Source organism: Adiantum capillus-veneris, chromosome 23, assembly GCF_014529385.1.
Source record: "Adiantum capillus-veneris isolate H3 chromosome 23, ASM1452938v2, whole genome shotgun sequence".
Taxonomy (NCBI): domain Eukaryota; kingdom Viridiplantae; phylum Streptophyta; class Polypodiopsida; order Polypodiales; family Pteridaceae; genus Adiantum; species Adiantum capillus-veneris.
The window spans coordinates 70,525,806-70,597,894 of NC_140953.1; the positions used below are offsets into that span (position 1 = coordinate 70,525,806).

The following is a 72,089-nucleotide window of genomic DNA, read 5'->3' on the forward strand; positions in this document are numbered from 1 at the left end:
ACAGCTTCCCCTTGATGTCAGCAACCCAATGCTATGCTTAGATTTTAATTTGGATGTCAAAAGACCCCAAAACTAGCTATTCTTGCCCTTTGTCTATCCAAAAACGCTAAAGTCTGTTCAATCTTCACTTTCACTGACCCAAATGAGATGAAATTTATCACATGCACTCAATACAACATTTAGAACATGCCTATGGAGTCATACTATGGTTTGGTCTCAAAATTAGGCCTTGGACACAATTTGGGTAGGATGTCTGGCAATTCTCATCTTTTGGCTTTGATCTGTCAAAATTTGGTCAAAATTTCACTTTCCAGGTGAAAATAGGATAAAACCTACCTTCTGAACACACTGGTCAACTCAGAATTTCAAAATTTTCACCAGATCACCCTGTAGACATCCTACGCATAGGATGTCTACTGCTGATTTATTGAGACTGAAGTGTCCCTGATGCTTCCTTATGCTGTAAGTATGCTTCACAATTGCAAAAACATGCAAAAATCACTCAATTAAGCCTTTGCTAAAATTTTACGTTTTCTGACTCCGCCTTTTGGCTTTTGGTCAACAAAAATAGGGAAAAACACCCAAGTCAATATGTTACTAGGGTAAAAACTACCCTTCGAACCCACTGGTAACCTCAGTTTTCCCAAATTTCCTGCCAAAAGTGCCCTAGAGACATCCTACGCGTAGGATGTCTACTGTCTTAAAATGCAATTTTTTTCTGGCAGTAGTATTCCCTATGCTCTGTAGAGCTCTCAGCAATAATCACAAAAAAATTTGGACTTCAAATCAGCTTCCAAACACAATTTACCGTCTTTCCTACTTAGTGTTTTCCACTTCTCTGATGAGCCTAACAGCAACTAAGACATGCATAAAGTACTCTAGATCAGTAATCAAGATATCCTACTTACCCTACTCCTACTCATCAATGTGAGATGGTGATTTTGATGTCTTGGTTGTTTCCTAGCCTCACACGGACTCTCAAGTCAACCTACCACCAGATCTACCACTCCAACTCCTACTCTCTACACCACAACCTACTCTAATCCACAGATCCTAACTAAACCTATCTAGTCATCGCAGACCCTCGGCAAGACACACGCTTCCTGGCTATCCACTTGATCACGGAATATCCTCTTCCGGATCCACTTAAGAAAAACGCTTTCTTTAGCCGAAACTAAATCAAGCAACCATCACAGCAGTGTTAGTAGGAAACCTACTTAGGTCCTTATGTCCCCGGCAGCGGCGCCAATGTTGCGGGAGCGACTCACACACCCATGAAGTGCATGCAAACACTACCTAGATCAACATAATGTCAATCGAGGACACAGATGACACGATAGGCACACGGAGGAAATCTCTTTATTTGTCAGGCTGAGACCATCCTACACATACAACACTCTGGAAGGCCTAAACCACAATCAAGAACCTCATTGCCCTCAACTACACCACCTAGCCACATACACACATACGAAAGGTAACTCACCTTATCATGCCAGATTCGTACGAAACTTAAAGAACACCATCCCCTCACTAGGATACACCTGTCCCTAAGCTTCTACACTCAAAACCCTCACTCTAAACCCATCTGCGGAAAACGCATAGGATGACAGAGCAGAATTTTGAAAGTGTCCGAAACTGAAATTTATGAGTACCTATGCGTAGCTTATGTCGCCACGATTCTATAGACTACTAGCATGCAGAAAACAGACATCGTTTGATACACTTACGGCCACAAATAGCTCATAGATGCGTCGGTGTGTGCGCTTCGTCTCGCATGGAATGCTTGGTGTTGTCGCGTAGCTCTCCTCGAGCCTACAACAATGGTGCACTCGGATCTCCAATGTGTTGAGCGAGGCGGGCGTAGCTAGAGGATAAAGCTCACGCTCACTCTCTTTCTCTCTCACACACAGTAGACAGCAACGCAAAAGTTTTGATTATGATTAAAGTCTCTCCCTCCTTTACAAAATGACCTAGGTACCTTATATACTAAGGCTACCTTAGGTTTAACCAAAAATGGGGTTGAAAGGGTCAAATGGCTTTGTATTTACAATCTGGAAGTGCCATTGCACCCCGGCTTCTGAAACTAGAATAACTACTCATTACAAATGACGTTTATAGCCATAATCCGCAACATTTCATAACTCGCAAAAGATAAGACTTTGGTACGAAACTTGAGTTATGTTGTGTTGTTGACCCAGCGGTCAACATCATTAGAGGTATCACCACTTGGGAAGTAGTCACCACCAATGCGATCCAATTGGAGGATAATTTAATGATTCAAGGAGAAAGAGTGTCTGTTGAGCCTAAATCTACTAGCTCGCAAGCATCAGGGCATCAGCCATGACCCTAAAGCCTATTGCTAAGAAGCCAAGGATATCTGAGATGACTTAAGAAGATCTCACCAAGGCCATTCAAGAGAGTCTTAGAGACAATCATGCTCCACAAAACAATCATATGTATCCAAGAAGGGAGCAACAATGGTGCTCAATATGCTATGGTCCGCATAGTACCATAGAATGCCCTACTTTTAGAGTAAAATTCAATGGGAATTGCAATGCTTGTGGGAGTTATGGTCATCAAGCTAAGGATTGCATAGTATTTAAGCGCGTGATGGTCAATAGACCAACCTTAGCATGGACAGACACACCTCAAGTGTTTGCATTGATGACTGCCCCACCTCTTGAACAACCGTCACAACACATGGTCCCTAGGGCCCAAAATGTTGTTCAAAAAACACCCTTACCACCTCCAGTGCTAGGACCGCAACCACCACATCCGAGAATCACTTCTGTGAATCAAGTGGGTTGTGAGTCATCTATTGCTTGTTTGGAAGGCTGTGAGGAAGATACAGACCCTAATATTGCCTATGGGATTGATGCGCTTGAAGAAAGTCCGCAATACTACATGGAGGACTATTGGGGACAAGTCAAACATGTCTATCAAGTAGCTGCTCTTGCTGCAAGAGGCCAAAATATCAATTACACTGCCAAGAGACCACCTCTTCAATGCTATGAGTGTGGAGGTCCACATCGTGTGATCGAGTGTCCTATTAGGCTACAAAACAATGCTATACTAACGCAAACCAATCAAGCGAGCACGTCTACAATGCTGATACTCATGTGTAACCGATGTGGCATAGATCATTTGATTGCCCAATGTCCAAATAATCCAAATGCACCAAAGATCACGCCATTAAACTTGATTGAGGTTACCAAGGAGCCATCACAAAGTACACCTGTGGTACCAATAAATGTACTCACACAATCGATGCTCATAAAACAAAATTATATTCTTGAAGAAAGAGACACGGTGGAAAGGGGGAGGGGGGAACAAACCCAGCACACTCCAAGCTTGCCTCTCTATAGCCCAGGGATTAACCCGCACCCCTAACCACACAAAATCACATACAAACACACACTATCTGCCAATCTCCAATGCACTGACTCACCTACGAGCGCCACCGGCTATACACAATCACTTATAAACTCCAAGCATAATTGGATCGACAACACACGACCATAACTGCTAATGCATAGCACACTCATCAAATATGCAAACACACAGTAATCTCACTCTCCCTCTCTCTCTGCACACACACACACAAAGACCCGGAGCCAATGCTACCACGGGTGCTATGCACAAGACGAGACGAGCAAACGATAAGATTGTAGCCAAATACAAAATAACTCAACCAAACCATACACAATCACTGCATAGCCATAACTCAGATACAACAGCGGTGTTGACAATCCCACACACTTCACCATATGGCGCGCCTTGGCGGTTTCTCCTTTCCTCGATCTTCTGTAGTAGCCGGCCACCCTCGTTGGCGGTATCTTCTCAATTTGACAGTTCCTGCTTGACAATCTTACTTTGGCAGCCCTCGATTGGCGGCCTCCCTTACTCACAGCAATGGCCCTTCGGCCCCTCCTCCTACTTGGCAACTCACCCCATCCTCTATCCAACAGGCTGCTACCCCGCCTGTGGCACACTCCCCTGCCCCTTGCGACAACCTCCCGGCCCTGCTCGCCTCAAAGCAACCTTGAGATCCTTGCTGGCATCTCCTACCTTTCATGCCTTGGCGGCCCTACACATGGTTCGCTTCTTCAACCCCTACATAGCCTGTAGGTCAACCACCCCCCTTCTGCTCTTGACTCCTCTGTCATACCGCCCCTGAAGCCGTTTCTTTTCTCCATGGTGTCCATGGATGGACCCCTTGGTCACGGCCTTGTGCCTCCCTTGGTGGTGGCCTCCCACAGTTTCTTGGTCCCGGTTCTTACTCCCCCCAAACAAGGCCGTCCCCTGTAGTTCTCCAGTTGGCGGCCTCCTCATGCATGGCCCCAAGTGGTGCCACTTTCCCTGTCATTGGCCCTCGGCTTATCCACAGGTCCTCAAGCTGCGCACTCTTCCACCATATCCCCTCATGCATGGCATCACCTTCAGACGTCTTCCCATCCACCTCATGCAGTCCAACGCCACTTTATCTGGTTGCTATCTCATCTTATCGGCAAGTTGATTCCTTCTTGAGGTGGCTCTCCTGCATGCTATCCCAATCCATACACATGGTGCCACCTTCTCGTGTGTTGCTCGTTTTTTGTTGCCTGTTTTTTTTTAAAAGTATTTTTTTAATTTTTAACGTCTCCGATTGGGTAGCATTCCCGCGAGCAAAGCAAGCCGCGGCCATGTGAAGCTCCGCATTTACTAATCATAATCCGATGAAGTACTTACTTGATGATTGGAAAAAATTTTGCTTCACGCTCATGAAAAACTTTGAGGTGGCTGCCCTTGATGCCCCATCTAACACACACACTATAGTGGTGTCATTGATCGGCAACATGTTGGGCTCCAACTTTAACCTAGCATAGGTGTTTCCCAAGCATACCGAATTGCAAGCCGCAAAAGCCGAGCTGTAGAGTACATTGAGGCTAGACTTCAAGTACCCATAAACATCCCGATGATTAGAGGGCCAAAACCATAGCCAACCTGTACTGTGCCACATCTGGCATACACATCTCTGCGGGACCTGTTCCCAATTGCATATGGTACTTGTCCAAGCCCTCTGCTATCACACTGTCTACTGCCCTTCAAATTTCCCAACCTCAAAAGAAGAAGAAAACATGAAGGAAGAGATTGCAAAAAGCAGCGAAGTCAGACCCCAGTTCAAAGACCAACATAGGGACTAGTGACGACCCCGTATATATGAACGACACTGAAGAGGATTCTGATTCAGGTGAAACCATGGAGAGCAAAACGACCACTAAGAAAGAAACCAACAAGAAAGATCATCATGATCCACAATGGCCAGGTTACAAGAAGAAGATAGGAACTTACCCAAACCCTACAGAGGAGATTGAGCGAGTCAAGCAATTAAGGAGTTTGGTAGAAGATACCCAAAGGGATCTAGAACCAGCACCTAGGCAGATCCAGATTATAGACACATTGTTCCCTACCCAAAAACAACCAAACAAAGTCCATAGACCCCTAGCCATACCTAGTGTCATCCAAGAAGAAAGTGACTTAAAGTCATCGGAAAGTGGGTGTACTCACTTCTTGTTGGAAAGAATGTTTACAGAGGGACTACCTTACCCTATCGAAGAAATGGAGATCCCATCTTCCCCATGTCAAGGGACTGAAGCCCAAAAGGTGCCGTTAAATATTGCCAATTTGATGGATTTCATGGCTTCAAAAGTTAGAACCACCATCATGTCCAAACTATATGGAGACCCTGAGCTATTCTTAGCTCTTCGAGCTTTTCTCAATGGAGAACTGAACGTTGGGCTACCACAATTTGCACAGATGGATGGAGCTAGGGAGATGCCAATAGAGGAGGAACACTTAGATCCACATCCCAACCTAGATGAGAACCCTGTTGTTGAAATACATGTTAACAAGTTGGGACAATACTATGAGGGCGATGAATCCAATGCAACCATACCAATCGTTACCAAGGGATTAACTGTGAAGGGATTCCTTGATGGTGGCGTTGGGGTTAGCATTGTGACTAAAAGTTGCTGGGAAACTATGGGAAGACCTCACCTTGGGACCACAACCATAGTAGTAAAGATGGCCAATGAGCCTATTGTTAAACCTATTGGGATGCTAGAAGACCTCAAGATCAAGGTCTTTGGACGTAAAATAAGAAATACCTTCATCGTTATGGATTTCTCCAAGCACACTATGGCATCTGAGATGATATTAGGACGTCCTTTCATGAGGGAAGCAAAAATGGTGCATGACTGGTGTAAAAACCATGTCTACTTGCAGTTTCAAGATTTTGTCATTTGAGTGGATCTTGTAATTGGTCGACCACATCCTCTAGGAAACAGGTTTATAATTGATCATAGATCTGACATCATAGTTCACTCGGCCCCATTGCAATATTGTTACACATGTAAAGTGGACACTGATGTTGGGGAAGATTCTCCTTGTATGGATGTACTACCTGGGATGACTGAGTCGGACAATGTGGATTGGGTCCACTTAGCAACAACCATAGACACTTGGGGAAATAGGGGGACGACTTGGGTAACACCTGAGGGGGATGAAATGCCACCACTCGTACCTTAAACATGACAGAAGCAATGCATATAGCTTTTGATGACCTACAAGATGAAGGTTTGACTGGCATTGAAACTAGTAGCGTCTCACAAGACTATAGCCCACACGATTCGGGGTCAGAATCATCAAAATTAAAATTGACTCTGACGACGAAGAATCTGAGTTAAATCTTAGTGCAAATGTGGGGACAAACCATTCAGGGCTCAGTGGTACCCTAGATGATAATCTATCCAAGGGAGTAGAAGACACAAGTAGCAATTCATCTAGTGACTCTTCACTAGAGATCGGCCGTGACCAAAAATTAGACAAGAAGAGTAAGAGATATAAGAGGCTATGAAATCAAGCAAATGTGCGTGCTAGAATAAATGAAAAGAAATCTACCATTGAATGGCTTAATTATATAGGGGCATGTGATGCTCATCAAAAGTTGGTAGATAACAGGGATGAATACCTTCAAAGTGTTATGTGGTGTAGTCCACAACCCATTGACATCACACAACTAGGGAAGCCAAAATTTATTCGTACCGTAAGGAGACGACAAAATCGAGAGTTAGCTCAACAACAAAAGGAAGCGGAAGTGAAATCACAGTTCACAGAACAACAAGACCCCACAGACTTACACCCTGTACCCGATCATTTCAAATCCTACATCACAGAGGAGCATAAGGTTGTGTATACAAAGGCTCAAAGAAAACCTATTGATGGAAGCAATGGAGTCTATGATGGTCCAGCAATAGTTAAGGAAATAGAATTAGTAGACCGAGATGAGGAGTCCAAACCTGTCTTCATTGCCCAAGATCTGATAGAGACTGAGGAGTATGTACTTAAAGAACTTCTCTAGGAATTTAGGGATATATTTGCTTGGACATATCATGATATGAAATGTGTTCCACCTTCCATGGTGCAACACACAATCCCCACAAATAGCATGGCAAAACCAGTTCAGCAATGACCCTACCCAATGAATCCTAAGTATACAAAGATCGTTCAAGAAGAGATTGAAAAGCTTGTGAAATGCGGATTCATATACCCTACTGAGCACTCATAATGGGTGTCTCCAATAGTGATTGTGCCAGAAAAGAATGGGAAACTTAGAGTGTGCATGGATCTCAAGAAGGTCAATGCCGCCACTAGGAGGGATCATTACCCCTTGCCATATTCAGAACATGTGCTTGAAAGAGTTGCAGGAAAGGAAGCTTATAGCTTTTTAGATGGGTACTCTGGCTACAATCAAATCACAATTGTGCTAGAGGACCAAAGTAAAACAACCTTATCACCAAATTTGGAGTGTTCGCATTTCGTGTTATGGCTTTTGGCTTAACCAATGCCCCTGCTACCTTTCAAAGATTAATAAACACTACTTTTAGAGAATATCTGAGGGAGTTTTGCGAAGCTTTCTTAGATAACCTTGTGTTTATTCCTCTTGGAAAGAACGTCTATCATGTTTACAAAAAGTGTTTGAGAAGTGCAGATTGTATCGCATCTCCTTAAACCCTTTCAAATGCCAATTTTGGGTTAAACATGGAGTCATTTTAGGGCATATAGTGTCCAAAAATGGGATTTCCACATATGAGAGCAAAATTAAAGCCATTGCTGAATTGCCACCACCTACAAACTATAAAGGAGTTCAAAGATTCATGGGCCATGTTGGTTATTACCAACGGTATATTTTAAACTTTGCCAAGATAGCTCGTCCTTTGTACAAGCTTCTTATTGAGTTCCACTAGACCGCGGAGTGTGACCATGCTTATGAGTCATTGAAAAAGACCTTGACAAGCGCTCCTATTCTACGAGTGCCCGATTGGAATATAATTTTCCATGTACATATTGATGCATCAAACTTTGCTATTGGGTGTATTCTAGCTCAACCAGGAGAACATAAATTGGACTACCCCATTAGCTTAGCAAGTCGTCAATTGAATAATGTTGAGAGAAACTACACCACTACAGAGAGGGAAGGTTTATGCATGATTTATACAGTAAAGAAATTTTGCTACTACCTTCTAGCCAACAAGTTTGTTTCCTATGTTGATCATCAAGCCTTGTTGTATCTAGTAAATAAACCTTGTTCCAGAATCACACGATGGTTGTTAATTCTTTCTGAGTTTGATTTTACTATTGTGGTGAGACCTGGTAAAAGACATGTCATGGCGGATCATTTGTCTTGCATACCCAATGGTGAAGCCCCTATTAGAGTCGATGATGAATTGCCCAATACTTCCTTATTTCTAGTCGAGACCATGCCTAAATGGAGTGAGAAGATTGTGAACTTTTTAGTTAATGGTTTTCCACCCAAAGAGCTTCGTAAGGACATAGCTCGAAAATTGTTAAAAGAATGTGAACCTTACTCTCTCATTGCAGGAACTCTCTACAGGATAGGAAAGGACGATATTCTTAGATGTTGTGCCAGTGAGGATGAGTATTTATACATACTGCAAGAAGCCCACATGGGTATAGCCGGAGGACATTTCTCAGGGGAACTAACTACTCGAAAGGTGTTGCAATCAGGCTATCGGTGGCCTACCTTATTCAAGGATGCATCACTTTTTACAAAAGGATGTGATGAATGTCAATGTTACAAGATCACACAACGAAAGGATAAGATGCCCTTACATCCCGTTAAAGTGACTCAATCATTTGAAAAATGGGGTTTGGACTTTGTAGGCGCAATTAGTCTGACAGCTCGTAGCACTTAATCTTGATATATTATCATTGCCACTGACTATGTGACAAAGTGGGCGAAAGCCAGGGTGACAAGTAAAGCTGATGCAAGGTCAACTACCAAGTTTCTCTTTGAGAACATTATTACAAGATTTGGTTGTCCCTTTGAAATTGTGAGTGACAATGGCACTCATTTTATAAATGGAGTGATAAAAGAACTCACTACCAACTTCATGATAGCTCACCATAAGTCCACACCTTATTATCCACAAGCAAATGGCCAAGCTGAGAGTAACAACAAGACCTTAATCTCTATCTTGACCAAAACGGTGGAAGTTAATCGCGCAGATTGGGATTTGAAGCTGACTTAAGCCCCATGGGCTTATCGTACTTCTTACAAAGTGGCTATTAATTATACACCATTCAAAATGGTATATGGCCAAGAAGCAATTATGTCATGGGAATTTGTAATTCCTAGTCTGCACGTAGCTTCACAAGAAGGTTTGGATGGTAACCCTTTAGTTGAGCGCTTATATATCCTTGAGAGATTAGATGAAGAAAGACAATTGGCTGTGCAAAATGCACTTGTGGAGAAAGATAGAAGGAAGAAATGGTATGCCGTCATCTAAAGAACAAAGATATCAAAGTTGGTGATAAAGTCCTTACATTGTATGGAGTACGTAACGAAAAGAAAAATTTGAAATATGCGGGAAAAGGACCATATAGAGTATGTGAAATCACCCCACAAGGAACCATTCATGTGGAGACTCTTGATGGAGTTGAAACCATTGGATTCCTCAATGGGAGCAAATTTAAAAGATACTATGATCCTTTAAGCCAAGAGGAGCTACATGCCATCCATTAAAAAAAGGCAGGCAAGGTACAAACAGAATTGAAGACGATACAAGCTCAAGCTGAGGCTAAGGAGCAACAACAACGTATAAGACACCAACGAGAGGCCAACCTGGGAGTTACACATGCATTCCACGTTGAAACAGAGGATGATTGGTTGGACTCTGACACACCTCTATGATACCCTATTGAGATAAATACCAACTATGAAAAAGTGCTATATAATGCCTTGTTAGACACGGGTGCTAAATATAATATGTTGTCATATGGAGTGTAGTGTCAGTTGGGAAAGCCATCCCTATCTAGGAGTACTATCCAAGTCAAGGGTGTCAACAAGAAAAAAACTACAGTTTTTGATATTTGGCACACTTTTGCTAGCTATGACAATGGGGTTGTAGCTCAAGACCTTTTGGTCATGCCTGCTAGAACTATGGAGGGTAATATAAACCTAGGATGCACGTGGATGATAGCCACCAAATGCACTATTGATTGGGGGACTGGGGGTGTCGCAACGCAGAAACCAACTCTTAGCCCTACCACTCAAGCCATAGTCCCTGATATATTGCCTCTTAAGGAAATAAAACCCAAAACATTGCATGTCCAGGAGGTTGAACCATATGTCCCCATAGCCCAACTCTCTAGAGCTTCAACTTCTGTAGTTGAAATAAAGCTTGAGACACACAAGACCCATTCGAATATAAAAAAGAAAACATACAAGGAGATCCCTAAAGCTTCTTTAGTGACCATTGATAGTGCTAAAAGACAGGAGCCTGGTAAGAGACATCCCACTCGTCCCAGGAAATGTAAAGAAATGTTGCATTGGATTCCTAAAAAACTATTGGAAGCCCAAGGCTACTATGAAGGAAATGATCAAATCTGGGTACCAAAGCATAAATTGTGCTCTTATCTGTCACTTGACCCATGTGAACCCAATCCTATAGCTCCAAAACGAATTGAAGATTGCGGTAAGGAAAAAATCATAGAATGCTACACAACCGCTCCAGAGCTAGTTTGGGTATTGAAGAAAGAACGATTTGTTCCACCTAGCTCAGGAACAGGGAAGTCAAATGAAGCTTCTTGCTCTTCATGTAAGGAAATAGAAGATTTGACACAACCTCCACCTACCATTGTGCATATCCATACAAACAAAAAAGAAGTTGCACCTCTCTCCCGTTGTAAGTTCACCACCTACAACAACGTTGCAATTAAAATAATGGGAGAGTACCTTACCACCCTTGCAACTAGATGAAATGCAAAGGGCAATCAAAACTATTGGTTAAAACCTTCACCCATAACAACTTGGAGCAATTGGTTTCAAAAGGTGACAACATCGTTCCAAAAGGTATGATCTACCCAAGGAAGGGGAGAGTGTTTGCTGACAGTCATCACTCACTCACTCCCCTCTTAACCTTCCTCCATGATCTCTCAATCTCCAATCTTAGGGAATGTATATATAAAGCCTTATACTCACAAGACAAAATTAAAAAAGTAAAAGAGCAAGAGTTACCAAACAAAAATTTGGAAACCTACGAGTTCTATACATAACACAAAATCATAAAAGCACATTATGCACAAAGACATGACCCTTATAATATTTGCACTCTAACCGTCATTTATCTATGTGTATAGATATGGCTAGTATGATAGAGTCATCCACTCCTACCTTGGGTGAGAGGTATCCTCTTTACTTTGCACAAGTGTTTCACATAGTCTACCTGGTGCTTGCATGTGAATGGGATTTGGTAGATACACTAGCGTGTGAGAGGAATTTCAAGGAATTAGAATGGTTGATACATCTCTTGACCACGATTGATCCATACTTAGTAGAGGACATCTCTCCGATTGCACAAACTTACCCTCTTGACCAAGATGACTATAGACGTCTAGTGACGTTCTTAGTGAACATTTGTGCCTCTAATGAGATGAGGAAGAGTTACATGATTACACGGATGGAGCATATGGTCTCACGGATGATGACTTTGTTTTTCTGGATGATGATGAGGATAGGGGTTTAGCCTTAGGGTTTCCTCCCAATCTCTACAATATCCTATTCCCTTGACTCTCTCGGGGGAGTGCAAATAATTAGGTTAGGGTTCCTTATGTTGTTTGATTGTGTTCAATAAGGGTTGGTGCCTCTTCCCACTGATGTGCCTCCTAGAGGTATTCTTTGTGTTTTCTACTGTGTATAGGATGTTAGAACCTTGAACTTCATGGAGTCTTTCTCTCATTCACTCTTCAAATCGAGCACGATCATCAACACAAACAGGTGTTTTTTGTCCATTAGCATTGTCCCTTGTCTTTTTTGCATCCATGTTTGTCTGCTTTAATTGTGATTGGTAACATAATATTCCACACATTTGCTTAGATTAAATGTTAGATTCTATATATTTTTTTGTCATAATCCCTTGTCTAGGTTTAAGAATCAAGTAGTCTGACTAAGCTAGTTTGACCAAATTAGGAGTTAGAGATCTTCTCTTAATACCATGGGGAATGTGTTCCTAATAATCAATGGTTACTTTAGGTTCTTTATAGGCAGCATTGTGTGCAATGTACTAGGGCTTTCTAGTGGAATAAGTCCCTATTAACCTTTAGCTTAAGTATTATAAAGGGAGTTTACTAGTGTGATGAGCCTGGGGAGGGTAATAGTGTTATATGACCTCCCAAAGTTACAAAATTAAAATACTGAAAACGAACAAAAAATAATAATCAAAAGTGCCATAATGTAAAATCTTAAGCTTGAAAAGAAATCCCAGCTTGATTTGGTACTTCACTCACATGTATCGCCTATGGTACTAGAGGCCTAGAGATTCCCAGTGTGGGCATTTTTCCTTGAAAAGCAAAAAACCCAAGGCATACAAAATAAGCACACACATCAAAATTGAATCAATGTGAAAAGACTTTGGGGGGTCAAAGAAAAGGAAATAAGTTACGTGATGATTTCATGAGCAATTTCTTTATCGTAGCTTAACTACAAGGTCTTCTAGGTATAACCTCTAGTCAGCAGCCCTCGGGCATGAAATACTTGGCTCTTGCGATTAACAACTTAATTGACCAGAGAAAATTGAGAAGCTTGCCCATGGTATTAATAGTTGATCTCTAGTGCCTTTCAACCGTTAAATTAGCGACCCCATACTCGTTTAGTTTTTGGCCTTTACAATTATTTATGTGTTTGATTATATTACAATTTAATGTTTATTGCTCACAAATTGTTTAATATTTGGTTACCAATCAATTTGTCTGCCTACAACTGCATATGCTTTTAATTGTATATAAGAATGCAATTACTGTGCCAATTTTGTTTGATTTTACAGTGCTTGAAGAAGGCTAAGGACATTCATCTCCAATGCACTTCCACGTCAATGAACGAGCTTCAACTCAATAGCTTCCGAGGACGAAATCTACACATCAGAAAGGGGGACATGTTAACCCTCACGGACACCCTATCACCTACGACGGACATCGTATTATTTATTTGGTAGAGTCAAGGATTGGGCTTGTTGGTCCAATAGGTGTGTAGGTGATCGTCGATGAGAGGCGCACCACTTACCTTATTTTTACAGCAGTTGTGCAACGATCGGCCACTGTGGGTTCCCATGTGTGAATGGGCTAAACTCTTATAAAAGATCCATTTGACCTAAAAATCCTCATTCTCTGAGGTGTAAGCTAAGAAGGGCTCTTGCTCCATCTCTGTCTCCCTAATCTTCTATGTGTGTGTGTGCGCGCTAGAGAGAGAGAGAGAGAGAGAGAGAGAGAGAGAGAGAGAGAGAGAGTATGTGTGTGTGATCGAGCATTGCGACGACATCGGCGATGGCAAGACGGTAGAGCATGCATAGGTGGCAACTCCTTCTTCTTCGCAACACATGATCCTTCACGACGGCAGCATTGAGAGGTGAGTGACACACCATTGTTCTTTGAGCTTGCTAGGATTCTCTAGCTGTGTGTTTGCAACCTTTCGAGGCTCGTACACAGTGCACATACAACTTCCCAGCCTTTGACACGTACGGCAAAGCGTACATCATTCATCTAGACACCTCTTAGTAGTGGTGACTCATTTACTATACTCCAATGAGTTATAAATAGAGTCTACACACTATGTTGGGTTTAAGCTAGTTACATCAACAGCTGCACAGGGACAACAATGTGGAAAATCAAGATGTTTCTCTTGGTTTTATTGGACCTCCTACTAAACTGTGTACTGGTCAGGAATAGTTGGACCTCTAAGAGGTGCCACTGTGGAAAACATTAGTGTTCTTGAGAAGATCTTACCACTTTTGTTTTTGAGGACGAAAACGCTTCTCCAAGGGGGGGAGTAATGTAATGCCAAGGCCAAACCCAATGGGGGTCACGAACCCGGGCCAAGGGCCGACTGCTAGGAGTGGACAGGGGATTCTAAGTATGGATGGCCAAGGGTCTATATTATGGGTGATAGGGTGGAGAATCCTTTATGGCAACTCCCCTAGTCTTACAGACATGTTGATTCAAAATTCTCAAATGTGGGGTGCTTATTGAAGGCAAGTGAGGTATGCTAAAGTATATGGCTCAAATTTGGCACTCACCAATGCACATAAAAGTTGGTTGCCTGGTTTATGCTATTGATCGTATGTACATTTGTCTATTGTAGCACTTCAAGGATGTAGAGGTGTGCCCTTTCTCCCCCCTTGAATTGAAATCTTCTCCTCTCCTATAGCATCAAGGACATCACTAAGGTAGCTTTGGGCCATATGCCTGGGCTATGCTAAGAGATATGAATCTATGGAGAAATTTTAGAACTTGATGGTAGCCCAAGCCTTGTATTTAATTATTGGACTGGCACTTTTATAAGGTAGAGTGTTGTTGTTTGTCATAAAATATAATATCTAACTTTACCAAATGATTTTCTCATATTAAACTGATCATTTAATATGGGAAGATAAAAGGGGAACAAGAGTTAGGATATAGATATGTGCTTCTAGACCTATCTCAACAGGGGACCAAAAGGAGAAATGGTTGCATCTCAATAGGGATCCAAAAGGAGACGGTCTACCAAAGAGCAATGTGCAATAAGTGCTTCTAGATTTACCTCATCAAGGGACCAAGAGGAGAGATGGTTACATCTCAATAGGGGTCCAAAAGGAGGTAGTCTATCAAAGAGCAATGTGCATTTAATGGAGCTTAAAAAACCTTAGGGTTAGCTTCATTAAATACCTCCAAAAGTTAGTGTTAAAAAGTCCTTTGACCTTAGGCAAGCTAGGGCTGACCTTGAAGTGGGAATCCTACCCAAGCATGAGGAGCTTATCGGCTTGCTAACTAAGGTGCTTAAAGTGTTTGTGGGAACCTTGCCAAAGCTTGAGGTGCTTCCCATGCTTAAATGACTAAGGTTCTTGAAGTGTTCAATTCAAACATAATCTCTCAAGAGGCATAAACGGTTTTCATGCTTAGATGACTAGGGTGCTTGAAGTGTTCAATTCAAACATGATATCTTAAGAAGCGTAAAAGACACATGTCAAGATCCTCCCCATGTGTCCCTCATGATGTGCTTGTATCCTATTGGATAGGCTTTAAAGGGATTCAATGAGAATTTAGATGCATAAAAATAAATAGTTAAGTTCTTTCTCTCAAAGAGGAAAAAGAGGACACATGTCCAAATGTTATAATTAAAAAATAAAAGAGAGAGAGAGAGAGAGAGAGAGAGAGAGAGAGAGAGAGAGAGGTGGACCAAGCATGAAAGGGGGGTATACTCTTCCACACACTCTCTCTCTCTCTCTCTCTCTCTCTCTCTCTCTCTCTCTCTCTCATTGTGTGAAGTGCAAAGTGCAAGAGCTCCATCTCCTTCTCTAAGCTTGTTGAGAAGTTGAGAGCCTACACCAACACTCTTAACTATGGAATGCAAATCCAACCAAGAGCCATGCTTCAATGCTTAAGCTTGCCATCTTCTTCATCTTCGTTACTATGCTATTATGCTATGCTAAGCAAGAAGAGCGATGATAATTGAGAAACTATTTCTTTCTCCTATGAATGATTCTTCTTCCTCTTCCCTACCCTCATTCCCCGCTAGCTCTCTCCACCTTCAAAGGTGTTTGAGGCCTTGGGACTAAGGCTTGGGATAGTTAATGCTTTTTGCAAAGTTTATGTTATGCTCATGATGCATGAAGCTTTCCATCTTCATTGCATCACCTAGGTCACAAGGAACACAAAGATTGTATTGTACCAGGTCTCTCTTAATGGAAGAATCTATAATACAAACGCCTTTTGGAGGGAGGACCGGCTCTAAGTAAATCCGGTCCTCAACTATTGTCATGTTCTCTAATACTCTCTTTCTTGGAAAAGTATCGTTCATGCTAAGTTAATTAAGTACCATCAATTAAGTTTACCCTCTATGTTCTCAAAGTAATCTCACAAAAATGCTCACTCTAATTCTCTTAATTCCGCTATTCTCAAATTTCATAGGCCATTTCCATTACATTGGTATCAGAGCATTTGGTTTCTCTTTTCTTGCTCAAGCAGAGAGGTCCTTAAGTAGCCTATTAATGGTTGATTTTGTTAATTATATTAGGGTAAGTGGGATTGGGATCTATTATCGGTTTTGTTGAGCCCACTATGTGGGATATGGTGCACACCTCGAGAGCTTTGGTCTTTATTAATAATGGGGTCTTTTTAGACTTGCCTATGACTTTACCATTATTGAGCCATAAGTAGTCCGAAAGGGGCTATCCCTCGATAATTTTGCTATGTTAGACCCACTCCACTACTCTCTATAATTAACCAATTCAAGTCGTGGGTGTAGATACTTGAGTGCTGATATTTAAAGGCTAAGAGGAGTAGCAACTAAGGTTTTTAATGGCCAAAGAATACACTAAGTAAACACATAAGTATAATTAGCATGGTTGACAATAACCAAGAGAGTAGAATGAACATTGATAATTTTGATTTTGCGCATGAAGGTGCTAATGATGATGCCCCCATGTTTGCTAATTATCTTATTACTAGGATGCATCAAGCTATGGGCAACCCTGCTTTGCAAGCCGAAGTTACTCAACAACTTCGTGCTTATGGGATTTCCCTTCCTCTACAAGAGGAGAGAGAGCTCAGGAGGTCTCTTGATGAGACTCCCGAAAGAAGACTCTCTCCCATAAGAGAGGAGGAATCCAAAGAATGAGAAAGAAGAGAATACTTAAGTTCCTATGAAGATGTGGCTACACGAAGACGACAATCTAGACGGTCACCAACTCCTCCCAAGAGTAAATGGTCAACCCATAGGCCTTCTCCTCGTCACTCCAAAAGGGAAGAGAGGAAACAAAGGAAGAAAAAATCAAGAAAGAGGTCACCCTCTTCTCCTTCTTCTTCACCTTCCTCCTCTTCCGACGAAAGCAATAGTTATTCTCCTAGAGAATACAAGAGGAGAGGACATTGCAAAACTTACCCAGCATGGTGGTGAAGGTCCCAAAAGCTCAAGAAATTCAAAGAGGGAGGAAAGAGTATCTCTTTTCTTACCTATGATGGCACCTTTGGTGCCATCGACAAAGTATTGGCCCTCATCTAGCAATTTGATGCGGCATTTAGAGACGAAGGATTCACAGAGTCCTCCAAGCTACACCATGTAGCTATGCACTTCCAAAAGTCTGTCCGTCAATGGTGGGCTAGTCTCCGTGGGAATGGCGAAGCCCCAAGAACATGGAAAACTCTACAAGTTCCCATAATTAAGCAATTCCTTGCAAGCAATTCCAAGTACAAAGTGCTCACTGAATGGCAAAGTTTGAATGTACCCTTCAACGAGTCTATCCACAAATATGTAGAAAAGTTTTGGGATTTATATATCAAAGCTACAGTCTTTCAAAGGATAGACTTTGCCGAACAAAGCAACAATTTTTTGTTGGATTACCTGAAGAAATGGCCGAGTATGTCAACTCACAATGGCTTAGCACTATCACCGAAGTCATCCACAACACTATGGTTGCTTCAAGGATCAATTTCCAACAAGGGGCAAGAAGAAATTTCAAGCCCATGGAAAACAAGGATCAAAATGAAGCTAAAGGGAAGAACAATGCTCAAAACTCTTCCCAAGGAAACATCAACACCAACAACAACAAGGCAAAGGAGAAAGGTGCTTACAAAGGTAAAAATAAGCTCTCTCTCGAAGAATTAGAGGCCTTTCGTAAAGACCATAAATGCTTTAAGTGTGGGAAGCAAGGACATGGTCATCGTTGTTGCCCCCAAAAGAAATGTACGTACTGACACTTCTAGAGCTTCCATGGTTGAAGCTCCAAAAGAGGATACTCATTGCAAAGGCTCATCCCTTTCCTATGCTTGGGGAAAAGTAAGGGAGCATGATGCCTTCATCTTGTTTGACCCTAGCTCCACTCACAATTTCATATCAACGGAGTTGGCCACTAAGTTTGGCATTCAAGCCTTCAAGATGGGAGATACTGTAACTGTCGATGGAGCTTTCAAGGGACAACAAGCCTCCGTTACTCCCTTGATTGGGAAGTTGAGGCTTCATGTCCAAAGATATGTCGACAAAGAAGAATTTTTCATCTCTCCTCTCCAACATGAGGATGTTATCCTAGGGGCACCATGGTTCAACCGCATGGCTACCAACATGAAGTTCCCTAAAAGGAGAATCTACTTCACCTACAGGGAAAAGAGCATGTCAATAGATGCTAACGAGTTGGGGAACACCGTATCCCTGATAAATACGCTTACTTTTGATAAGTCAATGGAAAGCTCTATTTTTGCATATATGATTTATTAGAGAATTTGTAAATGATTCTAATGTTTTCACAAGTAGCAATAAATGGAATCAAGAGGAATTAGAGTTGTTGAATTTCCTAAATGGATTCCAAGATGTTTTCATTGATGACATCCCTAGTGAGCTACCTCCAAAACGAGGGGATGATGACCATGCAATAGAGCTTCTACTAGGAAGCTCACCACCTAATAAACCTCCTTATTGAGTTTCACAAGCTCAACAAGAGGAGATCATGAGGCAAGTGCATGAATTGGTGGAAAAAAGGATGGTGAGGCCTAGCTCCTCTCCATTTTGTTGACTACTTAAAGTACATGGGAAGATCTTCACTGCTAATGAATATAGCTGAGACTCACAATAATCTTTTTCAAAGATTAAAGAGGTTATATCCATCTCAAATCAAGGCAAAAAGGGTTGCTTCTAATAAGCATAGAAGAGCCTTATCCTCTAAGGAAAATGATTGGGTCTTGCTAAAGTTTCTCAAGGCTCTCTAAGGCATACTACGACAAGAATCTTACGGGCCACCAAGAGTATTATGCTAAACTAGCAAAAAGATACTATGGCCCTTTTTAAATTTTTAAGCCAATCAATGAGATGGCTTATCAATTAAAGTTGCCCAACTGTTGGCTCATGCACAATGTTTTCCATGAGAGCTTACTTAAGCCTTACAAAGGAGCACCACCAAAAGAAGTAATAGTTACAAAACATTAAAAAATCAAAGATCAAGAAGAAGTACTTCTATCTGAGTCCATCCTACGACATGAAGACAAGGTATTGAGAAACAGTAAGATTATCCGACGATATCTTATTAAGTTTAAGGATTATCCTTTTAAAGATGCTAGAGGGATGCAAGGAACCTAGCTTAAGGATAATATGAACCTTGTCAATGCTTACAATGCTACACTAGAGTAAGCAAATGAAAATGCATTTTAAATGAACAATGTTTTTGTCTTATAAGACTCATTCTCTTTCTTTTATTGTGCACAAATTTAAGAAGTATGCATGCTTAGGATCATGTTTGTGGTAACCACGTCTCCCAAACACCAAGTAGAACTTGTCACTTTACTTTGGAAGTATGATATGGAATAAAGAGCAGACATGCTTGCGGTAGCTAAGTCTCTCGAGCACCAAATGGATTAGTCATCCATTCTGGAATGATGTCGTAGGGTAAAAAGGAATCCTCTACTCGCTAAGAAACATGGACTAATGACTACGCTTTATCTTCTCTACCTCATAGTCAAGGACAATATAATTTCAAGAGAGAGGTAATGTCGTGAAATATAATATCTAGCTTTACCAAATGATTTTCTCATATTAAACTGATCATTTAATATGGGAAGATAAAAGGGGAACAAGAGTTAGGATATAGATGTGTGCTTCTAGACCTATCTCAACATGGGACCAAAAGGAGAAATAGTTGCATCTCAATAAGGGTCCAAAAGGAGACGGTCTACCAAAGAGAAATGTGCAATAAGTGCTTCTAAATTGACCTCAGCAAGGGACCAAGAGGAGAAATGGTTACATCTCGATAGGGGTCCAAAAGGAGGTAGTCTATCAAAGAGCAACGTATATCTAATGGAGCTTAAATGACCTTAGGGTTAGCTTTATTAAAGACCTACAAAAGTTAGTGTTAAAAAATCGTTTGACCTTAGGCAAGCTAGGGATGACCTTGAGGTGGGAATCCTACCCAAGCATGAGGAGCTTGTCGGCTTGCTAACTAAGGTTCTTAAAGTGTTTGTGTGGACCTTGACCAGGCTTGAGGTGCTTCTCATGTTTAAATGACTAAGGTTCTTGAAGTGTTCGATTCAAGCATAATCTCTCAAGAAGCATAAACGGTTTTTATGCTTAAATGACTAAGGTGTTTGAAGTGTTCAATTCAAACATGATATCTAAAGAAGCCTAAAATGCACATGTCAAGAATCTCCCCATGTGGTCCTCATGATGTGCTTGAATCCTATTGGATAGTCTTTAAAAGGGTCCTCATGATGTGCTTGAAGCCTATTGGATAGGCTTTAAAAGGGTCCAATGAGAATTTAGATACATAAAAATAAATAATTAAGTTCTTTCTCTCAAAGAGGAAAAAGAGAACACATGTCCAAATAATATAAGCCTATTGGTTAGGCTTTAAAAGGGTCCAATGAGAATTTAGATACATAAAAATAAATAATTAAGTTCTTTCTCTCAAAGAGGAAAAAGAGAACACGTGTCCAAATAATATAAGTAAACAATAAGAGAGAGAGAGAGGTGGACCAAGCATGAGAGGGGGTATACTCTCCCACACACACACACACACTCTCTCTCATTGTGTAAAGTGCAAAGTGTATACTCTTCCACATACTCTCTCTCTCTCTCTCTCTCTCTCTCTCTCTCTCTCTCTCTCTCTCATTGTGTGAAGTGCAAATTGCAAGAGATCCATCTCCTTCTCCAAGCTTGTTGGGAAGTTGAGAGCCTACACCAACACTCTTGGATATGGAATTCAAATCCAACCAAGAGCCATGCTTCAATGCTTAAGCTTGCCATCTTCTTCATCTTCATTACTATGCTATTATGCTATGCTAAGCAAGAAGACTGATGATAAGTGAGGAACTATTTCTTTCTCCTATAAATGATTCTTACTCCTCTTCCCTACCCTCGTTCCCTACTATCTCTCTCCACCTTCGAAGGTGTTTGAGGCCTTGGGATTGAGGCTTGGGATAGTTAATGCTTTTTGCAAAGTTTTTGTACCAAGTCTCTCTTGATGGGAGAATCTATATTACAAATGCCTTTTGGAGGGGGGACCGGTTCCAAGTAAATCCGGTCCTCAACTACTGTCATGTTCTCTAATACTCTCTCTCTTGCAAAAGTATTGTTCTCTAATAATCTCTCTCTTGCCAAGTTAATTAAGTACTATGTTTATGTTGCTACCATCAATTAAGTTCACCCTCTATGTTCTCAAAGTAATCTCACAAAAATGCTCTCTCTAATTCTCTTAATTCCGCTATTCTCAAAGTTCATAGGCGATTTCCATTACATTGTTTGCTAGAAGGCATCTTTTAAGAGTAAGGTGCAAGATGAGAGAGGGATTTTAACCCAGTCCACATGTAATATATCTTTGTAGAAAGAAAGCGTCTTTTCCCTTTCTCTAGCTAAGACAAAGTATTATTGGCTCAAAGCATATAAATTATCCTATTTGGATTTGGAAATGAAACTTGTATTCTTACCAAGTGCACTTGCATATAGTGCACCATTCTCAAAGATGCTCTTTTTGAACATCAATGGAGTTACTTTCTACTATTAGATGCACTCTTTCTGAGCTTAGGACAATTTTCTATATTGGCTGTCAGCTTCAAAGAAGGAGTTGCCAATGTCATCAAGCGCAAGCAACATGGATGTACTGACAAGAATGTTAAGCTCAAAAATTCAAGACATATTCCTTATCACTCCTAGCAACATCACAAAAGGCAGAAGCTAGGCTATTGAATGCAAGCAATAGTGATTTTGAGGTTACTGAGTTGCCAAGTGCGCATGATGCAAGAGGAGAGGAAAAGCAATAAATTTTTGATAGGCCGTTTCAACTTTAAGGAAGATGGTGTCAGCATTGTCAACATGGACGTACCGGCAAGACTATCAAGCTCAAAAAATTCAAGACATGTTCCCATCACAGCATCATGGAAGGCACAAGTTGGGCTAAACTAGGCTGTTGAATTTGAGCAATAGGGATTTGAAGGTTGTAGAGGATGCCAAATGTGGAAAACAGGATAGAAGAGGGGATCCATTTTGGAAAGGCAAACACCTTGCCAATGCAAAAGCTTGCCGTAGAAAGCTGAGAGCTTGAATAACATTTTGCAAATTCCTACCTACCAGAGGTGTAAGGCTTCAAGAGGTATGTCGAATTTGGCAAGAACACATCTTTGTCGTCTAATGAAGAGGCCACATTTGCAGGTTATATAAGAGCACTTGGAGCCCATATTACAACCTCTCTCTCTCTCTCTCTCTCTCTCTCTCTCTCTCTCTCACACACACACACACACACACACACACATAACCATGTCTTTCATGGCTACTTCTCCATTCTACCCAAAGGCATTGCATGTAGATAGTGCTGGCATGTCTAAGCTAAGAAAATCCACATAGGACCCCCAACCATGTGGTGCAAAATCCTTGCTTTGACAATGCTCCGAGTGAGAGAGCTCTGCACGCACACGCACACGCGCGCACACACACACCACACAGATTTTTTTATTGCCCTCGAAGGTCAAATATGACCTATGGGACCAAAGTTACATGTGATGTAGTACGTGTGTGGCTGATGAGCGATTCTCGATGTTTCAAAATTGTGGTGATGAGAGTCGAAACGGAGAGCCCACATTGTGGTTGGGAGAGGAAAGTGTGTAGCTCTAAGTCATGTCTGAAAATGTGAGGGAAGCAAGTTCATATGCGACCAAAAGCTGAGCACTCTTGTAGTGTGTGGTACTCAGACTCTCGAACTTGCAATGAGCATAATGTGTACACTTGATTTGACTCTTCTCCATTGCTCCGACGCTGTGTGTCGCATCGAAGGGAGTGGGAGCTAAGCCGAATGACTGCGATAGTGCGTGTCACTGACAAGCAGATAGACTCAAGCATGTAAGGATGAGTACGATTTCCTCTTTTCGCAACGAACATGGTTTTGTAGTTGGGGACAATATGGGTGGTGTAATGTATGAAGCATGACCCCCCGGATTTCTCCCAAGCCGTAATACATTGGCGTTGTAGAAAAGCTTCATTCACTTGGGAGTCTATTGAGGCATCATGTAGCAAGTGTAATGCATCTCATCTTCCAAACCACTTCTTTATATCTTGCATCCACCCCTTGCTCAAGATCTTGCTTTTATGTGTCTTTTGAACTCTTTTTCTTACTTCCCATGCAATTGTAGGAAGTCGATTTGAGGGGTTTTGACGCATCTTTATCATGTACTCCACAACCCTTTCCATGCCCATAACCTCAATTGGAAGAGATCCCAACTCAAGAAGTAGGAGCATATATGATGTTTGTGTCTGAACTTGGAGAAAGCTTGTAAGAAAACGCTTTTGGACATTCTCAAACTCTTTCCAAGTAGACTTTGAGATGCTCCCTCCCCACACTTCAACTCCAGTAAAGAAGAACCGATGTCACCAATGTGTCAAAAAGGTAATTCTTGAGAACCCAACGCTTGATGTTTGCCGCATTACACATGTTCTCAAATGCATAATATGATGTCTTCCTTGCTTCCAAATGACGCATATCACATTCATGCCACTTGTGATTGGCCAAGATCTCAAGGCCAAGCTATTTAAAGCTCTCAACAACTTCAAGTGTCTTATTGTTGTACACAATGCATGGCTTCTCCTTATAATTAGTTTTCACAAGCATAACCTTTGTTTTGGATTCATTCACAATCAGCCCACTATGCAAGCAAAAGTTCTCAAGGACAACCATAAGCTTTGTGCATCCTCTAAAGTGTGTGCTAGAAGCACTACATCATCCGCATACAACAAAAGCATGATTACCTCATTGCAAATAGTGAACTTTTCAATGCCTTCTTCTTGCATAAAGTCAAGTACCATTTGTTCCAATTGATCAATGCATCTTAAAGTCCACAACGCAACAATACAAAGAGAGAGAGAGAGAGAGAGAGAGAGAGAGAGAGAGAGGGAGAGAGGGATCAAATTTGAATTTATAGATGTTGATGTGTGGGAGGGTGCCGCTCCTGCCCTTGCATGATGAGCTGTGCCAGCCATGGTGCTACTCTTCAACCTCGCTAGCTTTATTGTTGGTACTCCCTTCTCACTCGCTATCATGGATGGATTCAATAGCACTTGATGCTACAACCGTTGCCGCCTCTTGGACACTTGCACCCATATGCTCTTCACATGTTGGTGTAGAGAAAAGCATGCTGCTAAGGCTAATGCCATGCAGTGCCATCCAATCAGACCCGACAGTTGAGAGAGAGAGAGAGAGAGAGAGAGAGAGAGAGAGAGAGAGAGAGAGAGAGAGAGAGAGAGAGAGAGAGAGAGAGAGAGAGAGATGATTATATAAGGGAGACAAAGATCCAACTATTATACAAGGGAGACCAAGATCCAACTCCTCTCTCTCTCTCTCTCTCTCTCTCTCTCTCTCTCTCTCTCATAAGGGAGACCAAGATCCAACTATTATATAAGGGAGACCAAGATCCAACTCCTCTCTCTCTCTCTCTCTCTCTCTCTCTCTCTCTCTCTCTCTCTCTCAAAATCAATCAACACATAGGACTTGCTTATATTGTTTTATCATGTTTAAGAGTGCTGCCAAAGGCACCGTCGCCGCTCGGATGGCTTCAGCCATGTTCAATGCCGGACTAGGACTAGCTGCCTCTCTCTCTCTCTCTCTCTCTCTCTCTCTCTCTCTCTCTCTCTCTCTCTCTCTCTCTCTCTCTCTCAGTCCTTGCCGCACTGGACACGTCCTTCTTATCCTCCCCTTATCCTCACCCTATCCCAATTGTAAATAATGGTGCCCTACAGTAGTAGGAGCTACCCTACGCTTCGAGCTGCCTCTCCTATCCTCCCAGGACCTCCTCACAAAAGCAAAGTGGAGGCAACAGACAGTACTCAACAAATTCAAGGCCTCCTTTGACATCACCATTCCCACCTTAGAGATGTTCCATGCTGTGACTCTTGCTTTGCAGTGACCTGTTCAGGTTTCTCAAAGAGAGGCACTTTGGTTATGCCTTTTTATCGACTCTCTCTCTCTCTCTCTTCAAAACGAAGAAGCAATTGAAGAGAGAGAGAGAGAGAGAGAGAGAGAGAGAGAGAGAGGTGGATAACTACTTCAACAAGCCCTCCATCATTTGTGCTAACTATGAAAACAACTAGTTAAGGTCATGTAGGCACAACTTAATTGATTTTTTTTTTCACAACTTATGAATACCATGCATGTCATGGTAAGAGCAAGTGAGACCCGTCGAAGGCGGGTCCCGTGAGCTAGTTAATTATTAAGCATGTCAGATATGTCTAGAAGTGTAACCTACATATCTCAGAGCCGTTTTTTTGGAGTGGTGGCAAGCCATAATATTAATCATATTAATTGGATCAATCACCTCAAGGTTTTGGGGCTAGATAGGTAAACCAATTTGATGTATCTTATGGTTAAGCCTGCCATTGTATCGATAGAGCTGAGAAGATTGACATCTCGAAAAGTTTTCCCGTGATTTGAACAATTTATCAGAGTCACGTGGATGTGCCTTGCACATTGAAGGCCAAGTGAAGTGAACTTGATGTGCATTGCACTTTGAAGTCGAAGTGGCTAGCATGTGGGAGTCATCAGCTAGTGAAGTGACGTTATGCATGATGTCTTTTTGAATTGGTCGATAGCCATTGTTCATGCTCTTTTGGCTATCGAGCTGAACGTGTTACCATGGATACGTTGGTTTGAAGAGGGGTGTTGCAATGGTGCCAACTTGTACTAACATAAATTGGAGCCTAGATGACTTCCATTATTTTATGATTACTGGGACTACATGGCTAAACCACTTCCAGATTTTTTTGATCGAGCAAGCGGTTTGGTAAAGACTACGAGGATGAGTAACCTCCTGTTAACCCTTGACAACTCGAAAAGCAGTTTTCTATGTGCTTCCACTAACACATTAAAGTTGATATATGGCATTTGCTTTGAAAGTCAGTCCCCAAGGGCCCAATGACTTCCCACTCCCCATGAAGGCGCTCACAGTCAATTGGTCGGCCATGATAAGTGATATTGGCATCGCCAACCTTCTCTCTCGCCGTCGCCAATTGTAAGCTGAGGAGATATGTCTGCATTGCTCAATACAAGCTTCTCCCATAGCACCTGCACAGCTGGTGGCCTCAAGGTGGATGAGGGTTATGCCTCCTCGTTGCAGGTCATCCGCACAAGGGCATACCGCTACAAGAGAACATGTGAAAAGCTCCACTTAATCAGGTACTCGATTCTTGTGCTTAACGGTCTCTGCATCATCTCTATTTTTTGAAGGGGTTTTTGGGTGAACACTTGCTCAGAAAGCCTTATGGCAGCAATGCGTGGCTTATCACAAGGAATAATCCCTGGATTGAACACCTCGTAGAAACCTCCCTGCATTCTAGTACGGTTTCCAGGTCGTTGACTTCGATGGCAATCAAGCTTCACAATGGGGCAAGATTTATGTATCAATTTCTGTACCGTCTTCTTTAGGATCATTGAGGAGCACTCTTGCTTGATTGAAACTAAAGCCCATTGTTAGCCCAATTTGTCATTTTGAGGGTCTCAATGCCCTTAAGCTTATGATGGTGCGTTCAATGTATATCCATAACTTTTCTTTTATCTATTTGGCCTAGATTCTGTCATTTTGAGGGTCTCAATGCTCTTGAGCTTATTGCATACTCTGATGTTGCGTTCAATACATATTCATAAATTTTCTCTTACTAGAATCTGTCATTTGGAGGGTCTCAATGCTCTCAAGCTTAGTGCAAACTCTCATGGTGCGTTCGATGCATATGCATTTTCTCGTATTTTTTTGACCTAGATTTTATACTGAAGCCTCTTGGATGATCTTTCAGAGAATATATGACTGCGGATAACAAAGAGCTCTGGCAAAAAGAGCTTGCTTGTGCGATGTAGCTCTGTTTTTGGAAAATAGGGTAAAGCTTAAGTCACACATATAGGGAAGCTATGTTCAATCTAGGACTTGGGCGACAGGTTAAGCTTTAGTCTCATAGCTTAGATGTTTCATGTGTTAGTCATCCTTCTGTTTGAGTCCATATTGGACTTTTCTGCATCAGTCTTTGGGATTGTCTAGTTGCCTCCTTGCTTTGGGATGCCATAATTTACGACGCTGATTTATGTATCAAGGTTGCCCTGCCTATGTATAATTTTATCAATTAACAGGTCCCAAGCAGGGCAGAATGATGTTAAGAAGGGGAAAGTTGAACAGCGAACTCTTCTTGATAACGCAAGCAACCTTCTCACCAACTTGTTGAACCAAGGGACCCTTACAAATATGCCGGTTGCGGAAGGTGCAGTTTCGGATCTTTTTGGGAGACCCCTTTTCTTTGCACTATATGACTGGTTCATCGAGGTTAGGATTTTTTCTTCCTCTCATGGATTCTTCTTTGATCATAAGACTAGTGCAATGTCTTTTTCGCCCCATCCTGAAGGGAGCCTGTCATTTTGGTTTGGAACAGAGTTCGAGCTTTATATTTCAAATGTTTTCCTCTGCAGCATGGTCCTGTTTACAAGCTCGCATTTGGACCAAAAGCATTTGTTGTGATCTCTGACCCAGTTGTGGCGCGACACATCCTTCGTGAAAATGCTTTCGGGTATGACAAGGTAGTCTGAAATGTCAGCATCTATTTCTCTGGTTTTTAAGGACTTCAGAAATTATGAGTTCTTTGGTTGTAATGGATGGAAGGATCTTCATTACGAAGACTTTGAATTCTTTATCTTGTGAGCTAGGATAAGTGTAAGGAAAGAATGAATCCTTGAGTCTGTTTTTTTGCACAAGGACAGGAACAGTACTTTTTGCGTTTGCAACATTTGCTCTATGAAATGCAACTACCAGGTCGTTGTGAAAAAGACTTTCGCTACCAATGAAGCCTTGAGCTTATGAACGAACCATCTGATAGGTACTTGGTCTTGTAGACCCACTTGACACTAATGACCTTCCCCTTGATTGGATTGGGGATGAACTGCCTCAAATAATTTCTTTTGATGGAATCAAGCTCTACCTTCATGGCCTCTTTCCACTTCGGCTGTGCAAGGGCATTCTCAACTGAAAGGGGTTGTGCATCTTTGACATTGAGGACATCGGGGCATATCTTTGACATTGAGGACATCGGGGCATAGTTCACTTGTAAAAGGTGCTGCATATGTCTCAATTTTTTTTCAATCGTCAAGACCGCCTCATAGTACTTGGAATCTGGTGGAAAATTATTGGTAGATTCTTGTGGCAACTTGACTAATTTACCCTCATTATCGGGAGCATCAGATATCTCCTCCTCATCAACAACACTATACATCAACAACACTATACAAGAACCTTCATTAACTGTATCACTAGCAAGAGATTGCTTATCAACTTCTGGAGCTTGAAGACTACGAACCGGAGAAGAGGGTTGATCATATGGAGGAGAGAAATTATCATCAGGATCACCAAGAAGAGGTAATCTGGGGATAATTTGGAAGACCTAAGAGCCAAAGCCCCCTTGAAAGGAACATGCTCGTCGAAGACTGCATCAGGGCTAACCATGATCTCCTTCCACTCTGGATCAAAGTCGATAGCCCTTGGAAAGATTTGTAGCTGACAAATTTTTTCCGGTTGGACTTGGAATCAAACTTTTCCCTTTGCTCCCTTGACAATGGACTAGGAAACGGAACACGCGAACAAAACATGACGGCGATCTTCGACTCATATGAGCTTGGAGGCTTTGTCATCACAACCAGCTTGGACATCCAAGACGGAAATCTTTAAGAACATGCAACATTGTGGCCCTCTTGCCGGTGACGATCCTCCCTCCCCCCTTGTGCGCAGACAGCGCTTAAAATCGTTGCTGCGTTTTCTTCCCCTCATTGCCGACAACCCCCCTATTTTCCCTCCCTTGGTGACTCAACCTACAAAGGCACCCTCAATTTCTTTAGGGGTGAAGCCTAGAGAATGGCATCAAAGGAATGTTGTTTCCTCTTGATCAGCTTTGGGAGGTGTGTAAGAGGTTCACGAAGGGCAACAAATTCTGGATTGGCTTTGGGTAGACGGGTAGATGACTTGCAAGAGCCTTGATGGTGTTTTGGAGCGGCTTGGAAGGAGAGGATTTCGAAGCTCAAAATTTTTGGAGAGTTTGTGGAACTGCTTGGACTTTGCTGCTACCCTTTTTGGAGTGCGAGAAGGGATCACTTCCAGATCTAGCAACTTCAACATGCCCCCCCCCTTGCTCGAGCGCCAGCGACAGACCGAACGGCGATGACTACTGGAACTTGACTATGCGACTTTGGTTCACGCGGAAAGGCTTATGAGACATAGTCGACTGCTCGAAGCTCCATCCTACGAGGGATCCCAACAACAAGTACACACGCCTTCAAGATGAAAGTATCAAACATCATGTGTTGATTGGGATGCGAGTAATGCGAATGCAATGTCGGCCATTGTGGAATCTCTTATTAAGGAAATTTCTCTAGCCATACAGACTTTGAAGACTGCCAACAATATCTGGTTCAAGCTTGTCGGAATGTTTGATCGGGATTCTATGATGCAAGCAATCACCCTTCTTGGACAGTCAGTTGCCATGAAGTTTCCAACCGGAAGTTCCATGCAATCATTTCTTTGAAGGCTAAGGTTATTTATGATCAACTATTGGCTATGAAAAGTGCAGTGACTGTTGCTAAATTGGCTTTATCTGACAGGAAAATAATTCTAAATGAATTATTGGATTTATAAGTGAGGGTTTTCTTGTTTGGAACACCAGGAAAATTAATTCTAAATGAATTATTGGAATTTTAAGTGAGAGTCGTTGGAGACGTCCGAGTACAGAGTATTCCTAGTGCGTCATTCAAAGTAATGACGGGATCACTAAGAACGAGAATATCTGTAAGGCCACTAGGAACGAGTACTTCTGATGTGTCACATTGGATGGGTGACAGGGAGCATCGGAAAGAAGTATCCGACCATCCGGGAACGAACATCTCTGATGCGTCATAGGATGGGTGACATAGAGCATCGCGAAGGAGATTGTACCGTAAGTTCGGTAGGAAAGGACTAAGTGATGGGTATTCCTAATCCGTCACAAGGTGGGTGACGGGTGCATCGGAAAGGGAATATCAATAGTCAGGAGGAAATTCGGAATTGTGTTAGAATTGTGCACAAGGAAAAGCAAGCACTTGAATGAAGATGGGTTCAGAGGAAACTTTGAGAAAAAACAGATGCTTTTTGAGAAAGCGGGATTGCTTTTCGGGAAAGCAGATGCTTTCCCGCGAGGAAGTCTATGTCTGCATTGCAACTATGCATGTGATTGCATCCAGGGACGTCTGGAAGTGCTGTGAAAGCATTGTTTTTAACTTATAAGGTTTTATTGAGTTTTTGGGCAGATTCAGACCATTTTTAAAGGTGACCGGTTGCCCACTTAATAAGTGGGCAGCCTACAATTAAATAAAGCAGTAAAAACCAGCCATCGAATCTTCTCTCTCTTTTTTTTGGAAAAAAAAAACCCGGTCGCGATCTTTACGCGAGCAGCCAATGCTCTGCTATCTTTGTCGTGGCCAGGGAGCTATAAAAGCATCTACACGCTCTCTCCCAGAGAAAAGACCAGTTTTCGCAAGGAGAAGATGTTGTTGCAGATTTCATCTGCAAAGAAGACGTTGCCGATGATGCCCATGGCTGCCCCAAGTGTACCAGATGTCGCCAAGACCCAGTGCGCGAGTTCCCTTGCGAAGAAGTGCCTACGAAGCGTGTTTCTATCGCGACAAGTTACTGTTTTTCTTCGTTTTCAACGCATAAACGTCGTAGACGGGGCTGATTTACGAGAAGGAACCCGAGAACACACCTCTTTTGTGTGTAGGATTGGAAGAGAGGATTTTCTCTGTAGAGATCTCTTCCGGGGAATTGCTTTTCAGAACCGAATTGCGTTTCGAGCGTCGAGACTTTGAAGGTAACAATTTTCATGTTATGAACTCTGAGTATTTGTTTGCAGGTGTACTTCCTCTTAGTGAGGGAGTAGAAGTAGAGGAAGACATGAGCCTCTGCAAGAGAAAGCGGTCTAAGGAATTAGAGCCAGATCAGCCCAAGGGTTTCGTACCCAAGTTTGGGAAGCAGATCCACGGATCGAAGAGAGGTAGACTCTCGAGATGTGATCCGGAAATTGAAATTCCCAAGGGAAGGACTTCGTGTCCAGGAAAGCGGAGTTATTCTGCAGGAAGAGGACTCTGGAAACAGAGTTAGAAAAGAGTTGCAGGGATGCCATACCCTGAGTCTGGAAGGTGAGGTCCAGAGGCGAGAACCTTGATTCTCGAGGATTTGGAATAAGGAACGGAGTTCCTTGGAATAGGGTTTTGCCCTAGGAATAGGAAGCCAAGGCTTCCAGGAACCATCAAGTCTTATTCTAGAACGAACGTGGTAATACGTTCGTTTCAAGTGCTTGTATAGACTTCTCCTCAATAATGAAGATACTATTACGGGGGGGACCAGCCCATCTTCTGGTCCCAGTACTGTGTCGATCTTCTCACTCTCTCTCTCTCTCTATATATATATATATCCTTTGGCTTCAATATTAACTGATAAATTTTATTTATCCGAGTATATTTTATATTGCTATGTGCTCCTGTTTGTGACAGTGACCAATACTCAATTAGCTGCTTTGGTACTCACGAAGTTGCCTAAGGCGTAGAAACGGTATCTAGGACACTTCGGCTACAAATCACAAAGGAAAAACTGGAATTTGATGATCTCAACTCATTTCTCATTGAGGAGGAAACCGTGCTAATAACTTAAGGAAAAATCCAGATTTCTAAGAAAGGTGTTGAAGCACTTGCTGCTTCGGATTCTAGAGAGAAGACCAACAACCGTTGTTACAATTGTGGGAAGCGTGGTCATTTGTCTCAAGATTGTTGATCCAAAGGCAACGACAGAGACTCTACAAAGGACAAAGGCAATGGCAAGCATAATGAGGAAACAAGTGATAATGGCTTAGGGAAGGAAAGTAACGAATCTGCTGGTGTGGTGGAGACTACGCTGGCAAGGACTTCTGCTTTCTAGTCAAGTGGAGACTGTTGCCTCCAGGAGCTTCAGCCAGGGAGAGGCTTGTGAGTGGAAGAGAGGGGCAAACAGTGCTTCCTAAAAATAATTTGGACCCTTGTGTTGGAGTTCAAGTTATCGGTATTTGAACCCGTGGGTCGGAGTTCTAGGCACATACATCTGGCAGGGAACGAAGCAGATTGTCACAAATTGATGACGTGGTAGTGCCCACACACACACATGCTGATGTGGCAGCCCAGATTTTGCGTCGGAAATTACGTTGATGACGTGGCAGTTCGTACGTTGTACGGATCTCCACAAATTACATTGGCTGATTTTCACTAGCAGCCTTTGGGCATAATGATTTTGAGTTGGAGCTTTAAATTTTAAAAGATTTTGGGGCTCTGCTTTTGGGGATCCCTTGTACCAATAAATATGTGGGCTAGGCCTCATTACTCAGAGCATCTGGACGCAGAGTCTGAGAGTGAGCGTTTGCCTACTCTCTTGTATTTAAACACAGATTAATATAAAAAGAAATATCGAAAGGGGCGCCAGTCTTTGGGGCCAATACCTTTGGGCACGGAACTACGCCGGGGCTTGTCGACTTGTGAACTGTTTTGAAGTGAATCTCTGTTGTGTCGCGGTAGAGTCTTGACTTGGAATGTCCAAGTTTGTTACAGTGGTATTAGAGCACGGTCGATTTCTCTTTCTACCGGGAAATCCGATCCTTTTTTCGCGGCACTTATGGATTCCAACAAGAATCAGTCGACCTCTTCTGCATCTGCGAATGCAGGAGGAGATCACGGAAAGATTCTCATGATCAAACAGAGGAAGAGTACTGCCCACCTCAGCCTACTCAGTTCGAGATTGAAGAGATGGAACGTCGACAGCTAGTTGACGAGGCAATAAAGTAGATGATGAAGGATCTGAAATTTTCAAAATTTTTGTCTCAGCAATCCATCGCAGAAGTGCACACCCAGTGGCAGAAAGCCATAGAACCACCCATCAAACCGGCAACCAAGAAACCTCCTTCTCCGAGGATGTTTACAGAGCAAGAATTACAAGAGGTGGTTCAGATACAGATCAACCGCCTTTTGGATGCAAACAACAAATCCAAAAAGCAAGAGAAAAAGCACAAGAAAGGGACTGACTTCCCGGGTTATCGGGTCGTCAATCTTCTTTTGCATCGGCAAGAAAGCAGAAGAAGCGTGTACGATTTGAAGGACTTCCCAGTTCTTCTTCTTCTTCTTCTTCTGACAGTTCTTCTAGCTCTTTTGACTCGAGCGAAGAGACAAAAAAGGCAAAAAGCGAAGCAAAAAGCAACGCTTTGGAAAGGGCAAGAAAAAGGCAAAGAAACCTAGATTTCGCCCAGTTTCTGACAATTCTACAGAGGAGTCATCCTCAGATAGTTTGGACTCCGGCGATCACATGTTTTATGCAAAGAAGAAGCATTTTTACAGAGCCAACCAATATGACTTTCTCGAAGATAAAAGCAAGAAAGTAAAAGAGTTCAAAGAAGGTGGACAGTCGATTAAGTTTGACTCCTTTTCTGGGTTCCGAGATGCTCCGAGGGCTTTGGCCTTCATTCAGCAGTTTGACATAGATTTCTCTTGAGGGCATTACTCAGAGCACTCCAAGATTACACTGTTTTACTGCTCGGATTCGAGTGCCGACTGGCCCGACCATCTGGTGGCGACCTGTCCTTCCCGATTGCGGGTGAAACTCTCGGTCGTTGGCCGTTTCACACTGGACACACAATGTCCGGCCATTTGTGACTTCAAAAAGAGGGTCCCAAAAATTAAATGAAAATCAAGGAAAAGAAACCAACAACTAAGGTTAGTGGTTGCCACAGCCTCGTGACATACCCCCCTCTTTAAATTGCAAACGTCCTCGATTGCATGCCATATATTTGTCCACCATGTGAGCGCATTGCCTTTCAAGAAATTGGCAACTTTCCTGACCTTAGAGGCCTTTGTAAAATTCCCTCTTGCATAAGTTGTATCAAATTGCTGGAGGAAAGTAAGAGCCTTTGCCTTATCCTCAAAGGTGCTGAAAGTGTCAAGCTTTACCGTTGCACCGCCTTCTTTGTAGGCTTTTGGCTTTTCTAGTGCCCCCAAATTGTCATAGGGAATTGTCTGCAACATGGGCACTGTAATCGGGATCATCGGCATTCCTTGGCCATTGACATTTTGCGTCATTGGTGCCATATATGGCTGCTGTCCAGAAAAACCAGCCATGCCAAAATTGCCCCGTGGCACCCCAAACTCGCCCTGATTGCATTGAAACCCTTGCTGCATGCCAATACTACCATACATGGGGTTCAGCATCGTGCCTTGCATACCCCCAAAAACTGTTCCTGGCATTTATTGTTGGTTTCCACGCGCATAACCAGCCATACTTTGGAACATGGATCCACCCCTAAATACACAGGATGTACCGTGGGTGTTGGAAAAACCTGATGCATTCCGTGGAAACTCGTTCCCTGTCCATTTAATGCAACATACGGACTCTCAAAGGTGGCGGGCTGAACTGGCAAAGCCTGTGGAATAGGCGTCTTAACCACCTGTTCATGGACAAAAGGTACTTGTCTTGGAGCCCCACGTGACTCCGCAACATGTGAGTGCTCCCCATCCTGCTAAGGCATGCAAGGGACCTGGGCTTGAGCCTCAATAGGCTCTACTGCATGAGGCGGTTTCCTTGTCTGTTGTGACATTGACGGCGCTTGCAGATATTCCATAAACCTAGGATTCTGCACCAACCGAGAGAGCACATTCACAGCAGCAACCAACTGTGCCTCGTCTAGTTGCCCAGCCATAAACCCTTGACCTTGTGGAGCATTCAAATCAACAAAAGGTACAGACAAGGGTGGCCGTGAACTTTCGCCAACCTCGAACATTGGAGAAATAGCTTGTCTGTCCTGTGAAGAGGAACCCTCTTCTTTAATGAGACAATTCCCTTGTAAATTGGACGAGTTTTCACATGAGAAAACTCTCCGTTTTCGCATTCCTTCGCGATGGAACTGTGCGTACCTGAAGGGGATTAGCAATTAGCTAATCCGGTTCTTGTACAGAAGGCTCTTGCCTTGGCAAACACGCATAAAACCCCAAGAATTGTACATGGTCATGTGAGAAACCCAACTAGTGGGGCATTACCATATGTGCAAAGGGGAGAGAGATGCGTGAGAGCAAATCGTCGTGCTATACAGAGCAAGGGAGAAGGCAAGCTTTCCATAAAAGCTGTGATCACTTGCACCCGCACCCACCACTCATACACACACACACACTGTAGTACACTTATGGGCAAAAATCAGCGCTCTCTTGAAATGGGTGCCCCTCTTGCTGATGCTTCTGGCAAATGCATCTGGAGCCACCATGTGTCCAATTTGCCTCTTTTGAGATAATTTCCTAGTAACCACCGACTTATAAGTGTAATGAGGTGGCCTAAATGACTTTGAACTGAGCCTAGAGACTGTTTTACTGCTCGGATTCCAGTGCCGGCTGGCCCGACCATCTTGTGGCGACGTGCCCTTCCCAACTGTAGGTGAAACTCTCGGCCGTCGGCCGTTTTACACTGGCCACACAATGTCCGGCCATTTGTGACTTCAAAAAGAGGGTCCCAAAAATTAAATAAAAATCAAGGGAAAGAAACCAACAACTAAGGTTAGTGGTTGCCACAGCCTCGTGACATGAGCTCGAAAGCATTAAGGAGCAGGTGAAACTCTACGGGAAGAGAAAGAGTAGAAGGCACGGACAATCTCTTCATGAATGGAGCATGTATCAAAACACAAGAGAAGGTTCATAAAGCTGAAAAGTGGATCGAGGACGGAAAGAAAGGAAAAGATAAGATGCTTGAAGTGATAGCTACATCCACTATCATCAATATGACAATTGAGGAGGAGCAAAAGAGAGAGACTAGAGCCCTTCATGTGCGTGTTACATGTCTCAAAGACACTGGAAAAGTAGAAGAAGAAGTGCAAGAGCTCTTGAAGCACATGGGTATTTTTGAACCCACACACATAGGTGCTTGGAGAATTGGCAAGAAGGGAAGTGATGAGAAAGGAAGGCCCAAGGAAAGAGCACTGAGTATACGTTTCCCTACGCTAGAAGCTAGGAAGGAATTCCTGAAAAAGAAACCAACACTCAAGAAGCAAACTGGGATATTTTTGGGTGATGACCTCATTCTAACACAAGTCGCACACAAGAGTTGATGCCGGAGATCAAAGCCGGCGAGGGAGAAAGGGAAAATTTCTTTCTACAGGGGAGGGAGAGTAGTGGTGTTGGAAAAGCGCACCGCATGACGGTGCGAGACCTATGGGACTAGCCATAAAATGGCAACATGGAATTGTAATGGATCAATGAAGCAAGATGTAGGCGCATTTGAGGATAGCTTTAATGGAAGAGACATTATTTTTTAGTCGGAAGCGCATCAGGCTCCGGGCGGCACATTACCTAGAGTGATAGGATACCATTGGGAGACTAATTATAGGCAGGATGTGAGATCAACACATAGAGGACGGGGGTCAGGAGGTGTGGCAGTCCTATTCAGGGAGGAGCTCAACCCCCTCATTTGTATTGTTCGGACCAGATATATGTGGGTCAGAGTGAGAGTGGAGACAAGGAGGCCAATCTACATTGCAATATGCTATTTTGCCGCCATCACATCTCATTATGCATCGCCCAAGGGGTAGTCACTCTACATGATATTGGATGAGGACATATGGGGTTTTGTAGGGATGAAGATGTCATTCTTTTGGGAGACTTGAATGCGAGGACGAGTCAGTCTCAGATAGCTTTCTACGATACCTCAGAGGTAATGTTGAGAGAATTGGATGTCAGTGAAATGGGATTGCTAGGTGTTTGCAGGATGAAGATCACACTGGAGATGGGGGATATCTGATAGATTTGGGGACTGCACATGGTGAATGGCCTCCAGAGATTTCTAGCGTTGAGTGGATTCACTTGTTTTCCTTAAAGACATGGAACTAATACAATGGATTATGTTTTGGCTCAGCCTAGTTTCATACTCTCTTTATCAGACTCATACCTGATACACTTTTACTTTAGAAACTGATTTTGTCTACATAGATGGTATCTACAGACGCTTATGCACAAAGAATACGGGGAGATCTCTAGGGGAGCTCACTTATATATTGCCAGAGACACTACATTGTACAGGATGTAGAAACAAAGGCATACCCACACACTGAACCTGGGCAGTGACGACGTTTTGGAGCATACCCTAGAATAGTTGGTATGATGAGGAGTGCAGAGAGACCAGAGCCCGACTTCAGAGGGAGGTACTTCTAGGGGAGGGCTTTGAAGTTTGGACCATTGGCTAGAGTCATGAGAAGGTAGACAATTGAAGACTCAAAGCCTTAAGACATTCCTGAAGTTATAGTAAGGCGGACAAGCAATGGACATCAAAAGAGATTCTAGTAAGAAATTTACAGAGTCATCCAAAAGACAATGTACAAGCAGTGAAGCAAACAAAAGCAAAAACGACAACCAAGAACGCACCAACATTGACAATCAGGTCATGTCAAGGACGACATGAATTCGGAGGGGGGAGTGTTGACCCATGGGTCAACAGTACGGCATAACTCAATTTTCGTACCAAAGTCTTATTTTTTGAGAGTTATGAAATGATGCGGATTATGGTTAAAAACATCGCGATTGGATTCAGTCTGCACTTGGAGCTCAACATGCTGGGTAGGGGAATCTTCTTGGTGCAGTTATCGGATGTCTTCAGTACATACTCTTCTTGCTCGCTCCCCTATCATATCTGGGAGTAGACTGTTGGTACTCGATTGATGGACCCCAGAGTTTGATGTGGAGGAGTTTGATTGGAATTGGAGCTGATCTCTTGAGACAGCTAATTCCAGTGTTAGAAGATTTCAGCTACTAGTGTAGGAAGATTTCAGACAGTAGACTGGACAGGAATCAGAAACTAGACAGGAATTTGGATGTTGAAATGAGAATCAAACATATGTACTGGAATTAAGGTTCAGATTCAGATTCAGAAGACTGGACGAGAAGTAAGTATAACTGGAATATGTTCCATGATTGGAATTACAGATCGAGATTACAGCGACTATGATTTATAAAGAGAAAGTACAACCGACAATACTGCCAAGGATTTTCAAGTACAAGTATAGCCAAGGTGCTAACCCAAATGATAACAATTAACAGCGCAAATGATAACCCTAATTTCTGTCAGAAACCTTAATTGTTGAAGCCCTAATTTTGGAACCCTAATTGCTGAAACCCTAATTCTGGAAACCCTAATTTCTGAAACCCTAAAACCTGCAAACCCTAATTCTGGAAACCCTAACCCTAAAACTGCAGAAACCCTAACCCTAACCCTAAGGGCAATAGACTGATTTCCGAAATTTGCGCTGGCCGATAACGTGGCAAGCTGTACGGATTTCCGTGACTTACGCAGGCAGCTTTTGGGCATTGCTTTTTGGCCAGAAGCTTTTGAGTTTGAAAACATCATGTAAACTGCTTTTTGGACCAGAAGCTTTTGATTTTGAAAGCTTTTCATGTAAACTGCTTTTTAGGCCAAGGGCCTTTAAATATGAGGCTAGGGCTCATTCTCTGGCATGCTTCCTGGAGAAGGTGCAGAGTCTGGAGTACCGGCTTGTACTTCGATGATGCAATATAAAGAAATACCGAAAGGGGCGCCAAGGTTTGGGGCCAATACTCTCTGGGGTGGAATTTCCCACTCCGTGTCGCGTGTCGTCTCTCTCTTTCAGTTCAGTTGTTATTGAAGTGCTAAAAGTTTGTTCAGTCTGTTCTTTTCTATTGGCATGTGGTGCCCGCCTTGTGACAATGCTCTGATACCACTGTCACAAGAAATTAGGGTTTCCAGAATTAGGGTTTCAGCAATCAGGGTTCCAAAATTAGGGTTTCAACAATTAAGGTTTCTGGCAGAAATTAGGGTTTAGGCCCCTCGGCCACATCTGTAAGTTGACTCCATTCTTTAGGCTTTGACAGGTCAGCAGTTTGTTACAATGGGTTGCATCACTCTAGCACCAATGGCCCCATGCCGAATTTGTTGAGAAGAGATCTACGTACTCATGTATCCAGTAATGTGGATATTTTGATGGTGCAAGAGCACAAATTATCTGAGCAGAGATTTCATGCATGTAGGAAGCTATTTCCTAGAAATTCATATACATATTGGGAGATAGCAGTAGGGGATCATCAGACAAGTGGTGGCGTATGTATTTCTGTGGGTTCTCGATGGAGGAATTCTGTTAGAGGTCATGGTACTCTAGTTCGAGGCCGGGCTATGTGGATCTCATTGCAGATTGGTGAGAGATTACTTGGTATTCTATGCATTTATGCCCCGATTCGTGCTCGCTTGAGAGCCTTGTTTTGGGACCAGATTGCGCATGCATTACCTACTGTGGACTCTTGGATTATGGCAGGGGACTTCAATAATGTAGAGACATCTGGGGATTGGCAGTGTGTTGAAACCCTTGCTCTACCTTCTATTGCGAGATCGGAGCGTGATGCATGGGATTGATTATTTGTTTACACTTTTTGCAGAGGATGCGTGGCATGTTTCTTCCTTTGGCTGCACCTCCCAGTCCTTAAACTTTACTTGGGGTTTTCGGAGGCAGACTGGCAGGTTGCTTGAGCGCTTGGATCGATTTTATGTTGGGACATGGGTTGCTTCACTGGGAGGCATGATTACCATTTGGCCAGCCACAGTTTTGTCTGATCATGCTCCTGTCTCATTGCTTTTGCAGGTCCAGACATCGTCAGGGTAGGAGCCATATTCCTGATACTGTATTGCAGGATACTTCGCTGACCCACTCGCTACAGTTGATTTGGTCTGCAGATGTTCCTACTGCATGTGGTCCGGCTCAGCAGCTTGCTTCTTGCATTTGCTACATCATCTGATGTCTGTAGACATGTTGCAGGCGAGAGACGTAGAGATTTGTTTCGACGTGAGCGGCAGCTCCAGGATAGGCTTGCTTGTATACGGCGTTGGCTTGAGGATTATCAAGGCGATGCATTCCTGGGAGATAGAGAGACATACACTAGAGAGACACTCACTCAGCTTCAGCTGGAAAAGTCTGACTTCACCTATCATGCCTCAATATCCTCTTGCATTTCTTTAGTTGATAGGATGAACAAAGACTTTATCGCACATTTTCGAGAGCGGTCGCTTGGGACATCCTTACGGGCATTGCAGGATGGATGCCTAGGACACTCTACATATAGACTGCTTGCTCTGGCTTCAGACTATTATGAGCATAACGTATCATCTGCGTACTCTTGATCCAATAAATCTGGTTCCCCTTGCACTGGCATGTGAAGACCGTGCAGTGAAGGAGTCCTGCCACGCTAGTATAAAGACATAGCCTCCGCAAAGAACAAGAAAAAGTAAGGAGCCATAGGACATCCCTGTCGCACAGATCTCGAGAGGTGAAACCAGCGACCAATACGACCATTGATAGCAACTGCACTATAAGAAAATCTGTATAAGGAAGAAACCAGCGACCAATACGACCACTACTTTGGGTGCAGTTTGGTCTGAGCTTTTGCATACCTTGTGCAGCCAATGGGATTCTTCAGCAGGCCTCTCTAGGGCAGCAGAGAGGAGACGACATCAGCAAGTTGGCATATCTATGCCACATCATCAGTGTGACAAAAGTGATGAAAACACACTGAACGGAGACTATGCACCTCTACCTAGGGATAGGGGTCTGCCTCAAGCCAGCCTACTGGCCGGCACATACGTGGCTTGTACCGCCGGATAAGGTACGTTTAGCTCACATACGGCCAGGCACAGCCACCAAACAGCACTCACTCCCTAATCTGCTTTTGGGGGATATCTGAGCCACCACCGGACCGGAGGTGAAACTCTAACATAAGAAGCTTTTGCATCATGGATATATTCTTCACAGGTGTCATGTTTGATTTGCAATAGATTATTACATGTGTGCCGTTAATTTGCTCTTGGTCCTTACTTTGTTATTGAGATGCTTAACAGAGTTTCTTGCTGTGCTGATTTTTTTCCAGGGAGTACTTGCTGATATATTGGAGCCAATCATGGGAAAAGGCTTGATTCCGGCAGATTTAGATACTTGGAAAGTAAGGAGACGGGGTAAGGATGCCTTTTTAGCCTTGATAAGGAAGAGGCGTAATTATCGAGTCTCAATAGTGTCTTTGTTTTTAACAGCCCAGCTGATGCAGTTTAGAAGCTAATCAAGTTCTTAACGAGAGAACAATATATGCCCCTTTTGATTGTGTGTGCTACTTTTGACCAGCCATTGTTCCTGGATTTCACACTGCATATTTGGAGGCAATGGTAAATGTTTTCAGTCAGTGTACTGCCCGGGCTGTGAAAAAGTTTGAGACTATGCTTCTTGAGGCTGAAGCAAAGCAATCTGACGATTTTGAAGTTGACATGGAGCAAGAGTATTCCAGCTTGGCTTTGGACATTATTGGATTGAGTGTGTTCAATTATGATTTTGAATGCATAGCAAAAATGTCTCCGGTCATACAGGTATGTGTTTCTCTTAAGCCAAGCATTTCTGCTTTTATGATACAAAGAACGACACGTGTACGTAGGAGGCCACGGACATGTTTTGCGAGTAAAACGCTCATCGTGTTACATTTTTCTGTACTTTGTTAATGATTGCATATGGCCAAGATGACTGCTTTGAGGCAGAGGACATTGTGATTGCTCTCTATCACTACCATAATGGTGCAAAGCACAGAAGGTTGAGAGTATTGTTGGTGAGAGCCATTCTCAAAGAAAACACACCACCCACTCTCTCGTATGTCAGGAGATGGGAAGGGGAAAGAGCCAAACAGGAGAGCCTTATACAGCTTGCAAATGGAAACAAGAAAGGGTTTTGTCAGGATGGGACCTTTAATCAATTGGCCCCAGTACGATGGGGTTGGGTAGCAATGAAGTGAGAGCCATAGCTATGAGTGTCTCAGATGGTTCAATGCGAGGTATGGGTGCGGGCGATACATGAGCCCGTTTTAGTGTTCCTGTTACTTGATTAAACCTGATAGCGAGTACAACTGTCTGCTAAAATTGTAGGGCAAGCGACACTCTTATACCCCTTTGCTTCTCAGTGCATTTTAATTTTTCTGTATCAAAATTAATCACTTGAAATGGGAGACCCAAGTGAGACTTTTTGGTGTGCTGGACTAGCCATTCATGTGGTTTACGTGGCCTGCTTGCTTCATGTTTATTGAAAGAGATGGAGGATTTCCATGTTTGGAAAACTTTTCTAGCCTTGTGGTGACTTTGAGTGCTGGCAGGTCTTGAAGATTGTTAGAACTTGAACAATGAACTTTAAAAACAATCAAGGGCTTGAAGCAAGGAAATTCTCGTGGAGACTGATGGAACTTATCAGTTTTGGCCTTTGACGTTATTTTGATTGATTCTCCCAAAGCTTCCTAGTGTCAAAACTAAATCAGGCAATGACCGTCTGTGCTCATGTAACTGGGATGCCAAATAAGCATTGATGTAGACGAGTCAAAATTAGTTTATTCTTTAGGAGTGATCTGTTCAGCTTCTCAGCTCTAGCTTTTAATGTGTAGGCGGTTTATGGTACATTGTATGAGGCTGAGCACAGATCCACATTCTACATCCCATATTGGAAGCTACCCTTTGCGAGCTTGGTAGTCCCTCGCCAACGGAAGTTTCAAGAGGACTTGAAGGTGATTAATGATTGTCTTGATGGATTGATCAAGGGGGCACGAGAGACTCGCCAGGTTTGTTCTTCTCCCATGGTTGCATCCATTTGCGTGCCTAATGCCTAACCTCTCTTTTTCATACCATACGCTTGATACGCATTCCAGCGATCTGTTCATTTTACAGACAACATTGTTTAAACTTAAAACAGGTGTGGTGGTAGGGCCATACTTCATACTTTCTTATAGATTAATAGTGTCTTTGTAGGCTCCCTTGAAATATCTTTTGTGTGTATGTACATTACATACAAGGCTTTGTGCCAGTAATTATTTATATTTTTTGATGTTAAGGAGAAGATTAAAGATATCCTTCGCTTTACCTCTCCTTACTAGAGCAACTGTCTACAACTTGCTTTCATCATTTTGCATGTGTAGAGATATCATGTAGAGCTAAAAATCTGCTATCCACTCGTTTGGATTCTGTTTACCTATGAAATAAGGCCCATAACTCATACCGCACAATCTCTGCAAGCTTCAAATACTGCTTTTGCTTCAACCAAAGACCAATCAGATGATGCTTCTTTGTGGGGGCACCAAAAGATGGAAAGGGGGAATGGAAAACACACCCGATATACAAATAGTTGCCTCTCTATAGCTCAGGACACACTGCACCACGATCCGCTTTCAACCACACAATGAATTGCACAATTCCTCTCACACTAAGCACAATCAGTCTCAATTAGGCAGTTCAACATCACCGAGCAATGAAAATTTCTGCGACCCTCTTCCACTCTTTCACAATTTCTCTCTTTTGCACACGATAGACCACATTAGGGGATGCACACATGCACACCCATGGAATTGCACAAAGAAAAAGAGAGAGAGAGATAGATAGAGAGCATGAGATGACACAAAAGAGAAAATTTGAAGGCTTGTTGATTTGCATGAATTTGTTGTGTACAATGCTGGAACTTTCTCCTTCAAAGCTTGCTCTTCTTCTCCTCCGTTTGGTCTCCGTTTGGAGCTTCTTGGTGCTCCTCTTGATTCAAAAAACGCCAAAGAAAAAACTGCCCTTCTTTAGAGCACGATCTTCTTTTCTCCTTCCCAAAAGACCCTTAGTATTTGAGCCCAAAAACAGAACTCTCCTCTTCTCTGTGTCCTTGCGCCGTGCTTGCCCAAAAGCTCCCAAAAAAGCGTTTTTTCTTTCTTTGTCTCCTCTCAACTCAGGCTCCTTTCCATCTCTTTCCATGCACACTCCACATTGCATGCACACCCTCTACCAACCATTCAAGCAACTGTCCTTTGCCGAGCTCAAAAGGCGGGGCCCTTGGGTGCCCCGGTTGGGAATTGTTGTGATCAATAGTTGGTACACTCATTATTTTTTGTTACTTTTTTTGGTTGAAATGCCTGAATTTCAATACTGCGTGCAATGCAGGAGGAAGACATAGAGGCTTTGCAACAAAGAGATTATTCAAAGGTTAAGGTGAGTGCAGAGGTTGTTTTAGTAAGCCAGTGTTGACAAGGCAGATTTTTTGCTTAGAGTATGACTGTCAACTTTGGTGATAGGATGCAAGCCTATTAAGGTTTCTGGTTGACATGAGGGGAGAAGACGCGGATGACCGGCAGGTACAGATTGCCATTCCGATGGCCATGTATAAACTTCAGTCAGGGAGCATAACATATTTTCAAACTTTAACACCTCTGTGTATTCGGCTAGAAAGCTTCAAATATTGTTTGTGATGGCAGTTGCGAGATGATTTGATGACAATGCTTATAGCAGGACATGAAACCACTGCTGCCGTACTCACATGGGCCACTTTCATGCTTGCCCAGGTTCTGAAATTGAGCTTCCTCATTAATTTAATCGCCACTTATTCTAGGGTTCGGAATCTAAAAAGTAAGTCTTTATTGATCAAATAGTGAGTTTTTCTAACAGAATCCTGAGAAGGTGATGAAGGCCCAAGAAGAGGTGGACAATGTTCTCAAAGGAAGAGTTCCCACCTGGGAGGATATCAGGAATTTAAGGTTGTAGGGGGTTAGAAATTCTAGTTCGTGCCAAGGAAGACATTACATTAGCTGGACTTTCTTCTACTTCTGAATACATGCAATGTTTATGCTTTATTTGCACACAGATACATTCGCCTGATTGTTGCAGAGGCTCTGCGTCTGTATCCACAACCTCCCTTGCTTATCCGACGGTCTCTACAACCTGATACGCTACCAGGTAAGCATTAAAGGTGAACAAGTTCAGACTCGTATCTTGTTTTGCAGAATCTGTGTCTGTCTCTCACACAGTCTTCAAGGTTTCCCACAATGGATAGAGATCGTATGGCCTATAGAAGGCCTTGGTACGCTCCTGCATTCTTGCTAGCATTTGTGGACTACTGGATTAAGCTTGTTGTGAGCAATTTTGGATTGTTTGATTGAGCTTCTTGAATAGGGCCACAAGGCAAAGTCAATGTTTTGATGGATTGTTTAAGAGAAGCATTAACTAGGGTCTCTCTCTCTCTCTCTCTCTCTCTCTCTCTCTCTCTCTCTCTCTCTCTCTCTCTCCTCTCCCTTTTTCCTTCTTCTTCTTCTTCTTCTCTCTTTAAGAGTGGCATTAACTTTGGGGCCACACACACTCTCCCATTATCTTGTGTAGGCCATTGTCACTATTTTACCTTGTTTATCAAGTTATGTACTCAGCCTTTTATATTCAGTGCATTACGTACAAGGTCCAGTGACTAAGCTTTCTATATGCAGTGCATCACATAGAAGGCTTTGTGACAGTAAGTACTAAGCTTAGATATGCTGAGGCTTGTCTTCTTCATATATTTCTTTGTGCTCTGTAGGTGGTTTCAAGGGCGATCCAAATGGCTATGTGATCCCAAAAGGGGTGGATCTTTTTATTTCGGTAACTACTTGCGTGCTGTGCTGAATTTATTTTTTCAAGGCTTGCTACCGAGGCCCTATCAGATCATTCTTGTCTTGACGCTTTTCCTTCATTCTGTTTTGCAGGTGTATAATTTGCACAGGTCTCCTTATTATTGGGATAATCCAGAAAAGTTTGAGCCAGAGAGGTTCCTTGAAGAGAAGAGTGGAGATGACATAGAAGGTTGGGGTGGATTTGATCCGAAGAGAGGCCAGAATAGTCTTTATGCAAATGAGGTACTCCTGTTACCATTGCCTGTTTAGTACTATTAACTTGCCAATCTTCTCTACTAAGGCTTGTCTGCTGATACTACGAAGCTTCAAGTATAGCTTTCTGCTAATACATTTTTTGTGCTCCTTGATTGCTGCTTTTGCAGGTGATGGCCGATTTTGCCTTTCTGCCATTTGGTGGCGGTCCTCGCAAATGCGTGGGAGACCAATTTGCTCTAATGGAATCCACAATCGCTCTAGTGATGGTTATGCAAAAATTCAACTTTGAGCTTCGTGGTTCTCCTGAGGACGTAGAGCTTGTAACTGGTGCAACCCTTCATACCAAGTCAGGGCTCTGGTGCAAGCTGAAAAGGAGGCCAAATATATGCAGTAATGTTACATCAGTTGCTAGGGATAGCTTGGTAGTGAGCTGATGCACGAAGAAAGCTTAGTGAAGCTTATGATGTCCATGAGAGAGGGCGTTGTAGGACTTCTCCAAGAAGATAACATGCATCCATACATGACTGCAGAATGCAAATTGTACAAAAGGGGTGTTTCTGCATGTGTAGTACAAGTGCTTGCCATGGCTCCAAAGGTTTAGAAGGGTGCCACATATCTAGCTGTGTTTTCGGAAGGGATTAAAGGAATTTTGTTGTACTTCTAGAAAATTCTTTTGCAATCTCTTACAACTTTCTAATATCAATTAAGCTGTTTGTCACTGCAGTTCATTATCATTACACCCATAAAGAAAGATGAAGAGGAAGCTGCCCAAATTTGATATATTCAACAAATTGATTTCTCAGAGATATTCCCACCATTCATGAAAAGGACACTTGCAAGTAGAATGAAATGATCCTTTGTTGGTAGAATGTCGGTGGAGAGCAATTACCGATCGATACAAAACGGCGAAAGCTTACACAAAATTAAAAAAATGCAAGCAAAACAGCTAGCAGAAGATTTAGGGCAATCTATTGGAGGGGGGTAAGATAGATAAATGCTAATTTGTGAAGTCTCTCTAAATTAGTTGGAAAAATAGATAAAAGAAATGTGACTAGTATGTTGCGCACTACTCCAAGCAAGGGTAGGTTTGAATGTGGCTTAAGAGCATTGTGAACCTCCTCATAATGAATGAACATATGCTCATTTTGGCTCAGATCCAAAATGCAGAGAAACACAAAGTACTATTCCCAAAACGCAGAGAAACACAAAGTATTAGTGTTTACAAGTAAGATAGGGCTTTCCTTGCGCTTCCTGCTTTACAAAATTATGGCAGCTACAAGAGGGTGCTCTTTGGATCTCCACACAGTACATAGAACCCTCTGTGACATTAGCACATGAGAACAATTAAAACTTTCTAGGACTTACTCTGCTCGAACAACCTCTTCACTCACTGTTGCTTTCATCTCTAATGCTTTACTAGTTATCGTGAAATCTTCTTTCGACATGGAAGACCTATGTCTCACTCGTACCCTTGTACCCGTGTTCCTTTTTAGCTCCTTCTGTAGAGGGACTTACATTCTCCAACAACCTTTTTAACTTCTACCATGTACCCATTCTCATGTAAGGACTTCACTTATTCCTATGTCAAGCGTGTCCCAATAGTTGTCGGTCGCATGCTCGGTGGAGGATGTGTACATGGATCAATGTTGTGCTCCACTATATAGCAATGAATAACATGATCTGGACAATACTACATTTGTAGTTGGAGACCATTATGATGTTTTTGGTAGTCCTCAAAGCTTGATGACGACACATCTCTTGAACATCCCACTATGATTTTTTCCCAGTTTTTTTAATTTTTTGTGCCACTACAGAGTACCTTGCTACCCATCCTCATGTAAGGACTTCACTTCTTCCTATGTCAAGTGTGTCCCAATAGCTATTGGCCGCATGCTCGATGGAGGATGTGGACATGGATCAATGTTGTGCTCCACTATATATCAATGAATAACATGATCTGGACAATACTACATCATTTGCAGTTGGAAACCATTATGATGTTTTTGGCAGTCCTCAAAGCTTGATGTTCACAAATCTCTTGAACATCCCACTATGATTTTGTCCCAGGTTTTTTTATTTTTTGTGCCACTACATAGTACCTTGCTACTGATTGGTGTACGTTGTATCACTCATAAAGCTTCATTCACCCGCCTTTGGTTTGCCATTTTAACTTGAAAAGGAGTTGGATCCCACTTCATAAGATTCTAACGTTAGTAGGTTGATTCCGGGAGAATATTAACACTGACCCCCATCCAAGAGTACACCTGAGAAAAACACTTTTCCAATGGAAGCCCCAACTACGGGTACCTTGTAATCAACATTCAAAGGTTGAACTTCACAAGCTTCACCACAAATAGTGTCCTCAGGGTCCATTCCGGTTTGCTGATTCTTTCCTGCCACTGCTCTAGTAAGTCTTTTCAACAATTGCTGTGAAAATACAGGTACCAGCCTCAACATTTGCTTCACTGTGATGCTCATTGGAGTTGACAACAATGCTTCATAAAAGTCATCACTCACAACCTGTTCTGGCAGTTAAGTTTGTCTGCGATCTAAATTTCATCTCCCTTGGTCATCCAAAGATCTTATAACAAAATTCCATTCCTCAGGTGATACACCCCCTCTTTGAGAGGTTTGCACTTCTTTGAGTGCCCCTGTCCCTACTGCTTTTTGATCTTTCCAATTCAAAATGTTCGGGTTGTCTACTTCTTCCAAGGTGGAGGTTCCAACCTTGGCCTTTGCCCTAGTGACCACCAGGGCATCAATACACCCAATGGTTTCTGGAATATCCTCAATGATGATACAAGCTTTACAATCACAATTGTGATGCTTAGGTGTTGCCTGAGCAAATTTGGTCTTCTATACCTGTTGATCAGTTTGCTGTTTTGCTTTGATAACTTCCACATTTTCTTCAATCCACTCTCTTTTAGTCCAATATTACTAAATTAGCATAACTTGGAGGTCTTTGCTCTGCTGGTGCTGTGGTGGATTCTATTATGGAGGTTGATTATTATTGTTATTGTTGTACTTGATGATAGCGATTCCTCTATCATTCCGATGTCGGCACTAAAGCTCACAGTCAGGTCCTTGTCAATGACCCATGACTCCACAATAATTGCATGGTGACTGTGGCATATTATTGATTCCTGTTTTGATATCCCCAATTATTTGGATTCTAAAACCGTCTCTTGAGGTGCAGGCCCCTGATATCTCCTGAGGGGCAATCATGCTCGCAGCGGCCTCCCTCATCTTTTGAGTAATGTACTCCGGTCTTCTTCCCCTGAAATCCGGGTTGTAATAACAATTGTCATAGTCATGTCTAAACCCTTTCCCAGCTTTTTATCCTTCTTTGGAGACTCCTTATTTTTTTTTTGCTTCTTCTTTTCCTTATCCTTCTTCTTTGCCTTCTTCTTTTCTGACCAATCTTCATCCTCGTCACTATCAGTGTCAACACCCGTATCCTGATCTGAAGCATCGGTTTTGGACCCTGAACCTTCATATTTTGCATCACTTTTCTTCTTCTTCTTCTTTTACCGTAAGACAGTTTTACCTCCATACCTTCGTTCAGCCCTCGCGGCTGCCTCAACCAAATCAATAAAATCTTGTGCATTTGCTAACGGGGGTCTCCTTGCTACTGCACTCCTGTATTCCTGTTTGAGTCCCTTACAAAAATAATCTCCAACTGTTCCATAGATGATTGTTGTGCCACTTCCAATCTGTTGTTTAAATTCCTAAACTTTTGGGCATAATCTTCAACCAACAAGTCTTTTTGCTTTAACTTTCTCAATTTCTTTAAAACGTCTTCAGGTGTTTTGTCTTCCATGAACCTTAACAAAAATCTTTGTTTCAAATCATTATAATTAGCAAAAGCAGGCATACCATACTACAAGAACCAATCTATGGATTTCCCCTGCAGTGTTGCTGCAAAATGCTCCTTCTTTACTCCATCCGGGTGTAGTGCCTCATATCCACTTGTGCAGACCACCTTGTTTGAAACTGACCAACGTGGCTGTCAGCATCTTGGGACTTTTTCTCGCTGAACTTTGCCGTGCCCACTTTGGGATTTGATGCAACCGTTGGAGGTATTGGAAGTGTTCTGAGTACCCTTACCGGAAGTGGATTAAAAGGTAAAGAGGATGTCCCTGTTCCTGTAAACTGTAATTGTCTTCTTGCTTGAAAGATTGTCTGAGCTAACAATACATTCACCAATGTTCCCACAATTGGGTCTGCTGTAGGAGGAGTTGCGTGTTGGCCTTGTTGGTTTGCAGGTGGGGTCCTATGCCACCTATGTTCAGGTTCCTGCAGTTCAGCCCCTGCCCCAACAGTACCTGCTCCTGCAGTGTCCCCCTTTACAGGTTCAGCTTGGCCATCATTGCCCAACTCTGCTTCATGTCTTCTCCTTGCTGCAAATTCTCTCCTAAGTCAAAATCGGGTGCCATATGAGTGTTGCGGTAAATTGGACCCTTGTCTTGACCCACTCATACATGATTTCTTCTTTTCTGTTGTAAATACTGTACCAACACTTCCCTTTCATACAGACTGTAACAAGAAGGTAAGTTGCATGCCGCAAAAGGTAGAAATGAAGAAACTACCTTGTCAGCCATTGCAATTTTAATTTCCCCCGGCAAATTCGGGAAGAACTCCTTTAAGAACTTGGTTGCATATTCCTTAGACTCTTCTTATGGGGTTACCCAATTGGAGAATTCCCTCAGGTGGTCAAGATCACCTTGCATATCAGTTCTGCACTATATTCCTGACTGCCATACGGTTCAGGCTGAATTCGAACCAATCATAGGATTGCCAAAGTATCAGGGCTTACTTCCCTAACAGGAACGCTAGCTAATTACACAAAAAACTGCATACGGCATGGCTTTACTACAAAACAGAAAACTGCAGAACATCATTGACACAAATGAAATGTACTGTATTACTGCATACTCTACATCATGTAAACACATGCTATAGCACCACGCTGAATATAGTTCGACTGCTCTAAGTAGAGAATGACTAACGACTCCTAACTGCCATGATGCGCCGAGAAGTACATTGCACGGATAAAGCAATCTTACTTAAACTAACCATTAGGTGTAAAAAAAACCCTTAGAGTTCAAAGGTCTAAACCTTGGTTACAAATAAAAAGTAAATAAACCACTATTGAGAAGCATCAGGGCCTAGCACGTACTTCACCATTAAGTCATTCAAAGACTGCCAAAAGAAACATTGTGCATCCATGTTCTCCTCTTTCATATAACAAGTAGCAATTGTAAGTAGTTCTTGTATGCTACAATATTGACCCTGGCTCACACAATGTGTCATGTTATTGAAAATAACAAGGGAATCGTAGTACACATGAAAGCATATCTTGGATCATAGACATGGAAATCCATAGTCACCCAATCACTACATCTCATTGTGTGATCAAATGGAATCCTTGCTTGTTGAAGATCACGGGTTCCTATTCGCCTCATTCTATTGACAAGGTTTTTTTCGACGGGCGCTACACCGATTGTTGACATTTTGAAAACATAGCATCGCTCGCTCTCTTTGCCTTGCCCAAGAAAATGATCCCATGAAAAAAATCATACGTGCATTATTTTTTAACCCTTAACAATACATGCTGTCATAATAACTAATATCTAATTCTCCTAAATGATTTTCTCATGTTAAACTGATCATTTAAGCTAGAATATTGGTTAAGCTGGCAGACTCTGACCACAATATGGATCCAAAAGAGGAAAAATAGGGATCCAAAGGGGGGGCGATCTGCAAAAGAGCAATGTGCAACAATGGGCTTCAAAGACCCTAAGGTTCAGCCCATTAAGACTTCCAAAATGCTAAGGTTCCAGAATTCAAAGGTTATGTCCAAATGGTCAAGCTTAGTGAAATTGGATTCTTTGTGATTGCACACAAAAGTCTTCAAGACTCCTACATAGAGGGGGCGAGCCCTGTAAGTAGGGGATGAGAGAGAAACACACACACACACACACACACACACACACACACACACACACACACACACACACACACACACACACACACACACACACACACACACACACTCACAGGCTCCCTTTACACAAAGGGAATAGGGGACACATGTCAGCTCCCTAGCTCAGTTGCCCACAAGGTGCACTCAAATCCTATTGGATGGCCATAGAGGTGGATCGATGAGAATTAGGCTAGAGTAAATCTAGTTTAATTCATTAAAAAACACTTGATAAAAGAAAAAAAAAGAATTAAGCTCTCTAGAAGACTATTGGACAGTCTCCCAAGGGGTCCAATGAGCATTCTGCAGCCCAATGGCTTGCCACTAATGATGCCCTATGCTTGTTAATTACCTTGTTACTAGGCTTCAACAAGCCATGGGCAATCCATCCCTCCAAAGTGAAGTGTGTTGGGGTATAAAGCCCAATGTGGTCGCCCAGGTAAGTGGGCGGGCCGCCAGGTATGTACATAGATTCTTTTGTAAAAACCTAATAAGAACTCACTATGCTCTGTACATTACAACAGAGCGAGTTCACCATATCGTCGTGCTCTTCTTCTCGCACTCTCTCTCGCGTCGCACTTCCGCTCGTACTCCTTCAACTAATATCAGATCAGATCGAGGCTATGGGCAGCATTTTGCAGGTAGCCAGAGTCACTTGCTCAGATTTCAGTGAGATTCGACAGGCGAAGACACGACCCCAAATCCTGTGGGGAGGCCAAAGGGCTTGGTGTTCTCAGAATTTCATTCTGAGGTCATCTCGGTCACCGTTCGGCTTCGACAAAGTTCTGCGCAAGCCATTTTCAACTACGTGGTCTCGGCGGGTGCAGATCTGACTCTTCAAATTTGGGGTTTCGGCCTACGACTGCAGGTGCTGAGGATATCTGCACTTCCAGAGTGCTGATTTGTGGCTGTCTACACAACGAAGGACGGCTCACAGTTCTTGGAGGCGTGTCACATACGACACGGACGCATCTACACACAGACTGTAGGCGACATCCACTAGTTCATCAGGTTGATATTGGTTCAGAGGTCAGTTTACAGGGGAAACTCTGCCGAATTTTTCCCAGGAAAGCAAACTACTGTGAAGCGCAGCTATGGCTGGATCACAGGACACTACTCTTTACAATATCATGAAGCTGGATGGAACCAATTTCCCATTGTGGAAGAAGCAGATTTGGCACGTGTTGGTACAAAAGAAGCAGATAAAACCTATAAAGCTCAAGGGGATAAAACCAGAAGATATGGACGAAGATGAATGGAGCGAAATGGATGAATTGGCACTTTCTACCATTATGCTGACTTTGGCACAAAGCGTTTACTTCAATGTAGCAGACGAGATGTCGGCTTATGAAGCATGGACAAAGCTGAGTGATCTTTATGAGAAGCAGAGTGCAGCTTCACAGGTATACTGGCTTAAGAAGCTTGTTGACAGAAGGGACACCTATGTCCAATCATCTGAATGAATTCAACACCATCTACAGTCAGTTGTCAGCTCAAGGTGTCAAGTTTGATGAACCTGTTAGAGCTATGTTCCTGTTGATCACATTGCCGGAAAGTTGGGACACTTTTTGCACAACTTTGAGTAATTCTGCACCTCCAGATGGTTTGACCATAGCAGGTGTAGAAGGTAGTCTGCTTACTGAATAAACCAACAGAAAGACAATGGACAAAGGCAAAGGAACAGCCTTAGTTGTCAGGGGAAGGACAAAGGTGGAAAGAGGGATCAGTCTCGTAGCAAGTTCCGTAGTGCTGAAGGCAAGAGTGACATAGAATGCTACCATTGTGGCAAGAAGGGTCAGATGAAAAGAGACTGCAGAGAATGGAAAGTAGAAAAAGGCAAAGAGAAAGCAGAAGACCATGGTGAGAAGAACAAGTCCTCAGGGAAGATTCAAGAAATAAATGTGACAAACACTGTTGCAGAGGATGACAATCTAGTGTCAGGAGATATCTACTTCTTGAAAAATACAATGGACTCAGCTCTTCTTACAGCATATGATGGAAATGCACTGGACTGTTGCAGAGGATGACAGTCTAGTGTCAGGAGATATCTACTTCTTGAAAAATACAATGGACTCAGCTCTTCTTACAACATCTGATGGAAATGCACTGAGTGACTGGATTATAGACTCAGGGGCATCACTTCATGTGTCTCCAAACAAGGAGTGGTTTACCTCTTATTTGACCACTAAAGATCATGTTCGGCTAGGCAATGGGCAGACATGTGAGATCTTAGGTGTTGGAGATGTTCAATTGAAGTTTCAGAATGGCTCTTCTTTCATGCTGAAGAATGTGAGACATGTTCCCGCAATTACAAAGAGCTTGATCAGCACATGTTTACTTGATGATGCTGGCTACGTCACCACTTTTGGACAGAACATGTGGAAGATATCCAAGGGTTCTATGACAATAGCACATGGAGTAAAGTCTGGAGGACTTTACATGATTTATGTATCAAATGTCTCTAAAAATGTAATCAATGTAACCGAGCAGCCGAACGTTTCTTTGTGGCATAGCCGGTTAGGACATATGTCCAAGAAGGGAATGGAAATCTTGTCTCGTTCTGGTTATTTGCCTGGCTTTTCATTTAATGATTTTGAATTCTGTGAACATTGTCTGTATGGTAAGCAAACATAGCAGCCACATAAGCATAGAAGCAGTAGAAGAGATACACAGTTGGCACTTGTTCATAGTGATTTGTGTGGACCTATGCCTAACCTATCTCTAGGGGGAGCTTCTTACTTTATGAAATTTATAGATGATTACTCGAGGAAAGTATGGGTTTAATTTCTCAAGCACAAGGATGAAGCGTTTGTTTTCAAAACGTTTGTGACACTTGTGGAGAATCAGAGTGGCAAGAAGCTTAAATGCTTACAGACTGACAATGGTGGGGAGTATGTTTCAAAGGTCTTTCAGGACTTTTGTGAATCAAAAGGTATAAAACGTGAACTTACTGCTCCTTACAATCCTCCTCAAAATGGTGTTGCTGAGAGGATGAATAGGACCATACAAGAGAAGGTCAGAAGTATGTTGTCTAATGCACAATTGCCAAATGGGTTTTGGGCTGAAGCTGTATCAACAGCTGTTCATCTTATAAATAGATCTCCTAGCACGGTTTTGCAGAAGGATTCACTGGCAGAGATGGTATGGTCAGGCAAAATGCCCTCATACAAGCATCTCAGAGTCTTTGGCTGTGAGGCATATACTCATGTTCCAAAGGACTTTAGGAACAAACTTGAGCAAAAGAGTAGAAAGTGCATCTTTCTAGGCTATGGTAATTCTGGTGAGATGGGGTACAGACTTTGGGATCCCGAATCCAGAAAGGTTATCCGCAGCAATGATGTTCACTTTAATGAAGCCAAATATCATTCTAAACAAGAGAGGTTTGAGGAGATTAGAAGAGTTGTCTTCCGAGAAGATGGACCTGCACGTGCAAGACAAAATGTCAGGGCTCAAGAGGAGCAAGGACAGGATAGAGTGGAACCACAGGTTGTGGCTGAGCCTGAGCCACCTATTGTGCGTAGATTTGGACGTATCACACGACCTCCTGATAGGTTTGTTCCATCTATGAACTATGTCATGTTGACTGATTGCAATGAGCCTTCATGTTACAAGGAAGCAGTGCAAATGAAGGACTCCGGGAATTGGCAATTGAACATGCAGTTAGAGATGACAGATCTGCATAAAAACCAGACATGGAAGCTAGTTGAATTACCACAGGGCAAAAAGGCTCTACCTTGTAAATGGGTTTATAGGTATAAGATCACCGCTCATGATAGTTAGCCAAAGTACAAAGCAAGGCTTGTTGCCAAGGGCTTTAAGCAAGAACAAGGCATTGACTTTGATGAAGTCTTCTCTCCGGTGGTCAAGATGAATACATTGAGATGCTTTCTTGCATTGGTTGCCATATTAGATTTGGTGTTGCACCAAATGGATGTCAAGACAACGTTCTTGCATGGTGATTTAGATGTGGAAATTTACATGCAGCAGCTAGAAGGGTTTGTTGAGAAAGGCAAGGAAGATTTGGTATGCCAGTTGTTAAAGAGTCTTTATGGCTTAAAACAATCACCGAGGGCATGGTACCATAAGTTCCACAAGTTTATGCTTTCTCAAGGCTACAAACGTAGTGAGTTCGATCACTGTCTATATACAAAGAAGGCTAAGGATGGCAGTTGGCTGATCCTTATTTTGTATGTGGATGACATGTTGATTGCTGGCAAGCACTTGGAAGAAATTTCAGCTTTGAAGTCAAAGATGGAAAAATCGTTTGACATGAAAGACATGGGCGAGGCAAGTCATATACTTGGTATGCGCATTGAGAGAGATAGATCAAAGAAGCTGATTTGGTTATCTCAAACAGAGTATATTGACAAGGTTTTGCAACGTTTCAATATGGAGAAGGGAAAGGCATTGAGTGTTCCATTGCCACCATATGTGAAACTTAGCAAACAAGATTGTCCGATGTCTGAGGAAGAACAGGCTGAAATGGATAACATTCCATATGCATTTGTAGTGGGTAGTTTGATCTATGCAATGATTGCTACTCGCCCAGACATTGCATTTGCAGTGGGAGTAGTAAGTTGATACATGTCAAACCCAGGCAAGAAACATTGGGAGGCAGTGAAAGGAATATTGAGATACCTGAAAGCTACAGAGTATGCGTATATGCTATGGGAGTCAGTATACAATTGGCTCGCAATCCAGTTTATCACTCAAAGACAAAGCATGTGGATGTGAAGTATCATTTCATCAGGGAAATGCTCGAGGATAAGCAACTTCAGCTTGTCAAAGTTCATGTTGGAATTAGGGTTGCAGAGAAACACACACAACTTGGAGAAGACGAAGGAAGCTCAAGGCACACAATAGAGAGTGTATTACTTGGTGTGCAATGGAAAGATAGATAGCCCTAGAGTGATGGGAGTATATACAATGCACGGGGAAAAAAACCTCCTAAAGAGGGAAAAAAATGCCTCGGCGGTCCTAGTGTGTTCACACATATCACTACCACATGTATATGGTAACAAATCCCCCCTGGAGTGATGCGGTGAACGAGAGCTGGCACATGAGTAAAGGGAAGTTCCATGCCCTGAGGACACGATCAGTCCACAAAGGGGAGTAAGCCCAAAGCTTTGCGGAAAGCTTCAAGCTTCTCACGAGACAATGCCTTTGTGAAAAGATCTGCAAGGTTTTCCTGTGTTGGCACATAAGCCAAGCTGATCTCTCCTACTGAGATCCTCTCCCTGACATAGTGGTAATGCACCTCAATGTGCTTTGTGCGAGCATGAAAAACTGGGTTCCTCCCAATTGCCAATGTGCTCTGACTGTCAGTGTAGATAGTGTTGGCAGTGTCCAGTCCAACACCCAAATCAGCCATAAGGCGTTTGAGCCATACACACTCAACTGTAGCTGTGAAGACTGCCCTGTACTCAACCTCACAACTCGAAGTGGCCACAGTAGGTTGCTTCTTGCTCAACCATGATATACATGAACTACCAAGCATGAAACAAAAACCACTTGTGGACACTCACGTGTCAAAACAACCAGCCCAATCTGAGTCCGAAAAAGCATGTAAGTCTGGCGGAAATGATCCCCCCTTGGGATAAAACAAGCCAAGATGTAAAGTGCCACTAAGGTTGCGAAAAATCCTCTTGACAGCTTGCCAATGCTTAGACGTGGGCTATTCATAAATCTGCTGACCTGTGAGACTGCAAACTGAATATCTGGCCTCGTGTTGCATACATAAATGAGGCAGCCAACAACAGTTTGGTAAAGAGTGACATCATCAGGATCGCCAGCATCATGTAGACTCAACTTTAAACCTGTTTCCATGGGAGTGGCAATAGGTTTGCAATCCTCAAGTCCAAACTTACATAGCAATGTCTCTATGTAACTTTTCTGACACAAGGCAATACCACCATCACACTGCTTAAACTGTATACCCAAGTAATGATGCAACAGCCCCAAATGTTTCATCTTGAAAGTAGCATTCAAATCAGCCTTAAATTCAGCAATATGTCTCTCATTTGGTCCAGTGATCAGCAAATCATCAACATAAAGAACCACAATGAGAAGTACATCACCCTCACGCTTTACATACAATGTGCTTTCTGTTGGACTGTTACGAAAGCCTCGTTTAACCAAATGAGTGTTAGCTTTCTCATACCAAGCACGAGGAGATTGCTTCAACCCATACAAAGCCTTCTTACATCTGCACACTTTGTCCTCTTGTCCTTTTATGACAAAACCTCGAGGCTGCGTTACATAAACTTCCTCAAACATGTCACCATTCAAGAAAGTAGTAACAATGTCTGATTGATGTACATCCCAACCAAAATGAGCTGCCAATGCACATAGAAAACGCACAGTAGTCATACGACAAGTGGAAGCAAAAGTCTCTTCATAATCTATGCCTTTTTGTTGTGCATAACCCTTTGCAACAAGTTGTGCCTTATGGCGATCGATCTCACCATCCGGCTTGCGTTTCAACTTGTAAACCCACTTCGTACCAATGGCCTTTTTTCCAGGAGGCAAATCACATAAAGTCCATGTGTCATTTTCTATAAGTGCATCATATTCTGATTGCATGGCAGTCATCCAATTTTTTGAATTCTGTGCTTCATCAAAAGACAGAGGCTCCTCAACATCATGTAAACTAGACACAGCCAAACCATAACAATTTGATGCATAAGATGCATGGCGAGAGGCTGAACGAGTACGACTAGACAAAGGTGCATCCAATTTACTGTCACGCAAAGTGTGCACCATCCATTTTGGCATACCTCTAGCCTGCTCATTTTCAGCCCTTTCCTCATCAAGTACATCATGTACATCTGCATCAGTAATAGGCTGATCTAAAACATTTTCAAAAACCCCCATAGGCTGCACATTTTCCTCATTGGAACTTACATTCGTATTTACACCACTGAAAAGAGGCAACAAAGTGTCATAAATGTCCTGTGAGCTTACATTACTGTCTCTAGTACATGACAGCAAGGGCTGAACAGAATCTTCCACAAACACTACATTCCGAGAAACCATAATAAGTTTTGTTTGCGGATGATACAACCTGTAACCTTTGCTTTCAGCACTATAACCAACAAAAATACATTTGACAGCCTTATCATCCAATTTTTTGCGCTGCACTTGTGGCACCAAAGCATATGCCAAACAGCCAAAAACACGCATGTGCTCAATAGAAGGATTTCTATCATGCCATGCTTCATATGGAGTAATAGACTGCAAAGCTTTCGTAGGACACCTGTTAAGTACATACGTGGCACACATGATGGCCTCAAGCCAAAAAGAATGCGGAAAAGCTTGACTTTTGACCATACATCGTGCCATTTCCGTCAGTGACCTATTTTTCCTCTCAGCAACACCATTTTGCTGAGGTGTATAAGGCACTGTACATTGGTGTTTTATCCCACGACTAGCCAGAAATACATTAAATTCATGAGACATATACTCCCCCCCTCGATCGGAACGGAGGGTGCCCATAGTACATTTCGAGACATTTTCAGCCATAGCCAGAAATTGTTTGAAGCACATAAAAACTTCAGACTTCGCTTTAAGCAGAAATACCCATGCATGCCTGGAGTAATCATCAATGAAAGTCACGAAGTACAGGTAATTGCCCAAGGACGGAGTTTGCATGGGCCCACAAACATCACTATGCACAAGCTGCAACCTGCATGTGGACCAAACTGAACCATCCTTTGGAAATTTAGAACGCTGCATCTTACCCAAAATACAGCCTTCACAAACATGTTTGACAGGTGCTTCAAGAGGCGGCAAAGAAGCAACCATATCAGATTTCTGCAAATGTAGCAAACTGGCAAAATTCAGATGACCAAAATGTGCATGCCAAAGTTTTGCATCTGAAATAGCCCTTGAATCTGCAACAGCATTTGCAAAGTTTTGTCCACACTTGTCATACAAAGTGAGCTTATACAGCCCACGGCACAAAAGGCCAGATGCAACAATTTCATCACCAAAACTGAGATCATGAACTGTACATCTGTCATCCACAAATTTGACTACAAGTCCAAGTCTAGCAAGTGCGGATACAAACAAGAGATTCTTCTTGATCCCAGGTGCATAAAGTGCATCAACAAGTGTGAAGGAACTGCCATTAGCAGCAGTGAGAACAATGTTTCCAAATCCCTGAACTGGATAAGGGGCGTTCTTGGCACAAGTGACTGAATTCCCATGAGGGACAGTCTCGAGAGAGGTAAACAATTCACGATGTGAGGTAATGTGCTTTGTAGCACCACTGTTGAAATACCACACATGTGAATCTGCAGCAATTGACAAGCATGCATCATGGACAACAGGATTGTAAGTGCACTCTGCGCTAAAAGCCCATTCTGTATCAACATCAGCAACACAGTCTCCTTTCACAGAAGACTCAACAATGGCTGTATTTGTAGTGGAACCAGCATTTGCAGTGGAACCACCCTCTTTCTTCTTAGCCTCTTTGGCCTTCAAATTAGGACACGACTTGATCAAGTGATCGTTGGCTTTACAATAATGGCAACGCATCTTCTTTTTGCCCTTATCACCAGAATTACCAGACGAAGTACTGCCAGCAGAAGCATTAGGAACAGAATTTTTGCCACTCGCAGCAGAACCATAAGAAGTGGATGCATTACTGTTACCACCCTTTCTTTGAGAAGCAATAAAAGCCTATTCAACTGCACGCTGCCTAGTCTTGTTTTTTCTAGAAAGTGACTCTTGCAGCAGCAATGTGCATAATGCATCAAACTTGACAACTTCAGGATTTCCTTGGGTCATCAGTCTCCAAGTACTAGCAAAAGTCTGGTAGGAATCTGGTAAGGCATCAAGAACAGTCTGCACAAGGGAACTGTCTAAAATGACTTCACCTGCAGTAATAAGCTGCTCATTGATATCCTTGACACTAGCACCGGCAGAAATAAGCTGCTCATTGATATCCTTGCTCATCGATATCCTTGACACTAGCAAGGAAAGTGTCCATATCATCTTCCTCATGCATAATCTTCGACTCCAGCTCTTTATGCAACAAAGAAATTTTAGCCTCATTGCGGCTTGCATAAAGACCTGCTAAAATATCCCAAGCCTGTTTTGCAGATTTTGCTGAACGGATGTGAGGAACAATGGTGCGCTTCACAGACAACGCAATCAATGCATGAGCCTGCGCATCCTTAACATCCCAACGAGCTTGTTCTGACGTAGGCAAAACAACTCTAACAGCTGCAATCCTTGCGGCAAGACCTGCAACATCCTCAACATCGCCTACATCGTCAGAACCAGGACGTACATCAATGCCCTGCACAATGTTCCGGACACTTTTTGACACAAGAACATGTTGCATCATATAAGCCCACATAGGGTAGTTGTCCCCATCCAACCTGTCCTCAGCAGTAAACATCTTGAACACATCTGTGTTGTTGTTGTCAGCCATGGTAAATGCTGCACCTGATGTGAAAACTGCCCGAAAATAGGAGAAACGGAGCGAGAACAACCTGTGCTATATAGCACAAACCGTAGAAGACTATAAGACACCTGTTATTCAAAAAACGGCACTGACATAAATTTTGCACAAAATGAAGAAATAGCCTGTGCAGTACTGCCTGTAGTGGAAACGGAGGCTGAAATGAGCCCAAATCAAAATTTGTCGACCTGCGAAAGCTTACCAAAGCTCACTGAAATCGGGAGGACGTGACCTGCTCTGATACCAATTGTTGGAATTAGGGTTGTAGAGAAACACACAGCTTGGAGAAGACGAAGGAAGCTCAAGGGACACAATAGAGAGTGTATTACTTGGTGTGCAATGGAAAGATAGATAGCCCTAGAGTGATGGGCGTATATACAATGCACGAGGGAAAAAACCTCCTAAAGAGGGAATAAATGCCCCGGCGGTCCTAGTGTGTTCACACACATCACTACCACATGTATATGGTAACAGTTCACACCACAAAAAATCCTGCTGATCTACTTACAAAAGGACTTCCCTCAGAGAGCTTTGCGCATTTTCGCAAGTAGTTAGGTGTAGGGTAGTACATCACTTCTCTATATCTCACACTTAAAGTACCACATCGCTTCTCTCACACTTAAAGTACCACATTGGACTTTAAGTGGGAGGTTGTTGGGGTATAAAGCCCAATGTGGTCACCCAGGTAAGTGGGCGGGCCGCCAGGTATGTACACATATTCTTTTGTAAAAACCTAATAAGAACTCACTATGCTCTGTACATTACAACAGAGCGAGTTCACCATATCATCGTGCTCTTCTTCTCGCACTCTCTCTCGCGTCGCACTTCCGCTCGTACTCCTTCAAAGTGCAACACCAACTACGTTCGTGGGATTCTCCAAACTCCCCACCAAGAAGAGAGAGTACCTAGGAAACCTCCTTGTGAGACTTCCAAAAGAGGCCTCTCTCCATAAGGGAAGAAGAACAGGATCCATACGAAGGGCTCAAAAATCTACTACTTGACGACACATCTCCTTCCCAAAGGAAAACTCAAGCTTCAATGGTAGAGTGCCCACCGAAAGAACGAGAAAGACTCTGAGTCTCTTGCCACCTCGACACAGATGGCTCCACAAAGACGACGGGCAAAACGCTCTCCAGCACCCCCTAAACGGAGAAGACCATCGCACACTTCTCCACACCATATTTCAAAGAGGGACGACAGAAAACAAGAGAAGAAAAAGGCGAGAAAGAGGTCACCCTCTTCGCCATCTTCTTCATCCTCTTCCTCTTATGAAGAAAGTGATGGTGCAGACAAGGAGGAACAAGGAAGAAAAAGGCAAGAAAGAGGTCACCCTCTTCTCCATCCTCCTCAAATCCTTCCTCTTCTGAAGAAAGTGATGGTGCAGCTTTCGAACCACCAAAAAGAAGAGGCCATAGGAAATCCTATGCCACGTGGAAGAGGTGTCCAAGCTCAAAAAGTTCAAAGAGGGAGGAAAAAACATCTCTTTCCTTACCTATGATGGCACCTTTGAACAAAGTCTTGGCCTTCATACAACAATTCGATGCGGCGTTTGGAGATGAGAGCTTCACAGAGTCCTCTAAGCTACGCCATGTAGCTATGCATTTTCAAAAGTCCGCTAGGCAATGGTGGTCTAGCCTACGCGCAAACGGTGAAGCTCCATGAACATGGAAAGCTTTAAGAGCTTCCATCATGAAAAAGCAGTTTTTGGCTACCGATGCCAAAGACAAAGTACTCACCGAATGGAAAATCTTGAAGCTCTTTCCCTACAAATCTATTCACAAATGTGTTGACAAGTTTTGGGACTTACATCTCAAAGCCACTCTCTTCAAAAAGATGGATTTTGGAGAGAAAAAACAACAATTTTGTGCGGGTTTAACTAAATATGACGGAGTATGTTAATTCCCAAAGGCCACGCACCATATATGTGGTCATACAGCATACCATGGTGGCTTCACGAATCAATTTCCAACAAGGGGCTAAGAGAAATCTTAAGCCCACGGAGAACAAGGACCGTAATAACGAGCCTAAGGGGAAGGACATTGTCCAAAAGTCTCCTAAAGGCAACACCAACAACAACAAAGCTAAGGAGAAGGGAGTTTATAAATGCAAAAATAAACTCTCACATGAAGAGCTTGAGCGTTATTGTAAAGATAACCGTTGTTTCAAGTGCAGTGAGCAAGGGCATGCTTATCATGCTTGTCCCCACAAGAATACACGAAATGTGCCTCCTAGAGCTACCTTGGTTGAAATCCAAGAAGAGGATGCTCACCACAAAGGATCTCCTCTATGCCATGCTTGGAGAAAGGTAAGAGAACATTATGATTTTATTCTCTTTGACCGTGGCTCTACTCACAATTTCATATCCACAGAGTTGGCCACCAAGCTAGGTATCCAAGCCTATGAGATGGGAGATGTTCTACTCGCCCGCCGATGGTGCTTTCAAGGGGCAAGAAGCTTCGGTCACTCCTATAATTGGGAAATTGAGGCTCCATATCCAAAGCTATGTGGACAAGGAGGACTTCTTTATCTCTCCTCTCAAGCACGAGGATGTAATCCTAGGGGCATCATGGTTTGATCGCATCGCTGCCAATGTTAAATTCCCTGAAAGGAAAATCTACTTTAGGTTCAAGGAATTGATATGTACATAGATGCTAAGGAGTTGGGTAACACCATACCCATTGTACATATGCAAGCTTTCAGTAAGTCAATAAAGAGCTCTATTTCCGTGTGTATGATTTTTGTTGAAGATTCTCAAAATGAACCTAATGCTTTAGCAAAAGAAAATGTAAACAAGCACAAGGAATTAGAGTGATCCAATTTTATCAAGGGATTTCAAGATGTTTTTATTGATGACATCCCTTGTGAACTACCTCCTAAACAAGGCAATGATGACCATGCAATTCAAGTTTTTCCAGGAAGTTCAGTGCCTAATAAACCTGCTGACCGAACCTTTACTGGAGTGTTCTTTGATGATATAATCATCTACTCTAATTCACTAGACGAACACAAGCAACATCTCTAGGTGATATTTCAAGTCTTACGAGAGAATAAACTTTATATTAATCGAAAGAAAAGGGAGTTCTTCTTACAAGAGATTCAGAATTGAGGTCACATTATTTCTCAAGATGGTATCCAAATGGATCCATCAAAGCTAGAGGCAATAAAAGGATGGCCTAATCCAAGGAATCTACATGAACTAAGAAGCTTTATAGGTATGTGTGCATACTATAGACCCTTCACAGAAAAGTTCTCACAAATCGCGGGACCATTACATGACCTAACAAAGAAAAATGTTAGGTATACATGGTCTGCCAAAGAGAACAATGCTTTCAAAAAGCTTAAAGAAAATCTTCTCTCAACCTGTGCTTACACTACCGGATCTCTCAAAGACATTTGAGGTCCATTGTGACGCTTGTGGTAATTGCCTTGGAGATGTTTTGCTCCAAGAAGGGCACACCATAGCCTATGAAATCCAAAGGCTCGACCCTGTTGAGCAAGCTCTAGACATATATGAAAAGGAACTCCTCGCAGTTCTACATGCCTTAAACTCGTGGAAGCACTATTTATTGGGGACTCCTTTCGTTCTGCGGATGGATCACAAAAGCCTTAAGTACTTCATGACGCAGACCAAGCTCTCCGACAAACAAATGAGGTGGGAAATTTCCTTTTGCAATTTCATTTTCATATTGCTCACATTGCTGGCAAGCATAATCAAGTAGCCAATGCACTCTCAAGATGGCCAAGAGTGAATGCAGTTTCCATAGCAACTCACAATGATCTATCTTCTATGATAGATGAGTACGCCATTGATCCCGATTTTAGAGATCTGATTTCAGCCCTTGCACTAGGGAAGAAAGAGGAACCATTTACCTTACAAGATGGTTATCTTCTCTATGGAAATAGACTATGCATTACTAACTCAATACGTGAGAAAGTAATGTATGAAGCTCATGCTCCTCCTTATGCGGGGCATAGAGAGATTCAGTCTACCCTAAAAGGGATCGAAACATATTTCTATTGGCTTGCCATGAAAGCATACATACAAGAGTATGTTTCTAAATGTGTGGTATGCCAAAAGACGAAGTTTGATAGAGGGAAGCAACCTGGATTGCTTCAACCTTTGCCAATCCCTAATTCACCATTCAAAATCTTTGGATTGCCTAAGTCTATCCATGGGAATACAGGAATATGGAAGATAGTAGATAGGTTTAGCAAACAAGATCATTTTGTACCTATCAAAAATACTATCAAAGCCCATCAAATGGCAACCCTCTTCATTTCACAAATCTTCAAGTACCATGGCTTGCCAACGTCCATAATGTTGGATAGAGATCCTATAATGACCAGTAATTTTTGGAAGGGTCTTTTTGAAAATTTAGGGACAAGGCTAAACTTCTCTTCGGCCTATCACCCGCAAATGGATGGCCAAAGTGAAATAGCTAACCTAACAATTCTTGATCTACTAAAAGCCTACGTAACTGAAGTAGATCAAAGGTCCGAATGGGAGAAGTACTTACCGTTAGTGAAGTATGCCTACAATAACATTGTACATACTTCCATGGGTAAAGCACCTTTCGAGCTAATAGACGGAAGATCTAAAAGTCCCCTGCTACTTAAGGTACACGGGAAGATCTTCGCTCTACAGATGAGTATAGCCAAGACCTACAAGAATCTCTCCAAAAGATTAAGGATGCTATCTCTATATCACAACAAAGACAAAAGGCTGTTGTTAATAAGTAGAAGAGAGTCCAAGCCTTTAAAGAAAATGATTGGGTCTTACATAAATTTCCCAGGGCTCGATTAAGGCACACGATGGGCAAGAATCCTACGGGACACCAAAAGTACTATGCTAAATTAGCAAAAAGGTCCCTTCCAGATTCTTAGACCAATCAATGAGATGGCCTATCAACTCAAGTTGCCGAGTCATTGGCTCATACACAATGCTTTCCATGTGAGCCTACTAAAGCCTTACAAAGGAGAGCCACCTCAAGAACCAACTATTGAAGACCCACCGAAGATCGAGGACCAAGAAGAGGTGCTGCACCTCGAGTCCATTCTCCGACATGAAGACAAGGTATTGAGAGGCAGTAAGATTATACTACGGTATCTTATTAAGTTTAAGAACTATCCTTTTGAAGATGCTAGATGGATGCAAGGCATGCAATTAAAAGAATAACCTAAACCTTGTCAATGCTTACAATGCTTCCCTAGAGTAAGCAAATGTAAAAATGTTTAAAATGAACAAAGTTTTTGTCTTATAAAACTCTCTTTTTCTTTATTGTGTACACATGTTAAGAAGTATGTATGCTTAGGATCAAGTTTGCGGAGACGACGTCTTCCAAACACCAAGTAGAGCTTGTCACTCTTCTATGGAAGATTGATAGGACTAATGCGCGGACATGCTTGCGGTAGCTTAGGCTCTCAAGTGCCAAATGGATTGGTAATCTATTCTGGAATGATGCCGCAGGGTAAAATAGGGATCCTCTACCCGCTAGAAAAAGGACTAATGACTAGGCTTTATCTTCTCTACCCCATAGTCGAGGACGACTATGATTTCAAGAGAGAGGTAATGTCATAATAACTAATGTCTAATTCTCCTAAACGATTTTCTCATGTTAAACTGATCATTTAATATGCAGAAGTACCAAGGGACAAAAAGCTAGAGTATTGGCTAGGCTGGCAGACCGGTCACAATAGGGATCCAAAGGAGGGAAAATAGGGATCCAAAGGGGGGGCCATCTGCAAAAGAGAAATGTGTATTAATGGGCTTCAAAGACCCTAAGGCTCAGCCCATTAAGACTTCCAAAATGCTAAGGTTCCAAAATTCAAAGGTAATGTCCAATGGTCAAGCCTTAGGGTAAATTGGATGCTTGTGGGAAGATTCAAAAGTCTTCCCACATCCCTATCCTTGAGGGGGCGAGCCTTATTAGTAGGGGATGAGAGAGAAACATACTCTCTCTCTCTCTCTCTCTCTCTCTCTCTCTCTCTCTCTCTCTCTCTCTCTCTCTTGCAAGCCCCCTTTACACAAAGGCAATAGTGGACACATGCTAGCTTCCTAGCCCAGTTGCCCCCAAGGTGCATTCAAATCCTATTGGATGGCCATAGAGGTGGACCAATGAGAATTAGGCTAGAGTAAATTTAGTTTAATTCAATTGAAAATACTTGATAAAAGAACCAATAGAAATTAAGCTCTCTAAAAGACTATTGGACAGTTTCCCAAGGGGTCCAACGAGCATTCGACAGCCCAATGGCTTGCCCGATTCCTATTGTCCAGAAGACTAAGAGGTCCAATGAGAGTTTAATTGCATTATTTAAATAACTAAAGCTCTCACAAAAGGGGAAAGGGGGACACATGTCACAAGGCTTCACTTATGCTTCTTAATTGTCATTGGCTAAGCTTTGCAGGGTCCAATAGGATGCTAACATGTGCAAATAGCAAGAGGGGTCGACCAAGAGAGAGAGAGGGGGACTGATTTTTGCAAGGCATTCTCACTTACACACTCACACAAGCTCATGTGTGAAGAAAAGAAGACGATATCTCCTTCTCAAGCTTTAATGAAAAGCTCATCATCTACTCCAAGCTTGTGAGAAGGGAGGCCTTCACTAACAACTCTTGGCCTTGTGATGCAAATCCAACCAAGAGCCAAGCTCCAATGCATGCTCATCTCCTCCACCATGATAATTTGTAAGATATGCTAAGCCATTATGGGTGATTATGTGAGGAGACATACTTCTTTCTCGTAAGAATACTCCTTCTTACTCTCAATCTACTCTCATACCCCGCTAGCTCTCACCATCTTCGAAGGTGTGTGAGGTCTTGGGTCTGAGACCATGAGGGAATTGATGTTGTGTTTTCAAGTGTAAGCTTGGTTCTTGAAGCTTCCATCTTTATTGCACCAGAAAGTTATTAAAGGAACACAAAGTATTGTATTGTAAAATGTCTCCCTTGATGGGGGAAACCTATAATACAAAGCCTTTTGGAGGGGGGACCGGCTCCATGTAAAACCGGTCCTCAACTGTTGTCAATAGCTTAATTTCTCTCTCTTTTTAAAGTATTGTTCATGCCTATCTAACTAGGTGTTATGCTTTTGTTGCTCTTTCCATCCAAGCACTCTTGCTGTGCTCATTAGGAATCTATTCTAATGAAATGCTCACTATGTCTATGTTATTTTCCGCTACACACAAGTTACTAGACCATTAAATGTTACACTTTATGAAGTGCTTCCCTTGCGCAATATATAGCCCATCAACTTGCCCGAGTGCCCACATGTGGGATTACTGTGTTGTCACGTGGCAGTCACTTATTTATAGCTCCAACCTCTTCATCCATCAAAAACCCCATAAAAACTTCAAAAAAAAACTTTTTTTTTTCCCACCCAACTTCCATTGCTTGCCTGTGGGTGCTGAATGCTCCAATCCCCTACCTTTAAAGACCAGGTGAGACTCCAGCTAGCCGACTGTGAGCCATGAGAACTTTGTCGCACCTTTCCTTCCCCTGGCTTCCCAATCGTCGGGGTCCCAAAACTGTAAAAAAACAACTGGCAATGCATCGTCATAAACTAACACAAACTTCACTTTTCCATATCTAATTGACTAGACATCAAATTGACAAGCAATCACCTCCTGTTGGTTTTATACATTGATCTTCATCTCTACAAACCCCATCAAGCTTCAAAAATCATCAGATGGCACCATTCCCAATGCAACCAAATTGGCTTAGAACCGACCCCTAGAAAACATTCATCTGGCCATATCTCTCACCATGTAGCTCCGTTTGATGAGCCGTCTGGTCCAGCTCACTCAGCACTTCAAGCTCTACATCTCCAAGAAAAAAACTAGTCTTCGGACATCTTCAACCTACCATCCCATTTAGCCCTTTCGGCCTATAAAACCACATGAGACATACACTTTAGATACCACATGCTTGCCCTAGTCCTTTATACCTACTTTAGCACTTTATCCCTCACCTATTAGCATCTCTATCTCTGCACATCACACCTTTCAGCATCGACCAACTTTGGTCACAGGATCATTGCCCACCGCCTAGTTGAACATTTATGCTCAACCACATACATGTTTATTGCACCTTAAAAATATGCAACACCAAAGCAAGCACTTTGTATACCACAAAACCACTATCATATGTACAAAACCTGTCTCCTATCACCCTCCACATTTTCTCAAGCGGGTTGCCCAACCCCCTGCTTTACCTGTCATCGTCCCCCTGGATCAAACATCTAGCATTGAGCATGCCCACCCATTAGCAACAACTTTCTTTAATATTGTACTCCAACACATAGCCAATCATCCACATAACCTGTCCTTGGAATACTTTCACTGCTCCAGGCACCCTTTAAAACTGGCCACCTCAAACAAAGCACTTTGAGTATATCATCATGCTCCCAATGCACACCATCGCTTTCACCAAACATATCTGACTTTCCATCCCATCCACATAAAGTGGGGGTCTCCTCCAAGAATCCCTGCAATTGGTTGATGGCCCAAATTGAATGCACTATTGCATATATAAGCATACCCTTCAACCACAAGGCGCATACTTCTCTTGATGGCCTTGCCGCACCCATAGCCTACCCTTTTTCTTTATGTTCCTTGGCCAAAGGCTCACCTATCTGCACTAGATACTCCCCGCATCCCATACATGTAGCATCCTCAAGACCATCCTCTCTCTCTAGCACTAAAAGGACCAAATTTGAGTCCACATTTTTCCTAATGTAAAGGGAAGTGTAGGGATAAGTGGATTTACAGATGACCTAGTACAATATACTCAAAGATAGAGAGAGCACATCGCTCAATCTATTCCCATTGGCTCTCTCAAAATACATGTCCGCCATCGTATAGACTATAGCAATGTGCCATCATGTATAGGCTCTAGTGATGTACAAAAACATGTATGTCTACGAGAGCACACATCCATATCCTATAGGTAAGCCGCAATGATCTACATAGCTCCATGATTCATCATGAAGCTACTAGAGCGCACATCCATATCCTATAGGTAATCCGCAATGATTTGCATAGCTAGTGTCAATCATCGCATGACTGGCAATGCCAACTGCAAACACTCCCTCTATCTTGAGTCTCAACACTAGAAGGTCATACATGAGAATCTCAAAGGCCAATGAAAATTGCATGATATCTTCCAACTAGTTCCTGGTATGCGTATCAATGTTCAATGCAACTTCTACCAATCTCTCCATGGCAAGCACCTCAATGCTATGTGCATTCTTTATATCATTAGGTTTACTCATCACATATCTTGACATCACTACATCAGCCTCCACCATGAGTATATAAAAAAAAAATCCATATCATCCATCTCCATAGTCACAGAGACATCTCTACTCTAAGAGGATCAATCTAATGTGTCTTGCTAGAGCATGGTTTCTCTAACTTTGCATCTACAGACATGTCGTGTGCATGCATCTAGAGATCTGCAGAAGAGACTCGTCTCATCTCTCACTGACATGTTTGCAACAAAATTGAGACCAAACCATCTCGTACCTTAGATATAGACAATGAATAGACCAAGCCACTCCTAGCTTCCCTCGCAATCACCAACAATCTGCCATGCATCTAGAAAGAATGCTCTCTAAATAGTATCTAGCATTTATAATATGCTAATTGTCCCACTAAGATCACTTTTTTTTCAACTGAGGAACATAATGCACATGTTAATAAAGTATATATGATGCACCACTAGGGCAATGAAATACATGTACTTCTTGCTCTTGCAATGTCAAATTCCAAACCATTGACCATCAAAATAGTCAACGAACCAAGGGTAAAGACTCCACCAATATTTTCCATTCAACTCTTCAATTTGTTTGATTGTGTATATGTCGGTTTTCTCGCGCTAGCTATGGACCCACTCATCATTAAGGTACTCACGGTACCATCTTTCCACTTTGAGATCATTGGCCCACTACCTGTAAATCATCAGTCAACCTACTTCAAAGAATCCAAAAATACATATAATGAAAAAACTACTTTTACCAACTATAACATAGAGATTGATTTTTAAACCTTGTATAGCAATCATCTTGCTGTGCATTCTATGTGAGGTTTCTCTTTTGCAGGTCCGCTCACTTTCATTTTCAATCTCTACATGATGAAAGCATCCATGAAGTGATCAATGCGAGATCGAGTGAGAAACTCTTCCAACTCACATCCTTATTTTTTACTCACCCTCTCATAGACATTTACCCGAATTGGATTGCTACTTTCAATCTCCAATTGATTGCATCATACTAAAAAGGTGAACCCAATGACATGAGGAGCAAGCCAATCTCTAAAATTTTTATCTTGGTGAGGGATTGTAGATTTTATGAGTGCT

The 72,089-nt window shown here is 42.5% G+C and overlaps 1 protein-coding gene across 1 annotated transcript; it reads left to right on the forward strand.

Moving 5' to 3' along the window:
* The first annotated feature begins 26,434 nt into the window (after nucleotides 1-26,434).
* Nucleotides 26,435-47,001, forward strand: CYP97B3 (cytochrome P450, family 97, subfamily B, polypeptide 3). Its single transcript, XM_086496545.1, has 14 exons — nucleotides 26,435-26,720; nucleotides 27,663-27,852; nucleotides 27,996-28,103; nucleotides 41,529-41,613; nucleotides 41,777-42,015; nucleotides 43,068-43,241; nucleotides 44,596-44,643; nucleotides 44,727-44,786; nucleotides 44,907-44,993; nucleotides 45,097-45,185; nucleotides 45,293-45,384; nucleotides 45,995-46,056; nucleotides 46,161-46,310; nucleotides 46,451-47,001. Exons 1-14 carry the CDS (start codon nucleotides 26,572-26,574, stop codon nucleotides 46,715-46,717), a joined length of 1,800 nt encoding a protein of 599 aa, XP_086352671.1. The 5' UTR covers nucleotides 26,435-26,571; the 3' UTR covers nucleotides 46,718-47,001.
* The last annotated feature ends 25,088 nt before the right edge of the window (nucleotides 47,002-72,089 follow it).

Bases quoted from the DNA above. Each gene is read 5' to 3' on its own strand.
- CYP97B3 (XM_086496545.1), top strand. From the start codon at position 26,572: ATGTCTGCATTGCTCAATACAAGCTTCTCCCATAGCACCTGCACAGCT. The intron at 26,721-27,662 runs GTACTCGATTCT...ATCAATTAACAG, and splicing joins GAAAAGCTCCACTTAATCAG to GTCCCAAGCAGGGCAGAATG. The intron at 45,385-45,994 runs GTAAGCATTAAA...TGTGCTCTGTAG, and splicing joins ACAACCTGATACGCTACCAG to GTGGTTTCAAGGGCGATCCA.